Raw genomic sequence first — 72,089 nt, 5'->3', positions numbered from 1 at the left:
CATGGGGTAGAGAAGGTTAATCCATTTGGCTTTAGTGCTTGGTCCTAAGGGAGGGAGGAGGGCTTTGTCGAGCTGGTGTGACCCCTCCTTTATACAGCATGTCACAATCTAAATCATCATCCTTCGATCTTCCACAGTGAAGAACACCATGATGTTTAAATAAAATAACCCTCCTGAGTCGATTTCTTCTCCAGCTTCACGGGTGCAGTAAATACCTTGTAGTGAAGCCTTTATCTCTTAGATAAAAAAAAAAGAGCTTATGCAGACGTTCCCCCTTGACTTGCTTCATAAATCTTCCCAGTTACATCCTGCTGCCAAGTCCTCAACCTCCCTCCCATTACTGGAAGTGGGGCTTAATTGGGATGTCATAACTGCTGAGCTGTGATGTAGAGAAACCCTGAGATGGGATGCCTTAGGCATCTCCAGGAATCAGGATGGAGCTGGTGTTACAGGAGGGAGCACTTGTTTACCACATCCATTCTGAAGAACTCAAAGAAAAGACGAAGCCCAGGAATCTCGCAAGGCTGTTCATGAAAAGGTGGATGGAAAATGATGTTGCACCTTGACTTTCTATCTTGGGAGTCTTTTCTGTCCTTCACCTTTAAAGTGACTTGGGGATGTTCTCCCTGCTGCGGGTCCACACTTGTGAAGCTGTGGATAATTCATCAAGGTGGGGCTGTAGAAGAAGCTGTCCCTGGTTGGTGGTGTCTTCTGCCAGGACCCTGAGGGGAACACCAACCAGAATGGGCGAGGACACAAAGAGACCACGCTAAGCCAAGCTCTCTCCTCCTCTTTCCTTTACACTACGTGCACAGGGTGTCAGAACAAGAGGAAAGACTCAAAGTTCTGAGTGAAAATCATTACATTTCAAAGTGTTTCAATTTTCTGATGCTTTTCAAGGGCCAGAGTCCAGTCTGCAACTTGGACTCGAAGAACCATGATCTGTCCCTGGCAGAGACCACAGCCCGTGGTGCAGCACAGCCTTGGACTCTATCTAGTTCCTTAGGAAGTGAAAGACACTTCTGCAATCTTCCCTGACTGTAACGTTGCAGCCATGATAGGACTGGCACCCCTCTTGCTTTGCATCCAGGCTTCAGATGCTTCCAAGGCTGCCCACTATAGGATGACTTGGGAGCTAGCCTATCCCGTTACAGTGTCTCTCTCCCAGAATGTTAACTGTCCCTAACGCTTTCAGTGGAGCAGAGAACTGAGAAAGGAGATTCACCATGAGTTAGAAACGCAGTAAGAACCTCAAAAGACATCAAAGTCTAATTTCAGCTTCCAAGAACAAAATGGGTTTCATGGAACAGCATTGCAATTACCTTGCATTATAAACACCCAAACCCTTTTAGCACCATCTCCACCTTCTCATTTCTTATGCATGATCTTAGAGCAGAGTGATACCTTAGTTTTAATTAAAAGCTCATAATGCACAAATATATTTAGAAGGGAAAAGGACTCAGATCCCCTTTAAGGATAATTATATGCTTATTAAAGCCCATTTCCTACACCCCGCTGTGTGTTTAACTTGGCCCATGTGCTCCACATGGACCTTACTGGAGCTTTGCTGCTAGTTGCAGGTGTTGAAGTCCAGCAGTGAGCACCCTCCTGGTCAGGTGACCAAGAATATGGACCCCATCCACATCCCCAAGCCCACTACAGGCTGAAGGGGTGTCTACATGCCCCCCTGCTTCAGCCTTGAGGGCTAGTGAGGAAGGAAGTATGGGATGGCATCTCCCAGTCTGCACACCAAGGCATCCCTTTGCCCTAGAATCTCTGGAATGTTGGATGATCTCTCTGAGTCACTCGAGCCCCAAGAGGAGATACAACATGGTTATGTAAAGAAACTAGAGTTGGGTAGGGCCAGAGCCAGATCATGAGAACCTGTAGGCTACTGCATCTGTCAGGACCATTTCTGTCAGAGCAACATCTGAGTAGTAGTTGGGCAACATTTTCCCAGTGAAGGAGTGGCCAGCCCATTCTATTTTTGGTTGAATGGCCAGACCATTCTATTTTTCATTCATTCAACATGTATTTTCTGATGTGCTGGGTTGTGTTATTGGTTTTGAAGACAGAAGCCGCAGCGACACAGACTCATCCCCTGCCCTCAAATTCACAGTCTAGAGAAGGATACAGAAGACGAATACCTACTCTAAAAACAGAATTACCAACTATAATAGATGTCAGGATGGAAAATTACAGGGAGTTTTGGGAACATATAACGAGGCTTAAGGAGCTAACATTTGAAGGAAATGCAATTGAAGGATATGGCATTCCAGGGAGTGGGACCAACAGGTACAAAGGCCCAAAGTAGGAGGATGCAAACCCTTTAGGTACAAAAGTTGTTGTCATAGCAAGAGCTGACACTGACAGGAGGCTCACTGTGTCTATAATTACTTTCCACTGCTTTAAATTAATCTCCCCATTTAATCCTCAGTCTAGCCTCAGGAGTAAAGACACCTTAATGAATCTAGTACAATCACGATTCCCATACTGTAGAGGAGGATATTGAGGCAGGCACAGATAAGTAACTTGCCTACGGTTATACAGCTCATGAGCAGCAGTGCCAGAATTTGAACTAGGCCATCTGGCTCCATGCTGAACTTCTTTAAGATCCCTCCAAGTGATCTGAACCCCAAGAGGAGATGCAGCATGGTTTGCAAAGAAACTAGAGTTGGATAGGGCCAGAGCCAGATCATGAGAACCTGTAGACCATCGCATCTGTCAGGATCCTTTCTGTCGTAAGCAACAGCAAACCAAAACCAACCCAGCATAAATAAGAAGAGACGTTAATGGTGCAGTTACCTGGAAAGTGTGGTGACTTCAGGCCTGGCTTGATCCAAGTGCCCAGGTGACATCACCAGAGTCCAGTCTCTGCTCTCCTTCTCTGTGCTAGCTTTATTCTCAGAGCAGCTCTCTCCAGTAACTCCAACCTTAACATCCCCCAGTTTATGATTCAAAAATCTCAAGAAAGGTCCACCACCTTTCCTCAACCATTGAAGCAGAAGACCAGGGTTTCTTCTGTTTGGATGGCAGAGTCCTTGCTTGAATTGCATGCTCGTTCCTGAACCCATCACCATAGCCCAAATGGAAGCTCTGATTGATCCAGGCTAGGATGCACGACCCATTCCCTGGAGCCCAGAGCAAAGTCACATCTGGAGTCCTGGACTGGGGGAGAGAATCTGGCAGGGAATGTAGACCCAGATATGGAAGAATAATGTGAAGACTGAATGTCCAACAAACAAATGTCACTCTTCAGGCCCATCCAGGACTTCAGCTGTTGAGGACCCAGCACCAAGAAGAGGGTATCTTCCAGGTTCTCTGTCAACCGAGACCATGGCTTTGAAGAGGAAAGAGGAAAGAAGGATGGCCCAAGGGAGGCAGCAGCTCTAGAAGCAGGAGAGCTGTAGACTGCCCCCAGAATTCACCCATACCCCCACCTTGCACCCAGGCCTGGGTGGGACAGAAACCCACAGAGCCCAATAAGAAGGGGACTTTAAACTAGTGGCTCTCCAAGAGGCTGCCCACTGGAATAATCTGGGAAGCTTTGCAATGACTGGATCCTGGCTGGCCTCATTTTCACAGATCCTGATGTAACTGGGCTGGGACACAGTTTGGAAATCAGGATTGTTAAATCTCTCCAGGTGACTCTTAGGTGCAGCCAAGACTATAATCTACAGCCTGAGTCATTCTCTATATGCACCAACAGTGTCTACTCCTCAAACGCCACCCAGGGATATCACTCTATTTTAATTCATCTCATTTCTATCCATTTGTTAAAAAAAAATTAGTAGTTCACCCACTTAACTGTCTATTGTTAATTTTTCAAATCCTCCCTGGGGCTCCTTCATAGTAACTAGGAGAAACCAGTATCTGACCTGGGAGCTCCTTTTTCTCTTTGCTGTGCTGATTTGCTCAAGATGTTTCAGGTGATAGTGAGGCTGTGGTTGGTGTGAGGTCAGTCTTCACCTTTCCAAGTCTTGCCAGGAGAAGAAATGACTGGGAGAGAAGATGATTAATACCCTCCCAGGCAACCCTGAGTGGGGCTTGTGGAGAGGCCCTCAGTGCATTTGGCATAACTGAGCTGTCTCCTCCTCTTCCTTCCATCCATCTGTCCATCCACCCATCAATTTGCAAGAACCAGATGATGATGGACATTTCTCCAGAGGTCTGTGAGGGAGGGAGATGATGGGCCAGAAACCAGATGCATCAAACCCATGCCTTCCCAGAGAAAAGATGGAATTGAGTGACAACCCAACCCGCAGAGAAACTTATACATCATACGCCCCATCACGAGTTACCTAGTCATGACCACCCGCACTGACTGGGGGCCTACCCTAAGTAGGTCCTCCTCTGAGTAGAGTTGGTCCTATGTATCTGCAGGTTCTCCATCTACAGATTCAGCCAACCTCAGATACAAAATGTGGTTAGGCCTATGATGGTTGCATCTGTACTTCATGTGCACAGACTTCCTTTTCCTTGCCATTACTCCCTAAACAATAAAGTATAACAACTTTTCTTTCTTTTAAGAGACAGGATCTCACTATATTGCTCAGGCTGGTCTCAAACTTCTGGTCTCCAGTAATCTTCCTACCCCAGCTTCCTGAACAGCTGGGATTACAGGCATGAGCCACTGCATACAGCCAGTATAACAACTATTTACATAGCGTTTACATTGTCTTAGGCATTACAAGTAATCTAGAGATGATTTAAAGTAGAGATGGTCCCTGGCTTACAATGGTTCAACTTATGATTTTTTGACGTTACGATGGGTTTATTGGGATATAACCCCATGGTAAACAGACAAGCACAAGGACTTACGATAGTTTCACTTATAATTGTTCAACTTTACCACGGGTTTATCAGGGTATTATTAACTGCAGTTTTGACTAAATGAAATTTTCTACTTACAATGGGTTTATTAGGACATAGCCCCATCATAAGTTGAAGAGCATCTGTATATGGGAGGATATGCGTACATTGTCTGCAAATACTACACCATTTATATAAGGGACTTGAGCATCTGCAGATTTTTATGTCCACAGGGAGTCCTGGAACCAATCCCCTGCAGATTCCAAGGGACAACTGTACTCTCCCACAAAATCGAGCAGCACAAGATCAGGGGCTATGTCTGTCCTGAGTCACCATAGAGGCCCCATCACCCGAATGAGCGTGGCCCAGAGCAGTTGACCAAAACAGACCCAATGAATGAGTGAATAAGTGACTGAACCTATAAAATTGGAAGATAGGAAAAACATTTAACACAGTGCTGGCTAAGCTGTGGGCAGACGGGCATTGCCACTCCCTACTGTGCAGTGCTCACTGGTCTCTTCTTTCCGGAGTGTCAATGACAGTTTGCAACAGATATGACAAAGATTCTTTGGCCCACTGATCCAGTTTCCATCCACAATACCTGATGTATGCAGATAGAAACATTTTTTTTAATCTACAACAGGAAACCATTTGGGAAAGCCTCCATTTTCAGCAACAGGGTATTGAATGAATAAAAACTCAGAAGTCATAGGAGAAGATGCTCTGATCCACCCATTAGATTTACTCTCTGCAATGAGGTGCCTACAGCCATTTATTATTTAAAAACACCCTGGGTAATTCTGACTTTCACCTGAGGAAATCTTCATTGTCAAAGGAGGATGTTTAATGACTTGAAGACAAAGTCACGTATTATTGAACAAAAACACAGGCTACAGCAAAGTGTGCATAAAGTGAGCCAAGTTTCATTCAAAAAACTTCACTCAAATATATTGTGTCACACACATACATGTTCACAACGATGATCTGAAAATCCCTGCGCCAAAATATCTCCAGTGGTTGCCTCCTAGTGATATAATCATAGATGATTTTTTCTTCTTTTTGGCATATAGAGACTACATTTTTCTACAGTAAATATGTAACTTGTAATAAAATGTTATTTTTAAAAATAGCAGATGACCTTTCAAATAGTGACTGGCAACAGGATACCAGGGACTACACAGACCAACTGGGAAAAGACCAGAACCCAAAAGCTTGAGGTTATACCCCAATTACAACCATGGCAACTGATGAGAATTGGAAGAAAATTTAAAGAAATAAATGTAGTAGAAGTATGATGTTCATAAGCTGGTTATGAAATTGCTTAAGCACCTACTTTTTTAAATTAAAAATAATAAATTGTGCTATCAGCATAAAGTTAAAACTTGATTCAGTTAAAAAAAAATGTGTGGGAGTGTTTGGCTCGGACAGCAGCAGAAATCTTTAAGCCAGGAAGACTGAACAGGCACAAGCAGAGAAGCCTGAGGATGCATCACAGAAGCCAGGCGAGGCCCAGGCCAGCTGACTGCAGGGCACTGAGTAATGAGGAAAGGACACTGACAACTACGGGTCCCAACCAAAGAGAAGCCGGGGTGACAGTTCCCCCAGGCCCAGCCCTCCAGCCCAGGACTGCAGCTTCCCCATCAGTGTTTACAGCAAGAGCCTGTGCAGGAGCCAAAGGGAGGAACAGAAGGAGGTGCGGGAGAGGAAGCTCTTCCGACTGCGGGCAGATGCGCTGTCTTGAAGAGTGCTTAGCATCTTCAAGTACAATTAGGGTTCCTGGGCTGCAGCCTCCAGTTTCTAACCTAGCATCGGGAAGGGATAAATGAAGCTGATCTTAAGCGAGCAACCTGATAACCCACCTGCCAGATTAGGAACAGCGGGAATCGACTGCTAATGCACCTGCTGGTGCATGCTGGGCCTTTAGTATGTAACCCCACTGACACCCCAGCTTCCTGTCTTACGGGTACAAGAAGACTGCTGTGAAGTGAAGCTTACAGGGGCAGCCAGGTGAGGAGAAGTAATATATTACCTGTCACTTGCAACTGAAGAGTAATGGGGCGGCCTCCAGGACTCAGTCGTTGCAGAGCCCTCACTCCCCACCAGGCACGTCTACGTCAGAATCCTCTTTGCTGATTGCTTTTTTCTGGATACTGCCCTTGCAGGCAGGGCTGGACAGAACATGTCCTGGGTAGGACGGATGAGGACGCCTGGGCTGGGACTGCAGAAAGCAGGTGAGTTCTAAGCCCCTGCTGCTCCAGGTGTGGCACTGGGACATGCAGCACAGGATCCCCTGGGAGCCTGTCAGAAATGCAGAGTCCCAGGCCTAGCAGTCAGCATCAGGTGGGTCATGAGCACCCTGCTCTGAGGAGCACAAGGCTGAGACACAGCCAGGAGGGAAGCTGCTTTCTCTAGTCAGCACCACACAGTGGGTCAGGAAATGCACATGCTATCGCCATGTTGGTTAAGGTGAGATCAGCTGTGAGCCACTGAAAACCACCAACACAGGAGCTTAAACAAGACAGGAGTTTCCTTCTCTCTCATGAAACAGTATAGAGAAATACAGTCCCAAGCTGGTGTCATTGTTCACCTTCACCAAGGAGGGGGACTCCTCCATCTTGCTTCCCACGCGTCCTCAATATTTGATCCTCCTCATGTTCCAAGATGGCTGCTTGAGCTCCAGCCTCTGCACTGCACTCCACCAGTCTGGGACAGGGAGGCCACCATCCTTATCTGACTCTACTCTCCCACCTTCTCCAGTCACCTCCACACTTGGGTGCAGCTTCACGCAAAGCCCGGTAGCCATGGCCGGCATCCTGGGACGAGCCCTGGGAAAGCCTAAGTAATTCTCCCGTGGAGCCCGGCAGGAGGATCTGTGTGCCCTGTGTCCCCCACCCCACATGGAAAGAGCCTGGGCGGCATCCATCTACAGGACCCACCAGGGAGGAAAGAGAAAGTCACTTCACTTAGGAAACGTCTCTCAAAACCCAGGAGATCTGCAGGACAGGGAGTGGAACGGAGGGAAGGTGCTGTTTACAACCTCCCTGACAATCGCAGCTTGTTAACCTAATAGAAGCAGAGGAATTGCCTGCATATTCAATTATGTGAGCAGGCTGGCCAGGAGTCAGGCCATTATCTCACTCATCTGGATGGACTCCATGACGCCATTGCTCTTTCTTGATTAAATCTTCTCTAACGATGTCTGTCCAGGGAGGGAGAGAATAATTGCATCTGCTGGAGGAGATGTGAGGGTGGCAGGTGGTGTCCCCAAGGACCAGCACCTCGGAGCCTCTCCCCCAGCCCTGGGGCCTTGAGTTGGTTTCACCCCTAACCTCTGCCCTTGACCACTGTGAGGAGCATTGTTCCTGCTAATGGTCACTCCAGCCTGTGGCTCCTCTTTGATTCTGTCTTCTTCATTGTCTCAGAAACATTTTACACAGCTGACTAGTTCTTCCACCTTGCAAATGAACTATCCATTGTTTTCTCTGGTACTGCATTCTCAATTTTCCTCCTGCCTCTGTGACTTTTTATCTGTCTCCATTATTGTCTTGTCTCCGCCTCATGACACCTAAACGCAGATATTCCCCAAGGCTCGATTATCAGCCACCCTCTCTTTGGAAACTCTCACTTGGAACTCCATCTCCCCAATTTGAAAAATTTCCTTCCCTGCATCTCCAGTTCGACTCTCTCCCCACACTCTGCCTCCTCTGAAGCCCTGCTGTGTGGCATGAGCATCCAGTCACCCGACACTCCAACACCCAGGTCCACATCGCCTCATGATCCACAACGAAGGTTTAGGAGTGTCTTGGATCTGACCACTGGGAGAAATGACCACCCAGCACCAGCAGCCCCCTTAACTTCTGCAGCACAGACGTGGACTCTTGACCGATGAGAGGCTGTGGAACAAACAACTAGTCTGATGGTCATTGACAAATTGGATGTCATTGATGGCACTTGATGGCACCAACAGCTAGAATTCTTCAAGTCTCAACTTCCTGAAAAACAGGGCTGTCTCCTTCCACTGAGCACTGTTCTCTCATAAGAGATGGGGAAACACTGCCTAAAGGTCCACCCTAGGGACTCACAAGCATCTAAAACCCCACGTGGAGGAGGTGTGATTGAGATGGGAAGCAGACTGAAGTCTCTCGCCCTTCTTAGCTGGGTGGCCACTTAGTAAATGCAAAAGATCAGCTCCCAATACCAAGGCATCCAAGCATTTCACATGCAAAAAACAAGTATCTAAGGTTGAAATGTGTCATGCATCCCCTGGAGGTGCCCTGACCTCCACAAAGAGCCATTTGGAACATCTTGGCACAGTTAATTACTCCCTCTTACCGGGAAAGGTGACTGAGTTAATGCATGTGCCACTGAGATATGTCAGCTTTGGTAGGAGATCTCTTGCAGCTAAGAAGGAATCGTGATACAGAACTTTAGAAACCAAGCAGACCATCAAATCAGTTGTTTGTTACATGGCCTCTCACTCACTCAGGGGAGTCTACATCTGTGCATGCTAGAGAAATTAATAGGGCTGCTAGTGCTGGGTGATGGGGCATACATTTCCCCAATGGTTAGTATTGATGGCTATGGCCTCTTTCCAAAGAAATAAGCTCTCAGAATGACACACAGTGGCTGAAGCCATTTTTAGCAGGTGGAGGCCATATACCACAGTCACAGAGATTTGTTTCCTTAGACCTTAACAATCATTTGCTCATTCTGGTGGTCAATCCTTCACTGAGGGCAAAGATAAAATGGTTTCCAGGAGGACGGACACAAACCCTGTCTCCCATGCCCATCAGTGCTGCCTACCTGCTCATTGACAGGATTTGAGGAGAGTCCAAAGGTTCCACTTATCGCAGAAGATGAAAACGCAGAATCTCAGAGCGCCCAGTTTCATTTCTCTAAAGAGTACAGGATGTTGTCAGGATACACTGATCCTTCCAAGCACTATTTAGTGTGAAGAAATCTCCTAGGGCTTATTCTAGCAGAGTCTTTAGCATGCATGGGAATCACCCAGAGGGTCTGTTAAAACATAGATTACTGGGTTCTACCCCCAGAGTGTCTGAGTAGGTCTGGGAAGCAGGACTGACAATTTGTATTTCTACCAAGCTTCCAGGTGATGCTGATGCTGCTGGCCCAGGAACCCCACTTTGAGAACCACTGGATTTAGTGGGAAAGGAGCAATATTGCCAGATGGCACAGGATCCAGTGCTATGCTCCTCCTAAAGAACTATTATCCAAAAAGCAGGCCCTGTAGGGCTGGCTGCTGACCTGAGGGATTTGTGAGAGGCCACCCAGGGTTCTTGGGAGATGTGGCCCCAGTTAACCTGGAGTCAGAGGTGGCTCTGGCAAGCATCCCTCTCCCACCTGCCCTTTGCACAGGCCCACACTCAGGGTCTTAGCAGTTGGAAGCATGTGGTGAGAGTCACTAAGTCATCATCGGCTTTCCTTAGGGTTGTGTGGCAAAATCCCCACATGTCAGTTCGAGGCCACGCCCTGCAAGTCAGTTCCTCAGAGAAGCCCTCCCTCTGACACAGTCAGAGGATGAAAAAGAAGCTAACAAAATGTAGAAGCTGGCAGTGGAGTAGAGGGCATGGGCAGGGGAACAAACCCTTCCAAACCCCACTTCCCACACACGTGGCCGTTCCCACTCTGCACACTGTCTCCCTCAGCGTGGGTGGAAGTATGTCTGGGCCATATGCTCGGGGAAGCGCTGATCGTCAAATTAGCCCTGCTCTTGCTCTAATTAAGACTCCCATCTGTTTCACTCATTAACCACCGCGGGCCTCTTCCTGCTTCTGGGGTTTCATTCCATGTTTTAAAGGCGTCGACCGCCTCTCTTCAGCCAAAATCACAAAGGGTCCAGGTCGTAAATCAGGTGGGGCCCGAGGGCAGCCCCTCCCGAGTTCTGAGTCACTGTAGTCACACTTCTGTTCAGGCCCCTTGGGGTCCCCGCCCACCACACAGCCACCTGATGAGCCCCATCTACTCCCTGTCACGCACGGATTCTCTCCTCTCCTCAGTGGGGGCTTCCTCCCGCCCACAGGTGAGCTCCAAGGCTTGATCCTTCACAGCCCATCACACCTGGTGTGTGCCTCAGTTTACCCCTCATCACCTGGCCCAATGACTGAGACTCTGTCTCCCTCATAGACTGCAGGTTTCCTAAAGGCTGGGACTTGGTCTTTTTGTCTCTGTAACCCCGAAGTGCATCCCAGCACCAGGACTCAGCAGCTCTCAGGAAATGCACATTGAAAGAATGAGTGAATGAGTGAATGGTGAACAAATGGACGGACGTGTAAAACTGCTGCACACGGATCTGGCATCTCCCCGGAGGAGGTGAGACGCGGCCATGAGCTTCCTTGTCAAGAAACCAAGAGGCTGGCACTGACAGCGACTGGCAACGGGTGCCTATAAAACCCAGAACTGTTCCAGCACTTCAGCGCTCAGAGAAACTGCAGCCAGCTTGTTCTCATAATGCTAACGCAATAAAAACAAAACACCTGTTTCCGGGAAACAAAAATATCATGCATTATTCAGCTACAATCTTTAGATCCCGGGAAACCATATTTGAAAGGATCAATCACTGAGAAATAGGCACCAAAATGTGCTACTTTTAAAGTGATGGTCTGTTTCTTAAAATGAACAAGAAAAGATCTTGGGGGAACAGGCCTAGCTGAAGCTCTCTGAGGACTCTCAACATAGGCAGAGCTGTCAGTGTCCCTGTCAAACACAGAAGGAGAGGGGTCCCTGGGTCTGGAGGAGGCTCTGGGCAGGGGAGATCGTAGCTAAGATGCACTTTCCTCTCTGATGCCATGACCCCTTCTGTTTCCCCAAGGCCAGCCCTGGTCTGGGGGGCTCCGGCCTCCCACATCCACCTGCTCATGGGTGCACTTCCGTGGGGCTCTCACCCTCAGTCCCCCACCCCCAGGATCCCAGATCCCACTCCTAAAACCCGAACATTCTCTGCTTCTTTCTCGGGAGTCTGGAATCATGATCCGTTAGTCCAGACTTTTTTTGAAAATGCCAAATTCAAAGCCAGGCCATAGGGCCCGAGGGAGGATCCCTCTCATCATCCTCTGAATCCTGGGCACGAAGAAAACCAAGAGACAGACTCAGAAAGGGCCAAGTCAGTTTCCTAAAAATGCTACAATTGCTCACTTCCTGGCTAGCTCTGATGCCTGCAAGCTCTTCACCATCCTCAGGAGCTGAGCGTCATGCAAATGATACCAATTTCCCACCCCGTGTCCTGTCTCTGAATAGACAGGAAGTACATGAGGTCAGTAGCATCTGACACACACAGAGGAAGGTGCTGCTGAGAGACCCGGGACAAGCAAGAGGAAAGAACAGACGCAGGGGAAGACTGTGAGGGTGGCATGTGGCAGAGCCGCCCACCAGCACCCAGAGCACCGCCTAGGCCCTGTGCACGTGGACACTGAGTGAGGACTTCTCAGAGTCTGCAGGTGGGACCCACCCTGTGTCCCAGGGAAAGTGAGACCGTCACCCCAGGCTGGGCTGAGCAGCCCATAGGTCGCTGCAACCCTCACACCGCACCGCACTATTCCCTAAAGGGCCCCGCAGGACTGGCCCTATGCCTTCTCTGGCCACATCTGCGCCAGGGATTCCAGGACCATCCCCAGGTTCAGAGACTCCCAGGACTCAGGCTGCAATTTATGACAGTGAAAGAACAAGCCGCAAACACAGTAAAGAGAAAGGCACAAGGGGAACCAGGCACAAGCTCCCAGAGTCTCCTCCCTAGGGGGTTTCACAGCACGTTTAATTCCCCAGCGACGAGATGTGACAACACCTGGGGGTGCTGTCTATGAGGGACACTCACTGGAGACTCGGCGCCCAGGGTTTACTGGGGTCTGGTCATGTCAGCACCCGTGCCTGGCACAGTACAGAATCCCAGCCTCTCGAAAGGAAAGCAGAGCCTCAGCACAAACCCTATTGTTTGCACACGCAGCCTGGGCAGCGTCAGCCCCTCTTACCATTCGGTGAATCAGTGTGGGGGGCCTGTTTATCAGCAAAGCTCCCAGGCCCCAGCTGAGGGCCAACCTTGCCAGCAGGCCTCTGCAGGGAGCGCATCTTTGGCCTTCACAGTTAATTACTTCGGCACAAGTACCACCTCTGTTCCGCCCACGCTTACTGTCTCCAGCCACATGAGCTCCCACCAGCACCTTGACCTCCTGCAGGCTCAGCCTGGTGCCGCTCTCACCTCCATCCATGCACAGCTGGCTCCTTGTTGGCATCCAGGGCTCAGATCAATGTCACCTCCCCACAGCCACCCCCTCCCCACAACCACCCAGTCTACAGTAGCCTGCGTCCTGCTTACCACCACACAGCAGTGTTAGGCCCTCCCCACACTGTTCTCAAATGTTCTTATTTGTTTACTACCTGTCCTTGCTGGGATACCAGTTCCCAGAGAACAGGAGCCTGGTCTGTACCCTCAGATCCTAACCGGGGAACAGGAGTCTGGTCTGTACCCTCAGATCCTAACCGGGGAACAGGAGCCTGGTCTGTACCCTCAGATCCTAACCGGGGAACAGGAGTCTGGTCTGTACCCTCAGATCCTAACCAGGGAACAGGAGTCTGGTCTGTACCCTCAGATCCTAACCAGCGTGTGCACATGATGAATGCACGTGTGATGGTTACTACTTAGTATCAACCTGATCAGATTGAAAGATACAAAGTATTGATCCTGGGTATGTCTGTGAGGGTGTCGCCAAAGGAGATTCACATTTGAGTCAGTGAACTGAGAAAGGCAGACCCACCCTCAATCTGGGTGGGTACCATCTCATCAGCTGCCAGCTTGACTTGAATACAAACAGGCAGAAAAATGTGAAAAGAGACACCAGCCTACACCTTTCTCCCGCGCTGGAAGCTCCCTGCCCTCAAACATTGGACTCCAAGTTCTTCAGTTTGAGAACTCAGACTGGTTCTCCTTGCTCCTCAGCCTGCAGATGGCCTATTGTGGGATCTTGTAATCGTGCGAGTTAATATTTAATAAGCTCCCCTTTATATATATATAATATATGTGTGTGTGTGTGTGTGTGTGTGTGTGTGTGTGTGTGTGTGTGTGTGTTCCATTAATTCTGTCCCTCTAGAGAGCCCTAACACAGCACATACGAAGAAGGGTGTTAATGGATACCTGAGTGAATGAAATGAAATGAAAAGTGCTCTGGGAACTGAGATGTTAAGACACTCCTGTGTTGGGATTGTTCTCAGAGGACCTGGTTGTAGCATTCACAGCAAGGTGCGGCATCCCAGGGCCATGCTGCCTCTGGCCTCACTTCCTGCTCCTCTGCCCCTCACTCTGCATGCCCAGCATCTGGGCCCTGACTGCCCCCTCTCCCTACAACCTGCATCTGCCCAAGGTCCACGCCCTAGCTGTCCATGGGGCTAATGTGTGCCTTTATGTTTGCTCAGATATCACCTCAGCAACGCCTTGACTGACCAGATAATTTAAATGGAACTTCCTCAGCCCTGATGGCCTCATCTACCTGTGAACAGCGCCATGGCTGTATTCATCCAAGGCACGTTCAGACTTCTAACAGTTTCAATACTTATTTATGATGGGCATCATTTGTCTATCATCCCTGACTAGAATGAAAGCTCAAATAAAGCAGTGACTTTAACAAATCCCCAGTGAGTCTTCCATAAATATTTGCTAAGTTGGTGAATGACTCTTCGGAGGCAGGGCCACACACACGTCCTATCTCACAGAGTATTGAGAGGATTAACTGAGACGACGGTAGATCAAAGGCTTAGCTCAGTGCCTGCCTGGGGTGTTCTGCACACCTGCCACCCATTACCTACATTAGCTGACACTGAGCACCCCAGGAGTTCCGAATGACCTTGTACAAACAAGGTCTGAACTGGACCTGAGGAGCAGGTGGGCACTGACGGCAGAGAGGGAGGGAGCAGCAGGTTAGAGACAGGTGGCACACAGGTGCAGGGTGGACACACAGGTATGTCTCTCTGGAGACAGTGAAAGTAGTGGTCTCAAGGGTGCCAGGTTTAGAAAGGAGAGTGAGAGACTTTGCTGCAGACAAGAGCTGGGGACAGACTTCTGGTTCCAAAATGGTGGCATAGAGCCAGGTCCAAGGGCTCACACCTGTAATCCCAGCTACTTGGGAGGCTGAAGCAGGAGAATTGCTTGAACCCAGGAGGTGGAGGCTGCAGTGAGATCATGCCACTGCACTCCAGGCTGGGTGACAGAGTGAGACTCTGTCTCAATTTTTTAAAAAAATGGTGACATAGAAGCAAGCTGGCTTCACTATCCCCCAACCCCACCCACTGCCACAGAAAACTAAAAACGAACATACAGAGCCAAGATGATCCCCAGCAATATCCTAGAACTCAAATGTGAGGATGGGCCACTTCCCAGGGCCACAGAGAAGTGACAAGACTCTGAGAAGATGGTAAGAGAATCAAATTTTCATATCCATGAGCCCCTGCCTTCCATGACCCAGCACTAAGCACATGAAAAACTTCCCCTGTCTCAGTTTCTGCACTGGAAAAAGTGAACTTGAGGTGGGCAATTACCTTCCCCCCACCTTAGAGTCCCTGGCAGGAAACTTGTCTGTCTCAGTCCATGGAAGCATTGAGAGAGTGCCTGAAGGCAGAAATATTCCTGAGGACAGCCAGAGACAAAGCGTGGAGGTGGGACTACCATCCCAGCCCCGGAAACTCTGCTCTGTAACTCATCAAAGGAGACACCAAGCCAGAGTGACTATTCAACCGCACAACGCCGTAGGAGGTATGTTCCACAGGACCCCTGGGCACGACCCCGAGCCAGCCTTCCCACACTACTGGGATATCCCTTTTGGAACCTTCCCCATTCAGACAGGGAGCACTCTGATAATTTGCTAGAGCCAAGGCAAACCTGAGGTTAAGGGATCATGTACTACTAAAAAGGGGCAGCAACCTAGCAGGAAAAAAAAATCAGAAATTCAACAGGTAAATTGCAAACATACGCAATAAAAGCACAAGCCAAGCCAGATAGAGAACACTGGAATAAATAATCTTCAGTGCAAAGACATAAATATACATTCGCAAGAAACAACAGCAAACAGGGAACCATGGTCTCCCTAAATGGACAAAGCAAGAAACCAGTGACTGGCTCCATACGAGACAGTGAGTGATACAAGCTCTCTTACCAAGAATTCAAAATTACAGTCTTAAGGAAACTCAGTGACCTCCAACATAACACTTACGACATCTGTCAGAGAAATTGAACTAAAACATTGAAATAATTTTAAAAATCAAACAGAAATCTTAAAACTGAGAAATACATTTACTGAACTGAAAAATTTATTAGAGGCTCTCAACAGCAGAATGAGTCAAGCAGAGAAAATAATCAGTGAGCTTGAAGACAGGCTATTTGAAATTATAGAGGAGAAAAAAAGGATGAAAAGAAATGAAGACCGCCTACAAGATACAGAAAATTACCTCAAAAGACCAAATCTAAGAATTTTTTTTTTTTTTTTTGAGAGACAGGTCTCACCTTCGTTGCTCGGGCTGGAGTGCAGTAGTGCAATCACGGCTTACTGCAGCCTTGACCACCCAGGCTGAAAGGACCCTCCCACTTCAGCATGCTGAATAGCTGGAACCACAGGCATGCAACCACCATGCCCAGCTAATTTATTTAGATTTTTGTAGAGACCAGGTCACATTATGTTGCCCAGGCTGATCCCGAACTCCTGGGCTCAAGCGATCCTCTCACTCCCACCTCAGCCTCCCAAAGTACCAGAATTACAGATTTGAGCAACCACACCTGGCTCAAATCTAAGAATTATTGGTGTTCAAGAGGAAGTTGAGCAAAAGCAAGGAGTGGAAAGATTATTCAAAGAAATACTACAAAAAGCTTTTCAAAACTTGAGAAAGACATAAATATCCTGATATGGCTAGGCTTTGCGTCCCCACCCAAATCTTATCTTGAATTATAATCCCTACAATCCCCATGTGTCAGTGGAGAGATGAGGTACAGGTCATTGGACCAAGGGGACAGTTTCCTCCATGCTGTTCTCATTACAGCGAGGGGGTTCTCATGAGATCTGATGGTTTTAGAAGTGTGTGGTAGTTTCTGCTGTGTTTGTTCTCCCTTGTGAAGGAGATGCCCAAGTTCCCTTTTGCCTTCCACCATAATTGTAAGTTTCCTGCGCTCTCCCCAGCCAGGTGGAACTGTGAGTCCATTAAATAAATTACCCAGTCTCATGCAATTCTTTATAGTAGCGTGAGAATGGACTAATACATATCCATATTCAGGAAGATCAAAGAACACCAAACAGATTTGACCCAAATAAAACTACCTCAAGGTATATGTAGGGTCCAGCCCTATGGGGCTTTGCAGCTGTTCTCCTCATGTGTGGAGATGTGAGACTGTAAGAAATAAAGACACAAGACAAAGAGATAAAGAGAAAACAGCTGGGCCCAGGGGACCACTACCACCAAGACGCAGAGACCGGTAGTGGCCCCGAATGACTAGGCGTGCTGATATTTATTGCATACAAGACAAGGGGGCAGGGTAAGGAGGGTGAGTTGTCCAAGTGATTGAGAAGGTCAAGCAAGTCACATGATCATGGGACAGGGGGCCCTTCCCTTTTAGGTAGCTGAAGCAGAGAGGGAAGGCAGCATACATACACAGTGGAGTGCTATTCAGCCAGAAACAAGAATGAGATCCTGTCATTTGCAGCAACACAGATGGAACTGGAGGTCATTATGTTACGTGAAACAAGCCAAGCACAGAAAGACAAATGTCACATATGTTCTCACTCCTTTGTGGGAGCTAAAACAGTGGATCTCATGAAGACGGAGAGTAGACTGGTGGTTACCAGAGGGTGGGAAGGGTAGGGAAGAGAGGTGAATGAGTGAGTACAAATTCCAGAGGGAGGAAACGGTAGGGAAGAGAGGTGGATGAGTTGGTACAATCTGCAGTGTAATATAAGCAGGAAGAGCTGGTGTCTGGTAGATCAGTAGGGTGGCTACCGTTAACATTAATCTGTTCTACATTTCCAAATAGCCAGAAGAGAACAATTTGAATGTCCCCAGCATAAAGAAAAGATAAATATTTCAGGTGATGGACATCCCAATTACCTTGATTTGATTATATGAATGTATGAAATTATCACATGTATCCCCAAAATATGTACATCTATTATGTATCAATTTAAAAGATTAAAACTTTTAAACATTAACAACAACAACAAAGAGCTAGGGACAGACTGGCCAATCTTGAATACTGGAATGAGGGCCTCAGGAGTTGAGGGTTGGAGTGAGCAAGGGTCAGGCTCCTCCCTGGCCAGGTCGCCAGAGGGCCAGGGGACCAGCCCCTGTGGCCGATGGAAGAGAGAAGGACAAGGCTTCTGACCCCACGAGCATCTTTTCTCACACAGGGCACAGCCCTCAAAGGTTTCCAGGGGCTGAACAAGCCCAGGAAGGCTGGAGTCTCTTGTCTATTTAATTTACAGTGTTTTGAATTCATTACAGAATAATTCTCTCATCGATTTGCTGCTGACATATTTACTGTTTTTCTTTTCAGATTAGGAAAGATATGGAGATGCAAAAGTAACTTTATGTCAGACCTGGGAGACCTGAAAATTGCTGGCACTTTAAATAGTTTTAGTTTAAATTCTGTAAGATGGAAATGACCATCCACAACAAAATTTCAGTACAGTGGGGTCAGTGGAAGTCACATGCTCTGTCTTCACATTTCAGCCCCGCTCTGTGTCCCGACCCCAGGACGGGGGTCACCTGTGCTCCATCAACGCCTCCAGGTTAGGCTTGCCTGACGCTCCCTCTTGCTCCAGAAGTGAAGGCCTCATCCCAAGTGTGACGTCCATTTATTGGTCATGGCTACCCAGCGTTCAGGCCAAAAAGTTCGTAACTGCTCCAAATTCCCTGTGAGGAACAGTGTCCCAGGTTTCAGGCCCTGTGGTTTAGGGGTGCTGGCTGCACCCCAGAGCCAACGTGGAAGATGAGATTCAGGTCAGGGTGATGAGTGAATCCCCCTCTACAGGGTCTGGCTCAGGTAGGGCACAGGCCCAGCCTGAGTCCCCCTCCTCCTCCAGGAGCAGGCCTCTGTCTGAGCAGGTGGGACAGGGACTCTCTCATGGGCCTGAACCCCTGCCACAGCCATTCTGCCACTGAGGGGGCAGAGTCGACCTCAGTCTGAAGCCAACACGGAGGACATGAAGGAGAAGCTGGGCCCTGGTGCTGCAATTACCAAACAATTCCTGCCACGCCAAAGCTTCTCAGTTCTGGACTTTACAGTCACCTGCGTCAGTAAGTCCCCCTTCTGCTTAAGCCAGTGCATGCTGGGATTTCTGTCACCCGCAATTGGCTGGGCCCTAACAGATGTGGGTCAGGACACCCCGACGGCAGTGAGTTGTGTCGGTGGAATCCCTCTCAGAGGCCCCTGCCCCTTCTCCAGGTGGGCAGCCCAGAGCACGCCAGGACGTTATTCTCATTGTTGAAAGGGTTAAGAATGCATATATGTGTGCGTGTGCTCGTGTGTGTGTGTGTGTGCGTGGGTGCTCGTGTGTGTACCCCAGCACAGTGCCTGGCTCTCACCTCCTGCCCCACCCTGGGCCTTCGGCTGTGTGAGCCATGGCAGAGAGGACATCATCTCCTGCCAATGCCCCCTGCTTGCTGGGAATGTGCTGGGGCTGGGCTGAGCACTGAGGGCGTCTCTGGCAGAGGCTCCAGTACATCCTGTCCCTTGCTCCCTTGGGGGGGTTAGCACCACAGCGTCCTGAATGGGGGCGGGGGTTGCAAGGCAACAGACAGCAAGGGGAAGTGAAGGCCCAGTAATTTCCTTCTGCTATGGGGTCCACAGCTGTGTTCAGGGGCTGTGCTGTGGCCAGGGCCCTTTTCTTCCTCTTTTAAAAATTCTGAGGTCCTCTGGAAAATCTGAATGGCCTTATTTGCCTGTTCTGTGTTTGTAAGATGAGGATAATGACACCTCTCCCAGGATCTTGAGCGAGTGAGACGAGGTCCCAGGCATCGCCGCCATAGGGTGTCTGCACGTGGTGAGTGTCAGTAACACTGGTACCCTCCCGACCCTCCCACTGGAACACTATGGTACAACCACAATAAAGATACTCGCTGTTCCTAAAAGCCTGGCTTCCTCACTCCCAAGTCGTGCAGTGGTAACCAGAGCTAGGATTACTAACAGGATCATTGCTTTAGTGAATAAAACCAATTTATAATGAAAATTTAATACAACAACAAGAAAATCAGTGTTTATGATGCCTGGGGATGGCAGTTCTCTTAAATCAGGCAGGCATCTGCCTGGTACCTTTGTTTGTCTCTAATGCGAGGGTCAGATTCAATTCAGGTTATGCCTAAATTGTCAGGAACTCAAAATGAAAGGGACATATTTAAATGAGGATGATGGTACTTTAAAGTTGCTCCTGGTGTCTCCCTCAACTGGTCAGGGTCCCAATTCCTACCATTTCAGAATCAGTTCCTATGACTCTCACCAAAAGACTACACTGCAGGACAGGGCAGCAGGGCTGAGCGTCTGCTTTCCCCACACCTGCCCCTGAAGCAGGAAGGCAGGCCCAGGTGTGTCCCAAGGAACCTGAAAGTCAGGGGTCCGGGGAGATGAGCAAGTGTGGGAAACAGAGGTCTCCTCTGGAGTAGATGGGTCTGGAGGTTGGAACGGCAGGGAAGAAGTCCTCACCCATCACCTCCCAGAGACCGGATCAGCCACGGCCGAGCCCACACCACCTCCCAGAGACCAGGTCAGCCACAGCGGAGCCCACATCACCTCCCAGGGGCCAGGTCAACCACGGCCGAGCCCACACCACCTCCCAGGGGCCAGGTCAGCCACGGCCGAGCCCACACCACCTCCCAGGGGCCAGGTCAGCCACGGCCAAGCCCACACCACTTCCCAGAGACCAGGTAAGATACAGCCGAGCCCACACCAGCCTCCCCTCGCACCCCTCTCCCCAGCTCACTCTGCTGCAGCCTCAGAGGCCTCCTTCTGGGGGCTTGAACCTCAGGGTCCTTGTGCTCACTGTCCTCTGCCTAGGAAGCCCTCCTTCCCTGTTTCATTCCTTGGGTCTCAGGGTAACTGTCTCGTCCCCAGATGCCCTGGGAACACAGTGCAGGCCCTTGCGTTGGGCCTCCGCTCATCCCTCCCACCTCCCTCTGTGATGATGGGCCTCTCTGTGGATCGCCTGGCTTAAGGACCATCTTTGCAGCTAGAATGTCAACTCCAGAGGGCAGGACCCTGTCTGTCCCACTGTCTTCTGCAGTTCCCCCTAAGCGAACCTGCCGGGATTTCCAGCACCTGCCACAGGAAGTCCCGACTCATGCCTACCGCCCTCCTGCCAGCAGCAGCATAGTCTCAAAGACACTGGAAGTTTCTGGAGCAACAGGGCAGAGTGGACCTCCCGCCGGCCCTGGGAAACCTGGACCAACAGCATCCATGGCCCTGCTGCCTGGGCTGGACAGAAGACGATGGGAGAAGAGAGAGCAAATCAGACCCCTGGCAAAGACGACCCTGCTGCTGTCTGGACAACTGTAATGGAAGCCAATGGGTTCCCGACTTCTGTGGGAATAATAAATGCTGGCTGCACATTCCAGAAACTCCAGAGTGTGTCCGAGTGACGAACGAGGGACAGTGGACCCTTTGTTGTTTCTGGCCCCCTGTATTTAAGACCCAGAAGGAAGCATTTCCATAACGCTGGTGCTGCTCGCATTGTGCACTGTTACAATCCATCATCCCTTCGAATTCTCTAGAGACTTTGCTGAGGGTATTCATCCCCCTGCTCACCAGCCTGGGTCCGTCTGGTCTCATTCGGCGTGCACGTGTCTTCCACCTCACCAGGACAATCACACCAGCTGTGGCATCACGGGAGGAGTGGCGGCTCACCACGGCCTCTGTTCCTGCATCAGCGCAGTTAAGTGGGAGACAGCAGCTGAGAGTGGCACAAATCTGGCATTTCCGGAAAATGCCAAACAAGCAGGCCTGGCCGCTCTTCCCTTGTCCTCACCCTTGCCTGGCTGGACAGTGCGGGCTCATCCTACTACAAGTCGGAAGAGGCCCTGGCGGCGAGGAGTGCGTGAGCCAAACACCAGGGCCTTTCCTCATCTCCTCAGAACAGCCACAAGCTACTTACCCAGATGTGGAAGAAACGGCTTGAGGGGCCACTCAGGATCCTCATTTCAGCTCAGGTGAAAACGGAGGCTGCACTTCTCTGGATGCTGGAGCATGAACACAATGTGATGTTGTATTTCAGCTGATGATTGAAGCTGGATGGAATTCTCGTCTTTTGTTTTGTTTTACATCTCAGCAGAAGCTATTTTAGAAGCTTGTCCTGAACTATGGCTGAAGTTTAGGGAAGCAGAAAGTAGGAAAGGGTGTTGCTCCCACCCCGACAACAAGAAGAAAGCTGCAGGACTGCTCTCCTTGAGTCTGTGGGACCTGAGACTGACCCGGAACCTAGAGGGGGAAAGAGATCGGCGCCTGCAGGGAGAAGAGGCCCGAGCACCTGCCTGGGAGGCCGAAGTGAAACTGGAAACGTGCTAGCCATGGACTGCGGGCTGGTGGGAGACTCAGAGGCACACACAGCAGCAGACCTGGGGCTCCACACCTGCAGGTTCCAGGCCTTTTCTCTGGGAAACCCAGCCTGGGCCCACAGGGAGAACTGGGGCCCATCCCAAAGCAGCGCTGCAGTGGGGAGGGCTGGGCTGCTGTGGAGACACCACCCAGGGCGGATGGGACCACGGCACCAGTGCTGGGGACCCCAGGGATCCCACTGCAGAAAGGGAGGGGAACAAGGAAACAAAAGCAGCTCTGCCCTGAGAGAGGGGAAGGGTCACTTGGGATGCCAGACCCCAGATCCCATTTTACAGCTCCCCACCCCCGTAAGGCCTGACCAGAGCATCACAGAATGTGCCCCCACATCCCACCACCGTGATAAGAAGCCATGAATAAGATGATCAGTGGATGGCAGCTGCTCTGAAGGGCAGCATGGAAGGGGGACCCAAGGCAAAGAGAGAAAATGCAAGGTGTCTCTGGTCTCTAGAGGAGTGGGAAGTCCCCAGTGGAGCACAGTAACCATAGCAACAACAAACTTCAAACCCAACCGGGTTCCCAACTAGGTCAGCACAGGCCCTCACCCTAGGCGCCCAGAAGGAAAAAATTCCACACATAGTGAAACAAAATCAGCAAGTCTAAAATGGCTGTAATTGGAATTGTAGATGGAGAAGAGAGAATGGGACAAAAAGAATATTTGAAAGAATGATCACTGCGAATTTACCAAAATTAGCGAGAACAAATCACAAACCTAAGAAACTAAAGAACAGCAAGAAGGATGAACAATGACAGCACCAAAAACAACACCGAGGCACACCACACTCAAACTGCTGAAAACCAGACAGAAAGAAAATCCTGAACACAACCAGAAAGGGGGCGAACGGGAAGCATTCCCCCTGGAGAAACAGGAATAAAAGTTATGGAATACTTCTCAGAGAAATTATGCAAGCTTTTTTCATATGTTTGTTGGCCACGTGTACGTCTTCTTGTGAAGTGTCTGTTCACGTCCTTGGCCCACTTTTTAATGGGGTTGTTTGGTTTATTCTGGTAAATGTGTTTAAGTTCCTTGCAGACTCTGAATATTAGACCTTTGTCAGATGAATAAACTGCAAACATTTTCTCCCATTCTGTCAGTTGCCTGTTCACTCTGATGTTAGTTTCTTTTGCTGTGCAGAAGCCCTTTCGTTTAATTAGATCCCATTTGTCAGTTTTTGCTTTTGCTGCAATTGCTTTTGGCATTTTTGTCATGAAGTCTTTGCCCATGCCTATGTCCTAAATGGTACTGCCTAGATTTTCTTCTAGGGATTTCATAGTTTCGGGTTTTACATTTAAGTCTTTAAAACTCAACATCACTGATCATTAGAGAAACGCAAATCAAAGCCACAATGAGATACCATCTCAGACCAGTCAGAATGACTACTATTAAAAAGTCAATAAACAACAGATGCTGGCGAGGTTGCAGAGAAAAAGGAACACTTTCACGCAGTTGGTGGGAGTGAAAATTAGTTCAGCCATTGTAGAAGACAGTGCGGCGATCCCTCAAAGACCTCGAGGCACAAACGCCATTTGACCCAGCAATCCCATTGCTGGGTATGCACCTAAAGGAATATAAATCATTCTATTTTAAAGATACATGCATGTGTATGTTCACCACGGCACTATTCACAATAGCCAAGACATGAAATCAATCTAAATGCCCATCAGTGATCGACTAGATAAAGAAAACGTGGTACATATACACTATGGAACACTATGCAGTCATAAGAAGGAACGAGATCATGTCCTTTGCAGGGACATGGATGGAGTTGGAAGCCATTATCCTCAGCAAACTAACGCAGGAACAGAAAACCAGCTGCTGCGTGTTCTCACTTGTAAGTGGGAGCTGAATGATGAGAACACATGGACACCTGAGGGAACCACACACACTGGGCCCTGCTGGAGAAGGGGTGAAGGGGGAGGGAGAGCATCCAGAAGAAGGGATGAAGGGGGAGGGAGAGCATCCGGAAGAAGAATGGGTGAAGGGGGAGAGAGAGCATCCGGAAGAATCACTAATGCATGCTGGGCTCAATATCCAGATGATGGGACGATCTGTGCCGTAAACCACCATGGCACACGTTTACCAATGTAACAAAACTGCACATCCTGCACATGTACCCCCAAACTGAAAAGCTGAAGAAAAAAAAGAAGTTATGCAAGCAAAAAGACAAGTAACATCTTTAAAGTGCTAACAGAAGAAAAAGTTCTCAGAATTCTACATCTATGGAAAGTATCCTTCAAAAGTGAAGGAGAAAGAAAGACTCTCCCAGGTGAACAAAACGGAGGGCACGCACTCAGCAGACCTGCCCTGTGAGAAATGGCGAAAGAAGTTCTCCAAGCAAAGGGAGTATGATATAGGTCAGAAACTTAGAGCGAAACAGGTATAAATATCATAAGAACGGAAAAAACGAAGATAACATATTTTTTCTATTTTTAATTGCTCTGAAAGATCAATGACTAAGCAATAATAGTGCTATGGTTGGAATGTTGGTGTCCCCTGTACACCTCATTTTTTGAAATCCTAACCCCTGAAGTGGTGTCATTAGGAGGTGGGGTCTTCGGCAGGTGATGAGGTCATGAGGGTAGAGGAGGCTTCATGAGTGGGATTAGTGCCTCATGAAAGGTACCCAGAGAGCTGCCTCCCCTCCCACCACTGCGGACACAGTGCGAAGTTGCTGCTGGTAAGCCAGGAGCTGGGCTCTTGCCAGATGCCAAATCTGCCCATGCCTTGATCTGGGACTTCCCAGCCTCCAAAACTGCAAGAAATAAGCGTTTGTGTTTAGAAGCCACCAAGCTGATGGTATTTTGTTAGAGCAGCCCAAACAGATTATGACAAATAGCACCAATGAATTGTGTGTACAACATGGAAAATGGAAATGCACGGGAACGACAGTGGCACGGGGATGGCAGAGCAGGGTGGGGACATCCTGCCATAAGGTCTGCACGATGGCAGAGGGGTTGGGGACATCCCGCTACGAGGTCCGCACGGTGGCAGAGGGGAGTGGGGACATCCCGCTACCAGGTCTGCATGCTTCCAGTGAAGCAATAGTATATTACTTGGAGGTGGACTCGGATTCCTTAAAAAATGAATATTACAAACCACAATTCACAACCAAATGTTTTAAAACAGGTTTTACATAATATCAACTGAGAAGATGAAATGGAATAATAACAAATGTACCTTTAAACTCAGGCAAGGCAGAAAGAAAGGGAAAAAACAGAACAAATGGAAAAATACAAGACAACTGACAAGATGGCAGTTACTACTCTCATTCCATCAATAATCCTTTTAAATGTGGGTGGTCAAAGCCACCAGTTAACATGCAGAGAATGCCAGACTGGTCAGAAATAGGCAAGCATCAAATACAGGCTGTTTACAAGAAACCCATTTTAAACATGAAAACATACATCTGCCAGGAGTAAACCAAGGAGAAGGAACGCTATGCTAACACCACCTGAAAGAAAGCTGGAGTGAAACATTGATTTCAGGCTAAGTGGACTTCGGAACAAGGAGATTCTACACTAACAGGTACACATGCCAGGAAGACAGGACGATCCTAAATATCCACTGCCCAACAACAGAGCTTCAAATTACATGAGGCAAAAACTGCCAGGACTGAAAAGGAAAACTGACAAATTCACAATTGGAGGAGGACTCCTCTATTCTGCACTCTCGGAAATTGATAAAACAAGTAGGCAGAAAATCAGTAAGGCTATTGATGACCTGAGCAGCAATATCAACCGACCACCTTGACTTCACAGACATTCCAGGACACTGCAGTCGGTAACTGCAGAGTGAGCATCGTTCTCCAGTGCACAGAGGCACTCGCGAAGTCAGGCCATCCAATGGAAACATGTAACTCATGAAAGTGTGTTCTTGAGGCATAACGGAATTCAAGTGGAAATCAGTAACAGCAAGACATCTGGAAAATCCCCAAATATTTGGAAATTGAACAACACATGTCTAAATAATCTAAAATCAAAGAGGAAGTCTCAAAAAAATTAAGCACATAAATATACATAATAAGTAAATATATAAATAAAAACATAAAACATGAAAATATGTGAGTTGCGTTTAAAGCAGTACTGGACTTTTAGACCATCACAAGCACAGACTTAAAAGAAGAAACTGTACCATTATTCACCAAGGCTGCAAACTTAACTACCTTCTCAGCTTCACTGTACCTCGAAGGAAGATGTGGCAGTCATTTATTCTCCCGAAGCAGAACTTCAGAATCACTTCATCTTCTCAGGTAGACCTTCGAGAGAGCACACAGTCCACTTTTCAGTGGCAACCTGCCGTCCTCAACAAAGCAAACCACATCTGATGTGCCCACAGGTAGAGTCTGGGTTTGGACAGTTAGTACATTTTCTTCTCTGAATGGCTTACTATGGAATTGAATTTTTTTTTTTTTTTTTTTGTAAATAAACAAGGATGTGATTCCTAAGCAGCCAGCACTCCTCCCGCTAGAGCATGGGGTGGGATTGATCTGTCCCAGCTGGACTCTGGCTGTGGAAGGACACCCTTAGATTTTCTGGCTTTGCTGGCCTTCCCCAACAAATGGTTGTCACTGCATAGAACATTCCGGGGCCACTTGTGGTGCCTCAGACACACAAACCCAAGAAAGGCTAGTAATTAAAACTCCCCAACAACAGGGCTGAGTGAAACACACTCTTCATCTTTGAGGAGGAATAACCTGTCTTGGAAGGTTCATTCCGCTCCTTGCAGGCTTGGCGCTGTCAGGTTTCTGAATGTTCAAGCAAAGCCAAAAATCCAGGTTTTGACCTGAAACCTGATTCTTAAAAGTTGCTAGGCTGATCTCAAACTCCCAAGTTCAAGCAATCCACCTGCCTCAACCTCCCAAAGTGCTGGGATTACAGGCGTGAGCCACCACGCCCAGCCTGCCTTCAAATTTTAAATCTCCCTGGTGATGCCCTCTGCACACGAGCCCCACAACCATTGTCCCAGGGTTGATGGATATTAACACAGCGTGACCAGGGGCTCCGGGGGTGAGAGCCCCCATTACCCTGGAAGTAATATCTCCACAGGAATGACAACAGGGACTCTAGAAAGGCTGGGAGACACAGGGGTGCTGGGTTCTTGGCGCCGGGCCCCACGCCGTGTGGGTGGTGAAGGAGCCAGGCAGAGCCACCTCGGAACCCCAGCTGTCACTGACCACGGTCACAAGTAAAAGCCAGATGACCAGGGCAACGTCTGAGACAGGGGCCTGTTCTGCCCAGGCCCTGCGGTTCTAGAAGGTTTAAGTCAGCAGGGAGAAAGGGAGAACAAGGAACAGCAGACTTGAATACAACTTCCGCTTCCCACCCTCTGTCACTGAACATCCCTTAAACCCCCTCCCAACTGACCATGCTTCAGCCAGGAGTTTGGTGACCGAGGGGCCTGGAGTCTGTTCTGAAGACATTTCGTTCCTGCATTTTGGTTGACAAGATGAATGGTCCTCCCAAACCTCCAGGAAGCGCGAGGACCTCTCACTGAAGCCTCTGACACTCTTTAAAGGGCTGGGTTGGTAAAGTGATGGCAGGTGATCCTCACACAGCCCCCGGGAGGTGCTGCGGCCCCTGAACCGGAGGAGCTCAACCGCACAGCCCCAAAGGCATCTCCTCCCCGCAGCTGACAGCGATTCACTGAAAGAAAAATCACTCACACCTGTAATCCCAGAACTTTAAGACGGTGAAGCAGGAGGATAGTTTGAGGCCTGGAGTTCGAGACCAGCCTGGGCAACATGGCAGGACTCTGTCTATAAAAAATACAAAACTTAGCCAGGTGGGGTGGCACGCGCCTGTGGTCCCAGCTACTTGGGAGGCTGAGGTGGGAGGACCCCCTAAGCCCAGGAAGGCAAAGCTGCAGTGAGCTGTGATGGCACCACTGCACTCCAGCCTGAGTGACAGAGCAAGACCCTGACTCTAAAAAATAATACTTTAAAAATTTTAAAAAGAAAGATCAGCCTTGCTCAGAGCTCTTCATAGACGCCACTGATGGAAGCTCAAATTCCACAATCCTTTCCCTTTGCAACAGTCACTGCCTCGCAGGCAGATCTCGCCTCAGAGCAGGTGTGCGCCTTGCAATGGACGTGCGCACTCCACCCATTTGGGTCATGACCACGTCCAGCTAATCAGAAATTCCTCTAGTGGAGGAAGCTGTCCTTGTTTGTGGCTCCCCCAGAGAGTGGCTCAGCCCTGGAGGGTGTGGCCAGGCCCTGACTGATGTGTAAGAGGGAACCTGGGCTGAGACGGCTGCAGCCAGGACCCCACCCAGCTGGTGACCTCAGTGCTGTTCAGGGTCCCCTCCCACACAGCCCACTGCTGCCTGTGGACCCTCAGAACACAGGGCTCCCAGCAGGAGACAGGGCATGGAAGGGAGCCCAGTCAATGTGGCCAGGATGGTGGGGGTCATATGCACACAGCTGGCACCACCCCAACCTGCCCACATCCCGAACAGCAGCAATGATGGCCTCTCATCCTCTGTCCCCCTGCTAACTCCTCAGCCCAGAAGATGCCAATGAGCCAGACGTGGCCCCTCGTGTGTCTGAGGAGAACTTCAGGGAAGAGGGAGTAAACCCAGTCCCTAAGCGCCTGCCCCTGCTTCGCGCCTCATCAACCACCAGGGCCCATGGCCTCAGTCAGCGCCACCAGCTGGGAGCAGCGGCAGACGAGCTTTCCTGTTAGAGCTGGGAAAGGAGCAGGGGAGGTAGGAGAGGCAGGGCTGGTTTTATAACATTTATGAAATACACACGTGGAGGAGGCGTCTCAGTCCATTTGGGCTGCCATAACGAAATCCCTTAGACTGAGTCATTGGAAACAACCTCAGACTGAGTCATTGGCAACAACAGAGACGTGTTGCTCACAGTGCTGGAGGCCGGGAAGGCCAAGGTCGAGGGGCCAGAGGACTCCATATCTGGTGAGGGCTCTCTGGCGCACCCTCTCACTGCGTCCTCACAGGGAGAAGGGACAGGCAGCTTCAGTAGGTTTTCTATTAGGCCGTTCTCACGCTGCTGTAAGGAAATACCTAAGATTGGGTAATTTATAAAGAAAAGAGGTTTAATTGGCTCACAGTTCCACAGATGTAGAGGAAGCATAGTGGCTTCTGCTTGGCTTCTGGGGAGGCCTCAGGAAACTCACAATCGTGGCGGAAGGCAAAGGGGAAGCCGGCATATCACACGAATGGAACACCAAGGGATGGGAGGTGCCACACATTTTTAAACAACCAGATCTCATGAGAACTCTGTCACGACAGCAGCAGCAAAGGGCCGGTGCTAAACCACTTATGAACAATCCACGCCATGATCCAATCACCTCCCACCAGGCCCCACCTCCAACACGGGGGGATTAATAATTTGACATGAGATTTGGGAGGGGACACAGATCCAAACCAAATCAGGCCCCTTTTCTAAGGCCACAGATCCCATTCAGAGGGCAAATGCCCATGACCTCATCCCCTCTTGAAAGCATCACTCTTCAAAAGCAGCAGGTCAAAGGGCCTCTTCAAAAGCAGCAGGTCAAAGGGCAAGACCTCCAGAAAACCCAACTGTGCCATGCCTCAGTCTAGGCCACAAGCACAGGCTGGGGTCCTGCCCTATGGCCCACGACTTTGTGCTGGTGATCAGTTCACCCACTGGCAGGGACACATCAAAGGCGGCTTTTCCTGTGGACCAGTGTCTAGCTCCCGGTACAGCCACTCTGGCCCTGATGCAGGGTTGCTGTGGAAGGTTTTGGTTTCAGGCACAGCCCAGAGACGCCCCTCGCTCTGACACAGCCCCAGGCTAACCTCAGCTCTGCCCTGACTGGAGGGGCTGGGATGATCAACATTTTTCATGTATCTGTCAGCCCGTATGTATATACTATTATTATTTGTCAATTAAAAATAAAATATTTTGGTTTGGGTGGGAGTTGAAAGAAAAAACTTTAATTTGAAAATCAGAAAAGAAATGGGGTCAGGAACACAAGACCCACAATAAGGAGGACGTCAGGACTGGCAAGGCGCCCTCCTCACTGTCCCTGGGGGTCCTCCGCAGGCCACAGGCAGGGCAAGGGAGCCTGTCAGGCATTCTCCGCACCCTGCGGCCTCGCTCTGGGAGTCCAAGGTCCTCAGAGGCAGGGATGTGGAACCACAAAGGGGAGACGGCAGGCTCTGCTGCAGGCACCTCTTCTCTGCACAGCGACCACCCCCCACTTTTCTGTGGTTAGGTGCTGACCTCATAAGGGGGTCATGTGATGCAGGTCTGACCAATCAAGCGACGCCATCCCATTGCCAGCGATTGGTTCTGGGACAAACATGTGACCCACTGTGGCCAATCAGAACCAGGCTGGGACTTGCACAGGGAGTGCTGGGAAACAGTCACTGCCTGGCAGGCAGATCTCGCCTCAGCGCAGGTGTGCGCCTTGCCCTGGACGTGCGCACTCCACGCATTTGGGTCATGACCACGTCCAGCTAATCAGAAATTCCTCTAGTGGAGGAAGCTGTCCTTGTTTGTGGCTCCCCCAGAGAGTGGCTCTATCCAGGACCGTCTCTATCCAGGACCCTCCGTCTCTATCCAGGACCCTCAGAGCTGCAAGTGGGTACCAGTCGCCCTCAGGTGTCCATGCTGGGAGAGACCCGGGATGGATCAGGGCCCAGATGGGGGCTGGGCAGCGGGTCAGAGCCAGGACAGGAGGTGCCACAAAGTGGGGGTATGGGGTCACAAGACCAAGCCAATGCAGATCAGCCGAGGCTGAGCAGAAATACCTGCTACCTCCACTGAGCCTGGAGCCAGCCGCCCCTGATCCCCCACCTTCTCAGAACTTAAGTCTGTTTTACTTATGGAGTTGAAGCTGATCTGCTGTTCTTTAAAAGCTTCCTCTCTGTAACTGTGTCATTTGAAGAATATTACACAAATGGAAGCATTCAGCCTGGAGCATTTTGAGACCAGCCTTTTGCACTATTCTCTTGCAATCTGTCCAAGTCGTTATGTCATCAGATGGGAGCCGTCCTGGTGCTCACAGTCAGGCGAAGCTGTTCTCCTGGTGAACCCACACTTTACGGAACACCTGAATCACACAGAGCCATCTGTGACATGACGAAGCAAGACAAAAACAAGAACAACTGTGATCATATCAGATGACAGACAAAACACGAGCATGTTCCAAACCACAAAACAATCAACATTCCCTCTATCTTGGCCAGTGTGAGAGACCGCAGCCTCAGCACCAAGCACAGCTGCAGCCTTGCTCTGCTCTTCTTAGCTTCTATCTAAGAATTGTTAAGATGCCTGTCTTCATCCATTTTCTGCTGCTATAACAGAATACCACAGATTGGGACCTACAGTGGCTCGCACCTGTAATCTCAGCACTTTCGGAGGATGAGGCGGGCGGATCACTTGAGGCCAGGAGTTCGAGACCAGCCTGGCCAACATGGCAAAACCCTGTCTCTACTTAAAAAACAAAAAAAAATAGCCAAGCATAATGATGGGTGCCTATAATCCCAGCTACTAGGGAGGCTGAGGTGGGAGAATAGCTTGAACCCAGGAGGTGGAGGTTGCAGTGAGCTGAGATTATGCCACTGCACTCCAGCCTGAGTGACAGAGTGAGACTCCGTCTCAACAACAACAACAAAAAAGGAATACCACAAACGAGGAAATTTATAATAAACAGAAGCATATTGGCTCACAGTTCTAGAGTCTAGGAAGTCCAATATCAAGTTGCTGGCATGTGGTGAGGACTTTCTTGCTGTATCATAACATGGCAGAGAGACAGGAGGTAAACCACCATAATAGCATGAATCCATTCATGAGCTGAACACCTCTTAACAGTCCCACTTCCCAACGCTCTCACGTGAGATTTGACGGGGGCAAACATTCAAACCATAGCAATGCTTAATCACAGAAATACCCCCCACTTCCTCACAGCATCTAATTCAGAGAAATTCCACTTCGCAAGTCACTTAACACAGGTCCAAGTCCTACGCTAAGTCCTTCTGATGCTCTCCTACTGAGAAGTCCACACTTCCCCAAGGTATGTGTTCTCCCTCACCACATCAATAAACTGAGTTTATTAAAATACACACCAAGGGGCTCTCCCACACTCACATCCTGCCTCCATCTCTCTTGGGAGCACCAAGTAAGGGTCCAGGGAAGACAGCCCACTAGCATGTGACCCCTTTGTGTCTCTGGCCCCTGGGGTTCTGCATCCTCATCCAGGCTCTCAGCGATCTGAACAGTGTTTGAGAAGAATTCTCCTCACTGGCTTTTAGGGCATCTGGCACCCCCAGGCCCCCCAGAAAGTACATGCTCACATCATGCCTTTCCTTGGAAACACCTGTCTTTCCTTAGGGAGGTGGGGGTGATATTGCTCCCAGTCTTTCCATCCTATGAAGAACTCTCCTTAAATCTCAAGTTACCATTCTCTGAAGTTAAAATTCACAGGTAGAGCAGGTTTCACTGGCTCTGGATGTGTGTTTATTGAACCTTCTGGACTCAGGTTTTCTGAAACCCCCCACCTAGAATAAGAGGCAGTTCATGACTGGAATCTCAGAGGCCAAACCCATATTTAGCCCCAGCCCATCTGACTTGTCTCCCTCACACCCAACCACACTCAGACGTCCTCCCTCCATCTTCTACCTGTGAGCTGCCATCTGCCTCCCCTAGACACAAAGAAGGACTGCAGAGGAGGATTGTTTCTCCTCTATCCTGGGTGAGTCTATTGCCCCCAGGAGTTTGCACCCTGGGTTGGTGAGTTTATAGAGCAGCCATTACCAATGCTAAGTGTGATCAATACCAGATGTGTTGTTACTTGCGTAATGAATACTAGAAGTGGGTATCTATGGGTGAAGTTGCTAACTTATTACAAACCATTACAGGTCTTAGAAAAGCATTTCTGTTAGCGATGAGGGGACTTTCTAATATATTTTGGGATATGCCCCCAACCCTGAATGTACAGGTAGAGGAAACAACAGGCCTGCTGGCCTGTGTCCACAGTCCCCACATGGCCCTGTTCAGCCTGTGGATCAGAGGATGGCTGAGCATGGTGCTGCCTAAGAAGAAAAGACCCTGCCCCAGGACTTCCCTTTTCCTTCCTCTAGTAAACCCTTCCGGCAGGGTGACGCTGGGTCAGGTTTAAAGAAGGAGATCAGGATCTTCCTGGGCTTACAGAAGAGTTTGATATGGGCCATTCCGTGTTTGCCTCCTAATGAATGTCCGTGTATATGTGGCAGAATTGGTCCAGAGTTGCCTTATCATAGATTTGTATGCAAACACGTAACAGTCACCACTTCAAATTCTCTGGATGTAACTACCGTCCGCCAGAAATAATCTAATAGTTGTCCAAGGACAGATTTATTCAGGCCCTTTAACAACTGTCTGCACTCCAGGAGGGCTTCCTGCGAGGCCGTGACCAGCGATTCAGCCCCATCAAACACGCCGGGACAAAACTGCATGTGGAGATGGGATTTTGTGGCTCCAGTGAGGGGAGCTTCCCAGATACTCTGAAAGAGGTTTCTGGAACTGGGGGAGGATGGATGGCAGATTTAGTTTGAAGTGAAATTAACCAGCAAGAGTTGATGGGATGTGACTCCTGGAACTCAGGCAAAAACGCCAGCTCCTTACAATTTCATTTCCAGAGCATCAGAACTGCCAAGAGCCTGGGGTTCCCTAAGGACATCTCATCTCCCTGGATCTGGGAATAGCTTCCGGGTGCCTGGGCTTTGGACAGGTGTGTGGCGCAGTCCTCACTAGCACACGAGGTGGTGTCTCCACGGGGCTGCCTTAGTTTATTCCCCCAGTGACCGCTCACTGAGCAGCGGGCCTGTCCATGTCACTTCAACCCCAGGTGCTGCATCATCTCACCTCATCCCCTGCTGCCCCCAAAGTGGGCGCTGTGACCACTCCATCCTGCAGAGGAAGCTGAGGCCCAGAAAGCTCAAGTGGCTGCCAGGAGCACTCATGGGCATGGCTGCCTCTCTGCCCGCATTCCTCCCATGACACCTCCCAGAACAGGAGTCACTAAGTGCCTCCAAACAGATGACAGCACCTGTAAGACACCCAGAGCAGGAGAGAAGAAACCTCTCATCTGAGGATGCACCGTTGAAAAGGAAAATGCACCGCAAGTCTGAACGGTACCTCTGCAAACGTGCAATTCAAACCAGGCTCTCTAGAGAATGGGATGCTTCTGCAATGAGAGAGATTGTGCTTTCCAGCATTTCATGCAGAATTTTAAGTCAACGAGGGGCTTCTGATGGATACCCTATCCTGTTCAGAAACCCAGTGAGCTTCCTGAACCCAGCTGGTGCTGCCTGGCTTTCATGCTGAGTATGGGGAAAGGCTTATATTAGAGTCAGACCCTGGGACTCAGGACTGTGGGTGAGCCCAGCATCCCCACGCTCCAGATGGGATAAAAGGGAACAAATGCTGTCGAGCTGTGTTTGAGGAGAACATTCTTCTCATAATTAGTCCCTCAACTTCTAACAGCATCCAGAATGAAAAGAACAGGCCAGAACAGTGGTCTGCGTAACCACGCTTGTTTCAGTGCGCACTCAGACGCTGCCTTCTGTAAATGCTTCGCCTTCCGGCAGCCTGCACCAATGCAGAAAAGACTAGATTTCTCCCAGTTTCATTATTCAGCTGAAACGTTGTCTCATCCTGAAGCTGTGAAAATGCCCAACTTCCTTTCTCGTCTCAAAGGCACTCTCAATGAGTCCTTTCATGCTTCCACTCAGTGGTTCCTCAGCTTGGCTGAAACCAGCAGCAGCTTCCTAAAGACATTTGAGCTAAAGCTTCTTTTAATTTTCCAAAAAGAAAGGGAAGTAATCTTTTAAGAGCTTGAACACCTGACCTGGCCTTACCCCCACCTTCTCATTCCTTTCCTGATTCAACTATGGCCCTATCAGCTGCAGTTTCAAAATGGCAGCACAGACCGCAGACCCATAGATTCCCTTCCCTTCTAACCAAGTACAGACCCCAGACCCCATAGATTCCCTCCCCTCCTAACCAAGTAACAGTAACCACCTGCCTGGTGCACAAGAGACCGTATCATCTGTGCATTCATATAGTCACACGACTGTGATTTACTGGGCAGCTTTTTTGTACTAGGCACTATGCTGACTGCCCAAAAAAGGGCTACAGGATCATGATATTGGGCTCCATGTGTGACCACATCTGTTTCTGGGAAGAGCAGAGCTGGAGTTGTTTCTCAATCCTTCTCGTCCTTATTGTCCAGGGCCCGGGAAAAACCAGCCTTATACGCCACCCCCACTCCCACAGGGGAACAATGCACTGGACCAAGGTCATGAATATTCAGACCCTGATGTGATCTTACCTGTGGAAGTCACGGCCATCGGGGGGTGGGGGTGATCAGAAAACTCCTGTTTCCTTATCTAATTGCCTCTCTGTAGCAGATGACATTGAAATGATACAGACTGAAAGATGAGAATCTGTAAAAAAAACAGAACAGAAAATTATGTTGGTTTGTTTCAAGTTGCCTTTCAATCATTCTCCTTTTTTCTCATTCTGTGTTGAGAATGAACTTAACACTTGATAGATATAGACACTAAGCGCTAATACACTATGTGCACAGAGCAAATGTGAAGTAAGATACGGCTCTCCAAAGAGCTTAGAATCTAATCAGATAGATAAGAAAGACACAGCCCCACACAACACAAGGGATAATGTGCATGACAATGAACGACCTGGGCCAGGTGTGGCCCTGGGGTGATGGAGGAGGGAGACCAGCTGGTCTAAAGACATGAGGAGGAGGTTGGAGAAGACAAGATTATCTGGAACTTGAAAAACGATGAGTGTCTGTTGGTGTGGCTGGAACCGCATGCAGTCCCCCTTCTCCTACAACTGAGCCTCATTTTCCTTGATGAGTCACCCATCTCATCATTCTATGTGTTTAGCAGGGCTGATCATTTTCCTGGATCTAAGATGGTCATGTGACTCACACCTGGCTAACTGCATCATCAAAGTCCTTACCAGAGATAGACTCAGGGACAGACATGTCTGTCCTGAATTTCATTGAAACTGTCAAAAAAGAAGAATTCTGGGCTTTCTAGGAAGATGCAAATACAGTTGGCCTTCTGTGTCTGCAAGAGTCTGCATCTGTGGATTCAACCAACCACAGGCAGAAAATTTTCAAAAAAGAAAAAATAATAATACAACAATAAAAATCACAAATTTTTAAACTACAGTGTAATAACTATTGATGTAGCATTTACATTGTATTAGGTACTATACATAATCTGGAGATGATTTAAAGTATACAGGAAGATGTGTGTGTATTCTATGCAGATCCTATGCCAGGAGGATGTGTGTGCATTCTATGCTGATACTATGCCATTTATAAAAGGGACTTGAACATCCATGGATTCTGGCATCCTTGGGGGCTCCTGGAACCAATCGCCTGAGGATACTGAGGGACAGCTGTATTAGTGAAACTCAGATCCAGGCAGCTATCTTGGTATCACTGGGGACAGCCAAGGCACAAATGAGAAATCAGATCTGTGAGATGGAACAAGACAACATCTTAATACTGTCACTTGAGCCCCTAGATCTAGCCATCCCTGAGGCCATCTCTTCGGATATTTTTGTTATATGAGCCAGTAAATTATAGTTTTTGCAAAAGCTGCTTTGTGTTTTGTTTCTGCCACTTCAGATTGAATTAAAACCAAATAAATCTGCCTGATACTTTGCAATGCCATGTAAGAGTCTGTTTGAGGATTGAGAGTTGGAAGAAAGTTCTAGTATTAAGAATAAACTTTTCCAAACTTGATCTGGATCACCCCCAAGAAAAGGCTCCACATTTAAAAACAGCTCTGGGAACTCTGGCCTAACCACAGGGGCCGCTTTCTCTTCCAGAGAACACCGTGTAGCTTGGAGGTGTTTATGGACTGGGCCTAACCACGGGGGACCACTTTCTCCACCAGAGAACACTGTGTAGCTTGTTTATGGGCTGATGTGTCTCATGACTCTCAAGGGCATAAGAAGGTGGCGTTTCCCACCACAGGTGCTGGGGGCGCTTGATCTGGCACACACACGGAAACACAGCCCTGCCCGCTTCCCCTCACCATTATGAACTTTGAGGCCGACCCCTCATGAATCTGATTCTAAATCTGAAAACACACTCCTGGCTGCTTTGGAAGTGGGGCATCGTCCACAGGGTCTGTGTGTGGTGCTGCCACCCTGAGCCTCTGCTCTCTGCTCCTCCCATCAAGGAAGGCCAGGAGTGAGGTAGAGAGATGGCAAAGGACCAGCTCCTTTCTCTACCCACAGAGCCTCTCCCCCAGGGGGATGCTCCAGAAAAGCAGCTCCCAATGAGGAAATTGCACATCTTGGCTTCCTGGAATAAAGAGGGGAGCCGAAGAAACCAACTGAGCATGGCCACAGGCCGTGCAGCTCTGGTTGCCACCCCTGACCAAGGGTCCTGCCAACCCAAGGGCACTCACCCTGGCAGAAGCCTCAGCCTGGCCCCTCCAGGTGGCAGGAGGAAAGTGAGGAGACAGGAAGGTTGCTCCTGGCTCCAGGACCTGGAGGCCTCAAAGCTGGAGTTCTCCAGGGGCTTCTGGTGGCAGAGTCAGCTTCAGGCAACCTCTTGAGTATTAGATTTAATTACCTGGAAAAGAAGGTTCCTGGAGCTTTCCTGGCCTGAAAAATGTGCTTGCTTTAATTGTTGAATGGAACAACTACATTACAGAAAGTCTACGGAACAGAGGGGAAATGGTACCCAAATACCAGCAGCATAACACAATAAAATGTCATCTTGCTTATTGCCTTCCAGGGTACAAGTGTTTTATGATTGCCGTCCTGTTTTTCAAAAATGTGGCAACTTTTCTAACTGCTTGACATGAAACCATTTTCAATTTTATTGTTTTAACAGCAGCATGATTAATGAGTGCCTGTCAGTTCAATGAACTGGTGTCACCCCATCTCAGGAAATCATTAGTAAATAACTTGATAAATAACTTCTCCAACTTGATGGCCAGTGGAAGGCTCAGGAGTCCCAGCACAGGGTCTGGAGTAGACCTACGGCTGCAGCCATGGCGCAGTGTGAGGAAACTGGTTTCAGGTGCAGAGCAGGTACCTGGGCAGGTGCAAACAGCTGAGCCCACAAGTTTGCCTCATCAGGAGGACGCTGATGCCCCTGAGGCCCTGTTCTTGGATAACCCAGCCCCTGAAGTCCATTGTGAACACACTCCAGGATTTCACACATGCAGCCTGGCACCAGTGACAGGCTCTGGAAATACTGCAGATAATCCCTGAGAGCACAGAGGTCTCCCTCTGCAGAGCAAAGCAGACCGCGGGAGTCAGCCAGCACCTGTTCTTGACGAGTACAGACATTAAGCCTCCACTTAACGAGGGACTCTAATGGGTTCGAGTCCTGCAGAGTCTCTAAGCTTGACCCTCTCTGGAGACTGAGTACGGGACCTCCAGACCCTCAGGGCATAGAAGACAGGCGTGGAACAGGACCACATGCTCGCAGACTACAGCTGCAGGTCTCACCACTGTGAACGTGACAAGGATCAGAGAGACCACCCTGAGCTGCTCACATGTGGCTTATTTTTTTGTCTCCATCTTTTCCAGGAATTTACTCTGTTCTCTCTGTCTAAAACACCATCCATCCTGTGTAGCAAGGAAAATTTTAGGCCCTCTCAAGTCCTACCTTGATTTAAAATACGGAATTGTAATAAAGAGGAAAATGAAATGCAGAGATTCCCGGCAAGATGCTAAAATGTCTGGAGCTAAAACCTGAGTTGTCTGCGTAATAAGCCAACTTAGTGCCAGATCAGAAAATGTGTGCAGCCCATATACATTTCCCAAGCTCTAGCCACAGAGATTAAAGGTAAAGATGGAAAAGAACAGTCTTTCATATGAGGATTTCATGACCATGAATTTTCCCCACTGTCTTCCCAATTCAGGGTCTGCAGACACACTGAAAGATAATCTTTGTAAGGATGAATGGCCAGGCCAGAATGTTAGTGGCGTGTGTGTTCGGGAGGCAGTGACATGATCCTATTTGGTCCCAGACTGTGAGGCAAGACTCCCTGGTTCAAATCCAAGCTCTACCACTCCATAGCTGGGTGATGTTGGGATGAGTGAGTTTACCTCTCTGAGATTTAGCTGCCTTATTTATAAAATGGAATGACAACAGTCCTTACAGCAAATCATTATTGAGGAAACGAAATAAGTTACCTATCATTCTTAGTTCACAATACGAACTCAATGAATGCTAGTGGGAGGATGATGAAGGAGGAGGAAAAGTTTTATCATAGATACAGTATTTAAGATAAATAACTTTTTTTTTTTTTTTTTTTTTTTTTTGAGGCAGAGTCTCGCTCTGTCACCCAGGCTAAAGTGCAGTGGCATGATCTCGGCTCACTGCAAGCTCCGCCTCCTGGGTTCATACAATTCTCCTGCCTCAGCCTCCCGAGTAGCTGGGACTACAGGTGCCCACCACCATGCCTGGCTAATTTTTTCTATTTTTAGTAGAGATGGGGTTTCACCATGTTAGCCAGAATAGTCTCAATCTCCTGACCTCGTGATCCGCCTGCCTCAGCCTCCCAAAGTGCTGGGATTGAAGGCGTGAGCCACCACGCCCAGCCTAAGATAAATAACTCTTAAGGTCCCTATTGATGTCTGGTGGTTTGATGAATTGATTCATTCAACAAGTGATTATTGGAAAGATTAAATAAGATGATGCATGCAAAGTTCTTAACTTAGCATCCTCTAAATTAAAGTGTCCAATAGATGTTCATTGTGAATATGATAATGATAATGGTAATAGTTACAATAATGATGGTGGTGATGGTGATGATGATGGTGAGGGTGAGGGTGATGATGGTGATGGTAGTAGTGGTGATGTTGGTGATGATCATAATAGGATGATGAGTATGGTGGTGATGATGGTAATAAGGATGATGCTGGTGGTGATGGTGATGATGTTGATGGTGGTGGTGATGTTGGTGATGATTATCATGATAGTGAAGATGACGATAGTGGTGGTGATTGATGGTAATGATAGTGGTGGTGACGATGGTGATAATGATGGTGGTGATGATGGTGATGGTGGTGGTGATGATGGTAGTGATGGTGATGATGGTAATGGTGGTGGTGACAATGGTGATAATGATGATAGTGGTGATGATGGTGATGGTGGTGATGATGGTGATGGTGGTGATGATGGTAGTGATGGTGATGATGGTAATGATGATGGTGGTGGTGATAATGATGATGGTGGTGATGCTGGTGATGATAAAGGTGATGATGCTGATGGTGGTGGTGATTTCACGTCAGTGATGATTATCATGATAGTGAGGATGATGATAGTGGTGGTGACAATGGTGATAATGATGATGGTGGTGATAATGGTGATGATTTTGGTGGTGATGATGATGGTGATGATCTAATGATGATAATGGTGATGATGAGAGTGGTGATGTTGGTGGTAGTGATGATGACAGTGATGGTGATGATGTGGCTGAGGAGGATGACAGATAAGAATGAGGAGAATCCAATAGATACATCTAAAATAAGTAACTACCTGTGTGAACCTGCTAATCACAGGTGGATTTAGATAAATTTGTCCATATATATCAAGAACTCACTAAGGACCAGGTGCTCTGCTAGGAAATTTTTCACCAGAGAGGCTTCCACATGTGCACAATAACTCAGGTATAAAAGTATTCTCTGTGGCCTTGATGGTAGCAGCAAAATAGCAGAACTGTCCAAATGCCCATCACTAGGCAAGTGATGAAGACTCGGAGGCTATTCTGCATTCATAGCTGCCATATTCCATCAGATCCCAAAGACAACACCAGAAGTTCCTCTGACATTTCTTTCCCTGCATCTCCCCCTGTGGCCAGTGAGGCTGGGCCATCAGCGGGGACCAGAGGGTCTGCCTAAGAACAAGGTGGGCCCCACTGTCTGCTTTCTCTGAAGAAAGCTACAGGAGCCACAAATTCTGGGTGAGTGAGTGTGTGGGGGGTTTTAAGATGAAAAAGTTCCCAGGTAAGAGGATGAGGGGAAGGGTAGCAGGATGGAGAAGACAGCAAGTGGGAAGAGCCTGGGCTTTGGGGCCAGATGACACCCAGTTCTGTTCCTGGGGCCACTCAGGCCAGCTGTGCAGTCTCAGAACATGGCCGAACCTCTCTGGGCATCCATGGTCTCACTGTGGAAAAACAATGAGTGCCTTCCTCATGAGGATGGATGGGTGGCCAGGTATATGTAAACTAAGACGTTTGATGTATGACACTATTTCACATCATAACATTTTCTGATGTTGCCCAACTCAAATCCACGCCCACTTTTCTCTACTACCAGTGTCTGAACTATGAGATGCCTAACAAGGCTGGGTATAAAATTTGGGGATCCTGGTCCCATTTTACTGAAAATATGCTTCTTGGAGTTTAAGCTTTCTCCCTCCATTAAACATAGAAACTTTTCAGAGGGATCAGCCTGTGCTTTCTTCACTGGGGTTTTCATATAATGAGTGGAGCCTCCTTGTATGAGTCCATTTTCACACTGTTGATAAAGATATACCTGAGATTGGGCAATTTCTGAAGAAAAAGAGGTTTAATGAACTCACAGCACCAGATGGCTGGGGAGACCTCACAATCATGGCAGAAGGTGAAAGGCATGTCTTACATGGCGGCAGACAAGAGAGAATGAGAACCCAGTGAAAGGGGTTTCCCCTCATAAAACCATCAGAGTTCGTGAGACTCGTTCACTCCCACAAGAACAGTCTGGGGGAAAGCACCCCTGTGGTTCAGTTGTCTCCCACTGGGTCCCTCCCACAGCACGTGGGAATTATGGGAGCTGCCATTCAAGATGAGATTTGGGTGGGGACACAGCCAAACCATATCACTCCTGAATCCACAAGAAAGACATGAAGTGTGCGCAAGGGGAAAAAAGGTTTTAAGCCAGTGAGCGGCTGGGGGCTGTGTCACTGCAGCACTGCACAGACTGTTCTGACTGATGTCTCTCCCATTCATTGGCACTGTGCAATGGAGCCTCCTGGAACTAAGATGTGGCCTCAGTTGAAGGTGGGATCCAAATTGACTGTGATTAATTCCACCTTCCAATTAAACATGAGCTCCTAAAAGAAATCAGCCAGCATCACAAAAAGAAAAACAAAACAATCCCTTTCTTCCATGTCCATGTTCTGTGATCTGGGACGCATGTCTGCTGTACTGGTATTTAAATTCTCATATGCTTATCCTTAACTCCACTCCTGGCTTCCTCGTGGGCTTCTGGAGGAAGGAGGATATTTGTCATTCACCCCTGCTCACTGCACATTCTTGACAGGGCCTATGCATCTGACAGAAAATCAGGGGAAGGTGACCATTTGGCACCACTCCTACCAACTTCAGATTGCTTGAAGGCTGGATTAAGGCCAGGGTGAAATCTACGGGAAGAAGCCACTCTCTTCCAGGGGCCCTCCCTGCAGCGAGGCTTCATCATACACTGGGTGAACCTCCAACTCTTTAATTAAAAACTGAAGGTTGAGGGAGCCCAGCTGCCTGCAGACTACCTGACTTTGGCTCATAGCCAGTTCCAACCCAGCTGGAGTGAAAGTTGTAGTTCCTGGGCTCCTGATGAAATTAATTAAGAGAAAGCTGACAGAGAGATAGATGGAGGTTGCATGACTCACAGAACCAGCCAGCGATCCATTTGTAGGGAGCCTGTGTTGGGGACCACAAGCTCAGTCTCCTACCAGGGCTGCTTTGGTGACATGAATTCTTCAGACCTAGCCAAGGGCTGTCAAGAAGGAATAGAACCCAGGGTGCCGAGCCTTACCGCTCAGCTGGAGAAATCACACGGTAAGTGTTGACATCTGGTCCAGGTTCTTCCTAAACAGGCCAAATTCAGCAGGTCCAGGCTGGACTGGGATGACAGGTCACTGCCTTGTGATTCTGTCTGACAAGCTACAAGAAACCGGTGCGCCTGACCACAGAGACCAGGATGAGGTGACCTCCATGGAGGCTCCCAACTCAATCAGCTGAATTCACTGCTGCTTGTGAATTGTGTGATGTATGTGCATATATGCGTGCATCTGTGTGTATCTGTGTGCGTGTGCACACCTGTGTGTGCATGTGTGTGTGCACCTATGTGTGCATGTGTGTGCATCTGTATGTATCCACCCGTGTGTGCACGTGTGCATATGTGTGCATCTGCGTGTGCAGCTGTGTGCATCTGTGTGTGCATGTATATCTGTGTATCAGTATGTATGCATCTGTGTGTGCGTGTGTGCACGTGTGTGCATCTCTATGTGCATGTGTGCTCTATATCTCAAAGGGGGGCCAGAGGATGCCACACAGAAGGCCCTGTGCAGAGCTGGTCCTGGAGAAAGGTACATCAGGCCCAATCCCTCTGCATCCCCACAGCGTTTTTTTCTGGGAATTCTAACACAAACTGAAGACCTTCAGCCTCACTGCATTAATCTACTTGCCCTAGGAAGCTCCAGCTCGAGCCATGCACCACCCACGCCCCTCCGGAGCTCAACAGCCACAGCCCCGCCCCATTTTCCATGCACCACCCACGCCCCTCCAGAGCTCAACAGCCACACAGCCCCGCCCCATTTTCCATGCACCTAAGCTGCCCAGGGCTGTGCTACAGTCAGCCCCAATAACTGTGATCAATGGGCCTGGCGGGGGAGGTGCCAGGGTACCAGAAGGCAGGGGAATGGGAGGAAGCCCATGAGGTGGGACCCTTTCCTAGAAGAACCACTGCTTTCCCAGGCCTTGTTTAGAGGCACCCTCTTTACGGGGCTTTCCACCAAGAAAACGATCACCTGGATTTAACCAACGCCCTAAGAGGCTGCTGTCCCCATCACCTTCGTGAGTGCCACAGTTCACGAAATGTCTCCTTTATGCACGGGTATTTAAGCTGTGGGGTTTGGAAACCGGAGCATCACTGACAGAAGCAGGCCTGGTCAGCAGCCCGCTGGGGGCTGGGTCCAGCTCTCAAACAGCTTTGCCTGCACGCAGTAGTGCCTCAATCCTTTTTTATGTCCGTGCTTTCAGGTAGGTCAAGCATTGCCCTCACACCCCGTGCCCCCTCCTGTACATTTCACAGCTCTGTGTTCCCTGTCTGGTCTCAGAGGGCAGATGGGTTTGCAACCCCTGACCAGGAGTTGGTCCTGGTCCCAGCATTCCTTGGAGAGACTACATTTCCCAGCATTCCTTGCAACTAGGTCTGGTCCAGTGCTGGGTTTGGGCTAAGGAAGCACCAACCAAACGATGTAAGCAAATTCCAGCCCACAGATCTGTAAGGAAGCTCCTTCCTTGCTCACTCTCTCTTCCCCAACCCTCTGAGCACATGGTGCAGGGAAGCAACTTCAGACAACTGATGAGAACAGACTGGAGCATGGCAGAGACTTCAATCTGTGACACAATTCTCCCATCCCTCTCCCTCTCCTCAGACCTTGCTATTCCCTGTGACACAACAGTATTGAAATTAGGCCAATTAATAACCCTACAATGGCCTCTAAGTGTTCAAGTGAAAGGAACGGTCACACATCTCTTACCTTAAATCAAAAGCTAGACAGGATTAAGCTGAGGGAGGAAGGTATGTGGATAGTTGAGATAGGCCAAAAGCCAGGCCTCTCACACCGAACAGCTAGCCAAGTTGTGAATGCAAAGGAAAAGTTCTTGAAGGAAATTAAAAGTGCTTCTCCAGTAAAACATGAATAAGAAAGCAAAAAGGCTTTTCTTTTTGCTGATATGCAGAAGGGTTTAGTGGTCTGAATAGAAGATCAAACGAGCCACAGCATTCCTTTAAGCCAAAGCCCAATCCAGAGCAAAGCCCTAACTCTCTTCAATTTTGTGAAGGTTGAGAGAGGTGAGGGAGCTGCAGAAGAAAAGCTGGAAACTAACAGAGGTTGGTTTATGAGGTTTTAAGGAAAGACACCATCTTCATAAGATAAAAGTGCAAGGTAAAGCAATGAGTGCTGATAGAGAAGCTGCAGTAAGTTATCCAGAAGATCTAGTTAAGGCCATTGATGGTGGCGGCACTAAACAACAGATTTTCAGTGTAGACAAAACAGTTTCCTAACAGGCATTAGAAGAAGATGCCATCTACGACTTTCACAGCTGGGGAACAGAAGCCAATGCCTGGCTTCAAAGCATCAAAGGACAGGCTGACTCAGCTCGTTAGGGGCTAACCCAGCTGGTGACTTTAAGTTGAAGCCAATGGCCATTTACCATTCCCCAAATCCCAGGGCCCTGAAGAATTATGCTAAGTCTACTGTTCCTGTGCTCTGTAAATGGAACAACAAAGCCTGGATGACAGCACACCTGTTTACAGCATGGTTTATTCAATATTTTAAGCCCACTGTTGAGATCTACTGCTCAGAAGAAAAGATTTTTTTCAAAATACTACTGCTCATTGACAATGCACCTTGTCCTCCCAAGAGCTCTGATGGAGACGTACAAGAAGATTTATGCCTGTAAACAACATCCGTTTTGCAGCCCATGAATCAAGGAGTAATTTTTTTACTTTCAAGTCTTATTTAAGAAATACACCAGCCTGGGCAACACAGGAAGACCCCCATCTCTATAAAAAAAAAATTAAAAATTAGCCAGGCATGAGAAAGACACCAGGCCTTGCTATTCACAGGCATGTTCTTGTGGTCCCAGCTACTTGGGAGGCTGAGGTGTGAGCATGGTTTGAGCCTAGGAGGTCGAGGCTGCAGTGAACCATGATTACACACCACTGCACTCCCACCTGGGCAACAGAATGAGACCCTATCTCAAAAACACACACAAAAAAAAGGAAATACATTTTGTAAGACTATAGCTGCCATAGACATCAATAGTGATTCCTCTGAAGAACCTGGACAAAGTACATTGAAAACCTCTGGAGAGGATTCACCACCCCACGTGCCATTAAGAACATTCACGATTCATGGGAGGAGGTCAAAACAACAACATTAACAGGAGTTTGGAAAAAGTTGATTCCAACCCTCATGGATGACTTTGAGGGACTCAAGACTTTAGTGGAGAAAGTCACCACAGATGTAGCTGAAATAGCAAGAAAACTAGAACTAGAAGTGGAGCCTGAAAATGGGACTGAATCACTGCAGTCTCATGAGAAAACATGAACAGATCAGGAGTTGCTTCTTATGAATGAGCAAAGAAACTGGTCTCTCAAGATGAAATCTACTCCTGGTGAAGATGCTGTGAGCATTGTTAAAATGACAATAAAGGATTTAGAATATTTCATAGACTCAGTTGTTAGGCAGTGGCACGGTTTGAGTGGATTGACCCTAATTTTGCAAGAAGTTCTACTGTGGGTAAAATGCTATCAAACAGCATCACTTGCTACAGAGAAATCTTTCTTGAAAGGAAGAGTCAAGCAATGTGGAAAACTTCATTGTTGTCTTATTTTAAGACATTGCCACAGCCAGCCTAACCCTGAGCAATCAGCTCTCTGGTCAGTCAGCAGACATTCACACGGAGGCAAGACCCTCCACCAGCAAAAAGATTAGGACTCGTAGAAGGTTCAGATGAACCTTAGCATTTTCTAGGAATAAAGTATTTTTAATTAAGGTACGTGCATTTTTTTAAGACATGGTGCTATTGCACACTTAACAGTCTACAGTATCTTGTAAATGTAATTTTCATATGCACTGAGAAAACAAAATATTCATGTGACTTGCTTTATTGCAGTATTCGCTTTACTGTAGTGGTCTGGAACTAAACCCACAATATCCCTGAGGTTTATTGGCCTCAGTTTCTTGAAATATTCTTTGGGGTCACTAAAGTGTGTTTTGTTTGCTCCTTAAAAGCAGATATCAAATATGCACAGCTCATCTGTTGGCCTAGCACCCCCTGGCCCTGTATCTTTTAGGACAAGCTGACCCTTTCCTTTGGGAAGCAGGCTCTCCTCACCCCAGAGGCTCTGGTGAGAACCAACCATCACTATCATTCACTTTTGCCACAGAGGTTTACCCTAAGGCACACCACTCAAACAGCACCACTCAGAGCCTTCCCCAGGATTTAGACACAGAAGTCTGGGAGAACAGGACCAATGAGAGCCCTTCCCTGGGACTTAGACACAGAAGTCTGGGAGAACAGGACCAATGAGAGCCCTTCCCTGGGACTTAGACACAGAAATCTGGGAGAATGGGACCAATCAGAGCCTTTCCCTGGAATTTAGACACAGGGCTCTAGGAGAACAGGACCAATCAGAGTCCTTGCCTGGGATTTAGGCACAGGGTTCTGGAAGAACAGGACCAATCAGAGCCCTTCCCTGGGATTTAGACACAGGGTTCTGGAGGAAAGATGCTCTCCCAGTCCTCTGGGGCCACCAGCTGGGGTTATGGATACCCAGATATGCTACAGACCTGCCTCCCCTCCTGCTGCCAGCACACAGTAGGACCTCGCTCCCCATTGTGGGCCTGGACAGGCAGCATCATCATCACCGGGATGATTGATAGAAGTATAGCACTCTGAGCTCCACTCAGAGCTCCTGAATCAAAATCTGCACTGTCAGGAATCCTCATGGGAGGTGTCACACCGGAGCCTGAGAAGTGCCCAGAGGAGAACATGAGGCCGGTGCACGCCCTGTCCATTTCACGGTGCATCCAGGAACTTCTCAGATGCTCCCTTGAGTCGGAGGTGGGGTGCCCTGTGAGGGAGGCTGGCCCTCCTCTGCTAACTGTGCCCCCAGATGCCCTGGAGTTCAGCCAACACACTGGGATTCTCACATATAATCCCATTCACAAGGCAATGAGGGCGAGTGCACAGCTTGAGAAGTCGCCCTTCATTTATTTGTCTTTGGAATGAACTCCTGAGCCCCTTTCTGGAAGGGATCCCAGCTGGCATCTCACTCTTTTGTCTCTTGCAGGGCAAAGACTGAATCAGCCAGCAGTCGGCCTCTCTGGAAGTTCCCCAGAAATTCATTGAAAGATTTCTGTAAGGGGCTCCGGCCCTGGCCCTGTGCTCCTTTTGCTCTCTCCCGTCCACTCCTCCTGACTTTGCTTTGGGAGAAGTGACCTTCCTCTCCTGGACACACCCAGGAACTGTCCATCATGGCAACCCCTGCCTGTAGCCAAGCGGTGGATGTGTGACTCAGGCTGGCCACTCACCCCCTGGAATGTGATGCCACAGCAGAGGGACCCCAAACTGAGGAGTATGGAGGTTAATAATTCCAGGGATCTCTGTTCAGAAGTGTTTGGCCCCCAGTATTTCATTACCTTTTTTTATTAATAGAGACAGGGTCTCACTGTGTCACTCAGGCTGGAGTGCAGTAGTATAATCACAGCTCACTGCAGCCTCAACCTCCTGGACTCAAGTGATCTTCCCACCTCAGCCTCCTGAGTAGCTGGGACTACAGACACACACCACCATGCCTGGCTAATTTTTATTATTATTATTATTTTGTAGAGATGGGGTCTTGCTGTGTTGCCCAGGCTGGTCTCAAACTCCTGGCCTCAAGCAATCCTCCTGCCTCAGTCTCCCAAAGTGTTGAGATCACAGGCATGAGCCACCACGTCCTTTTTTTATGGCTGGATAATATTTCATTGTTTGCATATACAATCTTCCCCCTTTATCTGCAGGGGATAAGTTCCAAGACCCCCCAGTGGATGCCTGAAACCATGGATAGTACTGAACCTTATATACACTGCTTTTTTCCTATACATACATAGCTATGATAAAGTTTAATTTATAAATTAGATGAGGTAAGAGATTAACAACAATAACCACTAATAGGACAATTATAACAATGTACTGTTCACAATGTCACGGAAAGAAGATTCATTCTTACTGTAGATCCTGGCAACCTCATTAAGTACAGAACTTTCACCTTTTTACTTAAAGGAAGCACTTTATGGGTTTCTCGGACACGTGCAAATTGCCGACACCACTAGCCTTGCGCTTCTGGCTGTTCATTAAGTAAAATCAGGTTTCCTTAAACACAAGCACTGAAGACACAGTCCAGTGACACCAAGACAGTAAATCTGATGACCAAGGCAGCTACTAAGTGGCCAGTGGGCAGACGAAGCATACAGCATGGGTACACTGGGCAGAGAGGTGATTCACATCCCGGGTGGCATGGTGAGAGTTGGTCACGCTACTCATAATGGTGTGATGACTTGTTTATCTCTGAAATTTTCTATTTAATATTTTTGGACTGTGATTGACCATGAGTAACCAAAACCTCAGACAGCAAAACCTCAAATAAGGAGGGGCTCCTGTGCTACATTTTGTTAAACCATTTGTTATTTGATGGAGGTGCGGGTTGTTCCCAGCTTTTGACTGTTATGAATAAAGCTGCCCTGAAGGTTGGTGTACAAGTTTTTCTGTGCACATTATGTTTTGCTTCTTCTTGGGTATGTAACTAGGAGTGGAGTTGCTGTGTGGTGTGGTGACTCTATGTTTAACCATTTGAGGAACTACCAAACTGTTCTCCAACGTGGCTGCACCGTCTTCCACCCCCACCAGTGGTGATGAGGATTCGGATTTCTCCACATCCTCGGAAACATTATCATCTGACTTTTTATCATAGGCATTTTAGTGTGTGTAAAGTGGCATGTTACTGTGGTTTTGATTTGCATTTCCCTGATGACTAACGGTGCCAATTTTTCTTCATGTGCTTATTGTGTATTTAATGTGTCACTGTCCATATTTTCCTTGGAGAAATGACTATGCATATCCTTTGCCCATTTTGTAACTGGATTATTTGACTTATTGAGTCAAAAGAGTTCTATGGCAGGATTTGCAAATATATATATACACACACACACACATATACACACGTATATATACACACTATATATACACATATATATACACACACATATATATAATTTTTTTTTTCTAAATATAGAGACAGGGTCTTGCCATGTTGTCCAGGCTGGTCTTGAACTCCTGGCCTCAAGCAATCCTCCTGCCTTGGCCTCCCAAAGTGCTGTGATTACAGGCATAAGCCACCATGCCTGGCCCTCCACTTTCTTGCTGGTATTCTTTGACGCACGAAGGTTTGTCATTTTGATGAAATCCAATTTATCTATTTTTTTCTTTTGTTGCTGATTTTTGTTGTTGCTCATGGTTTTAATCCTTATCTAAGAATTTTTGGCCAAATCCAAGGTCAGTAGTATTTTCTTCTAAAAGGTTTTATAGTTTTAGCTGTGACAGGTAGGTCTTTGATCCACTTTGAGTTAACTTTTGGGTATGGTGGGTGGTAGAGTCCAGCTACATTCCATGGCATGTGGAAATCCAGTGGTCCCAGCACCATATGTTGAAAGAACAATTCTTACCCCATTGAGTGGTCTTGACACCGTTATGGGAAATCAATTGGCCCCAGGTATATGATTTTATTTCTGGAGTCTCAATTTTATTCCATTCATCTTGATGTCTGTCCTTGTGTCAGTACCACCCTGTCTTGATTACCACTGCTTTACAGTAAATTTTGAAAGCGAAGCTGTGGCCTGTTCTACTTCATTCTCCCTTTTCAAGATAATTATTATTTGGCATCCCTTGCAATCCTGAATGAATTTTGGAATCAGCTTGTCAGTTTCTACAGAGAAGTCAGCTGGGATAATGATAGCGATTGTGCAGAATGTGCAGATCTGATTCAAAAACATGAGATGCTTTTTCACTTATGTAGTTCTTAAGTTTTTCTAAACAACATTCTGTAGTCTTCAAATTATATATTTTATACTTGTTTGTTGTTAAATTCATGTCCAAGTATTTTATTCTTTTTGATGCTATTGTAAATGAGATTATTTTCTTAAACTCATTTTTTATTTCATATTGCAAATGTATAGAAAGACAATTGATTTTGTATATTAATCTTGTATCCTGCAACCTTGCTGAATTCATGGATTTTTTGTTTTTTGTGGTTTTTTTTTTTTTTTTTTTTGGCGGGGGTGGGGGGACAGTCTTGCTTTGTCACCCAGGCTGGAGTGCTGTGGCATGATCTCTGCTTACTTCAGCCTCCACCTCCCAGGTTCAAGTGATTCTCCTGCCTCAGCCTCCCAAGTAGCTGGGATTACAGGTGCATGCCACCACACCCAATTTTTGTGTTTATTAGAAACGAGCTTTCACCATGTTGGGAAGGCTGGTCTTGAACTCCTGACCTCAAGTGATCCACCTGCCTTGGCCTCCCAAAGTGCTGGGATTACAGGCCTGAGCCACTGTGCCTGGCCCACATCTGTTTTTAATATCAACATTTTTTCCTTAACAAATGTCACATCTAACAAATGGCAGATAACAAATGTAATCTTCGGCTCAACTTGTACCAACTAATTTTAAATCTCATCTCTTATAGTGGGGGACATAGGGGTTGTAATGGCCTAATGGTAAAGATCTTGCTTGACTCAAAAGCATTCTCTGGGTTAGAAACACTTCTCTTCACTGTGTAATTCCCATGCAAATAGAACAAGGCTGTTTATGTGGACAGCATCAATAACCACTTATGTGGCTAATGTCAATCAACTGCTAAAATTTCAACTGCCGGTGTTACAGGAAAGGGGTCCCGATCCAGACCCCAAGAGAGGGTTCTTGGATCTCACACAAGAAAGAATTCAGGGTGAGTCCGCAATGCAAAGCAAAAGCAAGTTTATTAAGAAAGTAAAGTAGTGAAAGTACAGCTACTCCGTAGACAGAGTAGGGCATTCCCAAAAATAAGAGAAGGCAGGTGACCACCCTAGGTACAGTGCTTGTATATACGGGGAGATGGGCTCTGCTACAAGGGTCTGTGATAAAGGATTAATTTTCTTAATTACTATATTTTGCAAGGATCGATATTAGTATCTTTAAAACAAAATTAGGAATGCCTCTGTTCTCCAGATTTCAGAATATCTGCACACTCCCAAGTCTGGGTCTGTTTAGTCAACATTAATTTGTTCCCTTAACTGTAAATATCTAGAAGCCAGGAATGCCTAACTTTCTGGAAACGCATCCCAGTAAGTCCCAGCCTCATTTTCCAGCCCTCACTCAAGATGGAGTCGCTCTGGTTCGAACGCCTCTGACACTGGGGTAGAACAGACTGCCTCATGAGACAAAACACATGCTTACAGGGTCAAGGTGATTACACATAATGAATCTTGCAAGTTGGACAGAGAAAAAAGGGTGATGCTACCAGACAGAACAAAGTGACCACAGGGAGTGGTGGAGACTGCAGTAAGTCGGAGGGCACGTGTCCTCTCCAGAGTGTGGCACTGCCCCTCAGCTCCAGCCCATCATCCTGAAAGTCGGAGGGCACATGTCCTCTCCAGAGTGCGGCACTGCCCCTCAGCTCCAGCCCATCATCCTGAAAGTCGGAGGGCACATGTCCTCTCCAGAGTGCGGCACTGCCCCTCAGCTCCAGTCCATCATCCTGAAAGTCGGAGGGCACATGTCCTCTCCAGAGTGCGGCAATGCCCCTCAGCTCCAGTCCATCATCCTGAAAGTCGGAGGGCACATGTCCTCTCCAGAGTGCGGCACTGCCCCTCAGCTCCAGCCCATCATCCTGAAAGTCGGAGGGCACATGTCCTCTCCAGAGTGCGGCACTGCCCCTCAGCTCCAGTCCATCATCCTGAAAGTCGGAGGGCACATGTCCTCTCCAGAGTGCGGCACTGCCCCTCAGCTCCAGCCCATCATCCTGAAAGTCGGAGGGCACATGTCCTCTCCAGAGTGCGGCACTGCCCCTCAGCTCCAGCCCATCATCCTGATGTGGCCCAGGGGCGGCTTACTGCCCCGGTATTCAAATGAACCTATAAATCTAGCTTTGCAGTGAAATCTCTCAAATGTTAATGTTAGCAATGAGTAAAAAATGGGTAGGCCGAATAATGAAGACCCATGGATTAGATGTAGCCTGTGGGTCACAGTGTGACTCGGCCGAGCCAGAGGGCTCAGTCCCCATGAGGAGAGCTTCTTGGAACCGCCCAGCGGGTTCTTCTAGTTTGGGGGAAGGGGTGGGCGTGGCTTTGGGGCAACGTGTGCTTGCTGCCTATTGGCTGGGGGTGCAATCACAGGAGCATGGGAAATGATCTGCTGACTGAGTCGCTTCCAGGTGGGGCCACAGGAGCAGCTGGCAGGATCAGACTGAGCCATCAGTCATCGGGTATGCAAAAAACCTGAAAGGTATCTGAAAAGGCCAATCTTACATTCCACAATAGTAATGTTATCTGCAGGTGTAATTGGGGAGTTCCATGTCTTGTGACCTCTGGAATAATGGCTGGCAATGGTTTATGTCTACACCTTAGAACAATTCAGCTTATCTATCCTCCCAGCCAGGTGGTCTCTCACAAACTTTACAAAGGCAGTTGAGTTTGGAGGAAAGGCTTATTATCATTTAAACTATAAACTAAATGTTTCCCAAAATTCGCTTGGCTTAAGCGTAGGAATAATTGAAGGCTAAAGGCAAGAGGGGGGTTGACTAGATCAGATCCCCCGCACTGCCACAATTTTCTCACTGATACAATTTTTGCAAAGCGATTTCGTTCTTATCCCCCCAGGGGACTCGCTGCCTCAGTGCAATCAGAGTGAGTCTGGGGCAGACAGAATATTCCTCTATGGAGCCATTCTTCAAGAAAAAGATTACATGGTCAAGGTGTAGAACTGGAATCCCAAAACTCCAACCTCACTTTGTGAGAAGCCAAGAGGAACAACCACATGTCACCCATTGTGTTACCAGAAAGGGGTCCCAATCTAGACCCCAAGAGAGGTTCTGGATCTCTTGCAAGAAAGGATTCAAGGTAAACCCATGAAGTGAAAGCAAGTTTATGAAGAAAGTAAAGGAATAGAAAGAATGGCTACTGCACAGGCACAGTAGCGCTAAGGGCTGCTGGTTGACTATTTTTAGGGTTATTTCTTGATTATATGCTAAACAAGGGGTGAATTACTCATGAGCTTTCTGGGAAAGGGGTGGGCAATTCCTGGAAGGTTCCTCTGCCTTTTCAGATGATATAGGGTAACCTCCTGATGTTGCCATGGCATTTGCAAACTGTCAGGGTGCTGGTGGGAGTGTCTTTTAGTAGCAAATGCATTATAATTAGCGTATAACAAGCAGTGAGGACGACCAGAGGTCACTTTGGTCGCCATCTTGGATTTGGCAGGTTTTGACCGGCTTCTTTACTGCAACCTCTTTTATTAGCAAGGTCTTTGTGACCTGTAACTTGTGCCTGACCTTCTAGCCCATCCGTGACTTGGAATGCCTAACCTCCTGGGGATGCAGCCCAGCAGGACTCAGCCTTATTTCACCCAGCCCCTGCGCAAGATGGAGTCACTCTGGTTCAAACACCGCTGACAATTGGTTCCACAGATAAGACTGCACCAGTGCCCTCTGGCTGGCAGGAGGTGCCCAGCCTGACCATGTCCAAGCAAAGGGCTTTGAGGTACAAGTGTGTGAAGCAGAGAGTTAAGTGAATCTCCCAGAAATGACAGAGCCATTCTCCAGCAGAACCCAGCCTGGTGAGTCTTGATGAGGATCCTGAATTAAACAGAGCAGGAACCTGCTTTATCAACTCCTCAGGTTTTCTAGGAATTCCTAAGCCCAAACACGGCCAGGGCTGGGAGGGAGATCTGGTGACAAATGAGGCTAAAATTCTGCTCTGTCCACCTGCAGCTGAACCTGGGGAGGACCGGAGGCCTGGCTGTGGGGAGACTCAGCCTCTGACTGTACTTGTAGCCCCCTCCAAATCCTCACCTCGGGTCCGGGGGAAGGCAGAAGGGCGGCAGGGCCACGCAGAAGGTTCTGCACAGCCATGTTCCGCCCGCCTTCCCTGTCCTCCTCTCCCCTCCCCTCAGGACCAGACCCTCTCTGCAGTCAGGAAGGGTCTGTCAGCTTGGGGCTGCCCCTCCTCCGTTTGACGTTGGCATTTCAGTGGTCGGTTTTGCTCTTTTTCGCTTCCTGTTTACAGAAGTTCTTCCCACCTACCTCTTCTGTCAGCAACATGGAGCCTTCCAGGACATCTCCAAGAGGCCTCCATGAAAACATCTCACTTGGACATTCATGTTTTTCTCCCTCCCAGATGTGCATCTGTATCATCCTGAAGGCTTCTCTTGCTACATCTGGGGAGGAGGAGGGGCAGTGGCAGCACCGAGGCCCAGGGCCCGTCAGGGAGGTGAGACCAGGGTGGCCACGGCCCTGATGGGCAGGAGTGCCCTGGTGTCCATATGGGCTGGAACAGGCCATAGCCAGGGCTGTGACCACTGCGGTCCCTGTCCTCAGCTGTAGGACTGTCACCACCCTCCAGGGTGTCCCAGATAGCAGGGACAGCTGTACCCAGCCCACACTCCCTGCCCATCAAACAATGCCCAGCACAGGGTGGACATTCCGTGAGTCTCTCTTAAGTGAATGAATCTACAGCATTAATGAGTAACTCTTCTGCTTTGTATTATTTCAAAGGGATGCCAACTCAGCGGGCGGAACTGAGATGAAGTCACTGTAGGTGGTGACAGAAGCCACAGCAGGGAAAGACAGCAGTGGCCTCAGGCTGGAGGCTGACACCCCCCACCAGCTCCACCCACTATGGTGGCTGTTGGCTCTAAAGCACAGGGTTGGTCTCTCAAGTTCAGACCTCTAGACCTCTGACCCTGGGCTCCAGGAGCCCAGAGCTCCCCAGGCCAGGTCCCCAGAGCACCCACTCCTGAAGCCTGGTCAGACACAGGCCAACGCTCGGTCAACATGTAGTATTCTCGCTTATTTTTTAGCAGCTGTTCCTACAGCAAAAATCCCAGACCTGCTGATCCTCAGGTCTACAACAACAATGCCCACATCCTGCACCAAAACTCAGCCTCGGCCAGAGCTCCGGTGCAGCGGTTCTCAGAGCGTGGCATCAATCAGCAGCGTCAGCGTCACCTGCGAACCTGCTGCCTCACACTGCTGGGTCAGCGGTTCCCAACCCTGCCGCAGGTTAGACTCACCTGGGAAGAGCAGGTGAGTCTAACCTGCGGCAGGGTTGGGCCCATCAGAAGCGCAGGCCCCATCTGATACCAGTTATAGCCCATGTCTGTGTGGGAAGCAGATGTCAGTAATTGGAAAAGGCCCCGGGTTGGTCAGGGCAGTTTGGGAGCTACTGATCGTGGCGCAGAAGCCCTGCAGGTGATTCTGATGCCGCTGCTGTGTGGGCAGCACCACCTGTGCCTTCAGCCTCAGGCCTCCCACCTGCAGATGGCAGCTCAGCCCTCGCTTACCAAGGCGTGGGCAGATGATGAGCGTGCCAGGCTGCGGGCAAGCAGAGAGGGGGCCCAGCCAACTCTTGCAGGAGCCGAGTGAGGCCAGCCAAGGCAGCCATTCTGGAGCCAGCAGGGCTGCACTCAAGGACTGGATAGCTTGGAGGGTTTTTTCTCAGTCTCTGATTCACAGCCAACTGTGAATCACTCCTGGGGTTACAGGAATTGCACTCCCTCTGTGGGAAGGACAATCTCTGGCTGTCTGAGGCTGGGGTAGGGGGAGGCCTAGACTCCGCAGCCTGCACCTCCCCTTTCAGTGGGAGCTCATTTTCCCCCGCAGGCCCTGGCATCCTCCCTGGGACCCAGCGCATGCAGGAGGCAGGGCCTCAGCCTGACCCAGGGGGGCTGCGGCATCGTCCTGGCCCCCATCAAGAGTGGGACAGCTGTTGCCGGATACCTGTGGCAGCTCCCCGGGAGGGGCTCTGTGTGCTCTCAGGCTCAGAGACAAAGCAGAGGGCTGAGGCCGGGTGGAGCTGCCTGTGTGGAATGCTGGCTCGGGCCTTGGCAGTGAGTTCACATTTCCTTAGGGCTGGACTTCCCTTTCCACCGGCACCGTGGCTGTCACGGGAAAGGTGGGCACTATGTGGCGAGGACAGGGAGACAGAAGTGTCCCCTGCCAGGTTCATGAACTCCCCAGGAGAGGGGAGAGGGCAGTCACAGGGGAGCCCGCCAGCATCCCTGAGGATGTGGGAGGACTTTGAGGACACTGGGCCCCTGGCCCCTCGGGAGAACAGTCACAGTCTCTGGTTCTTTTTCCTGGCTTTTGTCAAACCATCTCAGCTTGGGTCCTGAAGTGAGCCCATGAGGTGGGCATCGTGTACGGTCAAGAGGACCTTGAAGACCCAGATCTCCCACAAGCAGGAATATCCGAGGCTCCTTCCTGTAACCTGGTGATTCCCGCACAGCAGTCTCAACGGCAGTAGGCAGGCTGCGAGCGGGCCCTACAGGAACCTGGCCCAGGATGCCTGGCCCTCCACCCGCTGTGCTTTACCACAGCTGACCCGCCCACAGAGCAGAGCGGGCAGTGACAATCTAGGAGATGCTGCTGGACCTCGTGACCTCGAGTCAGTGCCAGCAGCTACAGGGCAGTTTCACAGTTAGCCACGGCCTTTCCCCAGGCGGGCAGGGGCAAAGCAGGGACCTTGGAGCCCTGGGGTTGAGAGAATCAAGCCCCATGAATAGTTCCATCAAAGGACATAAGATGGGTCGTCTCTGACCCCATCTGGTTCGATTTTCCAGAACCTTCTGAGGAATCGGCAAAGCTAGGGATGGCAGCCACATTACATTGTCCGTCTGGTGGGTGCATTGTGCCCTGACCTGCTTGACAGTAAGGTCAGAGATTAACGTGCAATGAATGAGGCAAACACAGAAGTCGGGGGGTGGGGGCACTGTGGGCTCCTTCTGCTCATGCAGAGGGCAACTGGAAATTAAGAGCAGGAAGGTCACATTTTCCCACAGGGAGCCGCGCAGGTCACAATGCCCTAATCAGTCAGGGGAACAGAGCCCTGAGTGGCCTCATCTCGGCATGGGGGTGAGAACCCCTCAAGGGAGCCAGAGGAAACTAGCAGGTGGCTCCTCGGCTCCTGCACAGATAAGTCTACCCTGCACACCAGGCTGGTGAGTGACCATGACAACACGCCAACCTCGAGATCCAGCAATCTGTGTCTACACAGAGAACGGATCCCACATGTGCAGGAGGAGGGGCACAGCGTGATTCCTGAGCGCAGCTGGAGACAGGACAGGTGGAGACACCAGCATGTACGCCAGGAGGAGTTTGATCGGGACACCTGATGCACCTGGCTGCATCCAGACGACCTCGTGTCAGGGAAAAACAAGCTGCAGTGCTTACAGGAAAGGTTAATAAAGACCCCAACATGCTCAAGGTTGTGCATGAATTTGAAATGTACATAAATGGACAAGAAAGTCACACAGCTCTCACCACGGTCACTGCCTCTTGGAGCAGAGAGGCCACAGGGTTTCTGGCATCCTCTACAATGTCTTACTTGTTGCAATTTTTAATGTGAACATAAATTTTAATAATTTGAAATTATGAACAATAGGTGCATGCTTTTGCTGTAACATCCCTTTCAGTTTCTCTGTTATTAAAATGCCTTTAAAAAGACAACTCAGCATGCTACTTTGCTTTTACCAAAACCCACCTGTGCTTTTCATCCATAAATTGTTTCTCCAAAGTTGGATGGCTAGTTCAAAAAGAATTTGCTCCCAAATCTTCCAAGTTTACAAATAAGTAAATAAAAACAGATCTGTAGCCCACTGAGTTAATCAGAGCAATCCCAACAAAGCCCCAGGGTCACCTACCCACTTTGCAAATGGCCAGATGGATGCCTTCCTAAAGGTCACAGCCGGGTGGGACGTTCTGTGGACATAATGGAGCATGTGCCGGGCACTGCAGGGCTCAGCTCTGTGTTCCCCAGGCTTCGTGGGACAGAGATGAAGCAGGCTGGGGCCCCCACCACAGCACCCCCAGTCAGCATCTTGCAATCTCCTGGGCCTCTGGGGACAGGGGAACAGAAAGGCCCTCTCTGATGGGAGCAGCACTAGCAGGGGAGGCACAGCCCAGGTGGATGCTGCTCTGAAGCAGCAGGAGGGGGGAGCTGGGGAGCAAGTCCAGGCACAGGAGGATGCCCAGGTGCTGGGGAGCCCTAACCACACACATGGTGATGGGCCGTCAGGCAGGGCGTGAACTGGAGGCCCCAGATGTCTTGTTTGCCTGTGTGGTGCTGTAAATGTTAAGAAATTTCATGTAAAACTCACAAGATCTACAACACTGGGCCTGTATGCGCATGGACCAAGCCCAGGGAAAGGCGGGTGTGGGCAGGGCTGGAGCTGAGCAGCCGCTGAGGGTCCAACAGCCTCCCCATCCCCCCACCCCCGGTCTCTCCTGCTCACTGACAGCACCCTCCCTGGCCCCAGGGGAGCTGTTTTCAACCCCGCTCGGACCATGAGAGCCATGCACAGCGTGGTCACGTCCAGAAGGACCTTCTCCTGACCCACTCTAGCCCCGACTGTCCTGGAGGCATGTACAACACAGTCACCCAGGAGGCATCAGGGTCAAAGACACCATGAGCCTCCTGGAAATTCAGGTTTTCTCTGTCTGTTCATCGTGGATCTGGGATGCTAGACTGGTGGCAGACCCACCCTCCAGTGTGAACTGAACTCTAAACTGTGTCCCTCCTCCAAGGTCCCCAAGTCCCTGTCTCCTCTGGGAAATGTCAGGAGTCCCGTTTGAGAAGAAAGGGGCCCGCAGACACCTGATTCTCACGCTCGGTTTATGCGCAGGTGCCAGCCTGCAAGCCGGAGAGGCACACAGAGAGGAAACTGCGTGGCTGTTTCAAAACACAAAGAAAAGAAAGAACTCCAAACTGCATGGGGATCTGGGATTAGGGCAGCTTGCTTCGAAACTGAACAGAAAGTGTTTTCGCATCACCCCCTCGCCCCAGGTAGCACCCAGTCATGCGGCGCTCAGTGGAAAGCTCGGCACACGAAGCCAGGCCGGGACCCACAGCCCAGGTTCTGCATTTGCAATTTAGCAGCTGCGATGTCTCCGAGAAACCTGCAGAGACGGAGCCCACAGAGGAGGGTAGAGTGTGGACCAGAAGCTACCAGAAGTTGGGCAAGGCGACTGAGTTCACTGTTGTCAGCCAAAGGCCGGGGAGGGAGCACCCTGATGCCCGCATCCCCGGTGAGCCTTGAACCCGACATCTGAGCCTCCAGCTCTCCTTCCTAAACAAGCAGGACCTGCCAGTGCACGTACAAGTTGCCTTCTATGAAACAGCAACGCTGAGGTCACTGGTGCTGAGGCCATGGGGCTCGTGGAGGTGTTCTGTCCATGGGGAAGAAGCCCTGAGCATCTGGGAGCCACAAAGAGGAATCTCCAGAGACAAACGTTAAGACTTAACCACAGAGGCCCTGCCCCATTATCATAACTCTGCTACACTCACAAGACCCCGCCCCACTCAATGGCCGCTCCCCACTCACATGACCCCACCCCACTTACAGGACCCCACCTGTCACATGGCTCCTTATTTACATGGCCCTACTCCACTCACATGGCCCCACTCCTCTCGAGTGGCTCCACACCCTCTTACATAGCCCTACCCCTGATGGTGAGACCCACAGCCCCTTCTCAGGCCCATAACCCCAGGACTTTTCTCCACCATCCTGCATGGCGGACTCACCCTTGATTCTCCAGGACGTCCCCGGCAAAGGCTCCATGGCCACATGGGCAAGTCACGAGAGGCCAGCCGACCTATAAGAATGCTGCCTGTGGTCACATGTGCTCCACACTCCAATCAGCTAAGGCTGTGGGTGGGGCCAGGAAGGTTCTGCCCAGGATAGTGCTGTGGGTGGAGCCTTGCGATGACGGACACGCCCTCGTCTCCCTGGCAACCAGCTTTCCTCCCACCTCGGCTCACTGCGCACCTGGCTCTCCTCTCACCTGGATGATGCAGCAGCCTCCACCCCTGTCACCTGCACCGAGTCCCCGCTGAGCAGCAGGTCAACTTCTAAAGCGTGGCTCAGACCGCCTCTCCCTGCAGAAGTCCCCGGGGCTCCCAGCCTCCGAGTCCAAACCAAACTCCTACCCACGGGCAAAGCCTGCGCCCCTCTTCCTCCTGAGCTGCGGACACACGACCCTCCCATTTCAGAGAAGAAAAACGGCGTCGCTGCCCTTCGTCTCTGTCTGTATAAGTGGACTCAGCACCAGGGGGTATTCGCGGGGACTGCGGAGCTGCCTGGAGACCCCTGCCCAGCCACAGAAGGCTCTGGAAGGAGGCGGTCTCTGCTGTGGGCCTGGTTTTGTGGTCACCCCCTAGAATGCTGGAGTCTCGCCTCCTACAGGTCGCGAGCTTGTGGTCATCCTACTCGGGTGTGACAGGTCCCCCAACGCTAAGCAGAGATGTGGCCCAAAAGGGCTCCAAGGATGCAGGGGGTGCCCAGGGAGGCTCTTCCAAGAGGGAGCATTTTCTCTCTGGGACAAGATGTTCATGCTCAGAACAGACCTGCACCACGAACAAGCCTTTGCTTGTGGCTTCATCTCTGTGGGAATAGAAACCTCCACATCGGATCGTAGTGGATGAGTGACACTCTGAATTGTCTGCAAATCTGTACACAGCAGGAGGCCCATGATTGCCCTGCATAAGAATTCCAGCAATTAAACTGCAAAGGCAACCTTCATGCATTAATATGTATGGTAAAAATTCACAATAACAGTTTAGAAAGTATTTGGCAACTGCCAACCCACTTAAAATATTTTCACATTATTGCCTTTGCAGGGCACAATGCTGAGTACAAAATGTGATACTAGAAGCACTTCTGGGATAGCAGAGTAAAGGCTTCCAAAGTTCTCTCCCTCCATAAAAGCAATCAGAATACTGGAATAAATGTCAAAAGGACTGTTTCAGAGCTCCGAAAACTAGCTAAAGGCTTGCAATAATCTGAAGAGCATGTATTCAAAATAATAATAATGGCCAGGCCTGGTGGCTCATGCCTGTAATCCCAGAACTTTGGGAGGCCAAGGGGAGAGGATCACTTGAGTACAGGAGTTCTAGACCAGCCTGAGCAACATAGCAAGACCCCATCTCTACCAAAAAAAATAAATAAATGTTTTTAATTAGCCAGGCATGGTGGCGTGCACCTGTGGTCCCACCTCCTTGGGAGGCTGAGGTAGGAGGACTGCTTGAGCCCAGGAGGTCGAGGCTGCAGTGAGCTGTGATTGTGCTATGACATTCCAGCCTGGGCAATAGGGTGAATGCGTTTCTCAAAATAATAACAATGGCTGAATCTTGGTAAGAAAAGCAAATTGGGTGGCATTTTAATTTGCCCAATTTCATACCTCTTCTCTCAGCCCCACAGTAGTCCTAAAAAACAAGGAGTGGCTGTAAAAAACCAGCAGGCTGGCAGCCCCTGGAGGAACACAGAGGACTGGAACTCTCCACAAGGTCCATTTCCGGCGAATCGCTGTCATCTGACCACCCTGACAGCTCCTGGAAGAGCTGCGCTCTCACTGAAGAGCTGCTTTCTCCTCACTACTTGACCTCATCAGAGCTTGTTCTGTGCACCAGCCCTACCTATCCTAGGATATTTGTCCTAAAAAATCAGTGGGGATCGTTTATTACCGTAGTTGCCTGAAGCAGCGATACAAGTTGAAGCTGGGAAGAGGCTGGCCCCCAAAAAATTAAAAGGAAGTACTGTGGAATGACATGTTCTTATAAAGCTTTGAAAAGCTCTGATATATTCCTGAGAACTTAGAAGGCCAGGTGCACATGCAGGGCTGTGTGTCTGCTGGGAGAGATCTAAGAGGGCCCCTGCTCACCTGGGCTGACTGGGAAGCTCCCTGCCAGCGTGGGCACCAGCTAAGGCAGAGCTGTAAGCCATCTGCCAGGATGGTGAAGGCATTCCCCAACACACACCCACACAGCCCTCAGCAGACTCTGAGAAAATCCTCATTTCAAGGAATTTGAGGAAATCTCTGTTCAGTCATTATCTGACCACGAAGCTAACCAGGTACATTTCTGTGTCTTCACACAAAAAAGACACTAAGCTAACCAGGTACATTTCTGTGTCTTCACACAAAAAAAGACACTAAGCTAACCAGGTACATTTCTGTGTCTTCACGCAAAAAAAAAAAAAAAAAAAAAAAAAAAGACACTAAGCTAACCAAGTACATTTCCGTGTCTTCACACAAAAAAAGAAAGCAGACTGTACAGAATTAGTCCAGGGAAGTCTAAAGCAAGAAAACAATGACAGCAATAAACAGCTCAAGAAACAAACACTGGCGGGGTGGGAACTGATGTCCAGGAAAAGATTGTATTAATTACATATATAATTTATTTTTTGAAACAAAGTCTCACTCTGTCACCCAGGCTGGAGTGCTGTGTCACGATCCTGGCTCACTGCAACCTCCACCTCCCACGTTCAAGCGATTCTCCTGCCTCAGCCTCCTCAGTAGCTGTGATTACAGGCATGCACCACCATGCCCAGCTAATTTTTGTATTTGTAATAGAGACAGGGTTTCACCATGTTGGCCAGGCTGCTCTTGAACTCCTGACCTCAAGTAATCTGCCCGCCTCAGCCTCCCAAAGTGCTGGGACTACAGGCGTGAGCCACCATGCCCAGCCTTGTAATTTATATAATTTTAAATGTCCAATTTTGAAGAAAAATGAGACATGCAAAGGAAATATGGCATGTACACACACATGCATGCAAACACACACACAAACACACACAAAACAGTCAACAGAAATTGTCCTATGGAAGCTCAGGTGAAGTTTCTAGACAATTTTAAGTCAGCTGTTACAAATATGTTCCAAAAACTAAAAGAAACCACGTCTACAGAATTAATAAAAGTATGAGCGCAATGTCTCCCTAAATATATCCACAAACATAAATTACTTTTTTCAGATCAAAGTAGAAATTATGGAGTTAAAAAGTACTGGAATAAAAAATCACTAGAGGGGCTCCATGGCAAACTTGAACTGGCAGAAGAAAAATTCTGTAGACTTGAGGATGGATCCATTGAGATTATGGAGTTTGAGAATCAGAAAAAAGAAGAAGAATGAATACAGATGAGCATGGCCTCAGAAACTTGTGGGACACCATCAAGCATATCAAATGCACAAAATGGCAGCCTTTGCCAGAAAGGAGAGAAAGGAGCAAAAGAATGTTGGAAGAAATAATGGCTAAAAACCCCAAATTTGATGAAAAACATTAAACTGCACATCTACAAAGTTCAGTGAACTATGACTAGAATAAACTAAAGTATCTGTGCCTGCACATACCATAGTCAAGTTGTCAAAAGGCAAAGAAGGAATCTTTAAAGCATCAAGGTAGTGACTCATCATGTAAAATGAATCCTCAAAAAGACTACCAGGCAATTTCTCACCTGACACCACAGAGGCCAAAGGCAGTGGGAAAATATCCTCTAATGCTGGAAGTCAAAGCAGGCAACCAAGAATTGTACATCCAGCAAAACTATCTTTAAAAAACAAAGGAGACACTTTGGGAGGCCGAGACGGGCGGATCACGAGGTCAGGAGATCGAGACCATCCTGGCTAATAGGGTGAAACCCCGTCTCTACTAAAAAATACACAAAACTAGCCGGGCGAGGTGGCAGGCGCCTGTAGTCCCAGCTACTCGGGAGGCTGAGGCAGGAGAATGGCGTAAACCCGGGAGGCGGAGCTTGCAGTGAGCTGAGATCCGGCCACTGTACTCCAGCCTGGGCGACAGAGCGAGACTCCATCTCAAAAAAAATAAAAAATAAAAAATAAATAAAAAACAAAGGAGAAATAAACAAAAACTAAGGTAATACATTGCTACCACCTTTCTTCTATTAACTCACTTAATAAGCAATTGCATAAAGTTGTAGGCAATTGTATTTTGGGGCCTATAACATATTTAAATGTAATATCATCACAAAGAGGCAGATGAGAAGAAAGTAGAACAGGATTAAGGAAACAATAGCAAATGGTGATATAATCCACAGAAACAAAGAAAGTGAACCAGAAAGAATAAAAGAAAGGAGGAGCAAAATGGAGGAATATTTTTTGTCTAGACTGGCTAGACAAAAAAAATGAGGAAAGGAAAAGACAGAAGACTCTCCTTTCAAAATATCTTTTTTGTTGTTGTTTGTTGTTTTTTTTTGTTTTTGTTTTTTTGTTATGGTTTGGTTTGGTTTTTTTGACAGAGTCTCTCTCTCTCTCTCTCTCTCTCTCTCTCTCTCTCTCTCTGTTGCCCAGGCTGGAGTGCAGTGGTACAATCTCGCCTCACTGCAACCTCCACCTCCCGGGTTCAAGCAATTATCCTGCCTCAGCCTCCCATGTAGCTGGGATTACAGGCGCCCACCACCACACCTGTCTAATTTTTGTATTTTTAGTAGAGATAGGGTTTCACATGTTGGCCAGGCTGGTCTCAAACTCCTGACCTCAGGCGATCCACCCACCTCGGGATCCCAAAGTGCTGGGATTACAGGCGTGAGCCACCGCGCCCAGCCAAAAAATCTTGGTAAGCATGAACACAGGTGGAAGACTCACACTTCCCTATGTGGAAACTAACTACACAGTTGCAGTAATAAAACTGTGCGGTATTGCCATAAGGACAGACTATAGATCTGTAGACTAGAACTGAGAGACCAAAAATAAACCCTAGTATCTATGGTCAGTTGGTTTTCAACAAGAGTGCCAATACAATTAAATGGAGAAAGAACTGTCTCTTCAAAAAGTCATATTGAAACAACTAGACATCTACATGCAGAAAAACGAATTTGGACAGCTGCCTCCCATTATACATAACAATATAGCTCAAAATTCATTAGACCTAAATGTAACAGCTAAAACGATAAAAGTGTTAGAAGAAAACACAGGAGGAATCCTTGTGATACAACTTCTGCATTGTGATTCTGGTGGTCACAGGATCTACATATGTGATTAAAATGCACAGAAACGAGTGCATATAAAGCCAGAAATCTGAAGAAGGTGGTGGACTCCATCAGTGTAAACTTCCTGGCTGTGATGTACTGCAGTCATATATGATGTTACCCTTGGAGGAAACGGGGAAGTGTATTGGGGATCTCGCTGTATTATTTCTAACAACTGCGTGTGAATATTCAATTATCTTAAAATAAGTCTCAATTCACACACAATATATCACACCAATATATAATGTAATTCTTAATATTGTCTTTCTTTGTCTAATTTTCATGCCTTCACTTTGATACATTGTACTCCCCTTATCCTTCCAATAAACTACCTTTCCGTTCAGGAGAACCGGAGTCAGCATCTGTTGCTGACATCCAGACATCTCTAGCACCCCCTCACAGGCTGCTAGAAGCCACCACTGAGATCATGTGTGTGAGCCCCTTGATGGTTCCTAATGATGGCAATAGTTAACCTTTTCCAAGCACTTGCCCTGCGCCTGGTCCTGCTGTTTTACATGAGTGAAGTCACGCAATGCTCAGCCCTTGCCAGCTGCACACACTCTTGCCCCCACTTTACAAATGAAGCCACGAAGCCACATGGTGGTTGGAGGACTCACGGCAAGTGACGGAACTGGGAAGGGGCCAATTCAGGACTCAGGTCAAGACTTCCTGGTTCTAGAGCCCCACCCTGACCCACCATGTCACTCAGCACAGGTGAGTTACACCTGATCTTTATCTGTCTCTTCATGCCCTGGGGATGGAATTTTCCCAGAATGGCCGCTGGTTCCCCCGGCCTGGTACATCATGGACTTGTAGTGCATGGCCCTGCCCTCAGATGCCTGTGACATCAGAGATGGAGGATGGGCCTGCTGGGTTCCCCAGCTCTGTCGGCTCCAGGAGCCCGGGGTGGGGGGGACGATCCACAGGAATCCACGTGCTTCCCAGAATGTGGAAGGCCATGGCCTCAGGGCATCCAAATTCCATCTAATGGCATTTTTCAGGGGTAAAGAAAGAGGCAGAACAGAAAATCCATACAGCTGCTGTGCCCAGAATGAACACGTTTTCATCGGAAGAGCAATCTCTCCTAATCTCAGGGCTGAAGTCAGGCAACAAAATCAATATCTGAAAACACCTACGAAAGTGTTAGAGCTTTTCAGTTTGGCTCCTGGGCCATTGCTAGCTGAAATTTCATCCAGCAATACAGTTAGAGGGCTTTTTTCCCCTTTTTTCTTTTTGTCATTAAATTAGCCAAAGCGTTAAGTCCATAGGACCCAATCTATCAGTGTTTACTTTCTTTATTCAGCCAAAACGGACCTCTACTCAATTTACATTTACAAGATATACAAAGAAATTAATAAGATGGGAAAGAACCATAGCTAATGCGAGAACGTCTCTGCACGTAAACAGAAGCACACTCCCCTGCGGCTTCCAGCCGGAGGGTTTAAGGAGTAAAGGTATTAGACAGCTAACGGCTGCCTTTCTCTAAGCAATGTCAACAAGAAGCGGCCTCCAGAGACACGCGTGCTACAGAAATGTCTGTCAATAGCAATCAGATAACAAATCTTGGCCTAAATATTTACCCAACAGCCTCAGCCACATGGTGCTTCTTCACACTGGAAAAGGCACACCACCAATACCGAGAGTGACCAAGCCCATCCTACTGCAAGCCTTCCCTCCCCGGCCCCTGTCTGGTGGGTAAGATGAACATTCTGTCATTCCTAGTAGAATATCTGAGATTCTGGTCTGTCTAATGTTGGGTCAAAGGCAGAGAAAAAAACCCAAATGCCCGGAGTTGACCGTTCAAGTCTCACCCATAAGACACAAGCGTCATCAAACCCAGCAACACGGTTTTCCAGAACAGAGCAGGCTGCGGTGTGCCGTCACTCAGCCCCACTTGGCCCCAGCGCCTGTCCAGGGCTCCACCTCCATGGGAGACTGAAAGCAGCACCACGTCCTGGTGCTGTAATGGGCTCCCCTGTGTGTCATCCTCATGTGGCCAGAGGTGCAGAAGCTCTGCACTGGGTGTACCGAGGTGGCCAAGCCGTGGCTACTGTCTGGAGAGCTTTGTCACATGGGAGAGTTGGCGAATGGAGTTACTGATCTTTAGACAGGATACAAACAGCCTGGGAGAATGAGCTTACTCGTCAGCCGTAACGGGCTCGGGGGGAAGAACTTTGGGAACAGCAAAGGGGCAGCCAGGGACACGAAGGTCATGACAGCCAGGAAGGTCCATGAGCCTCTGCGAGGCAGGTGGGGAGGCTGGGCACCAGACATCCCTGCTGGCTGTTTTCTGTGCACGCTGGCCTGGCCCCCAGCTGATTGCTGTTCCTGGTTCTCTAATTAAAGGACCAAGCTCCTGGACGTGATCCCGAGTCGCTGCTCTTTGCACGGGGAGAGGGGATCCTGAAGGGCAGCCTCATCGGTGCCTATCCTAGCAGCATCAAAGGACTCCCAACTGAAGGAGCCGTGGCGCCGCGGGTGGGAGGTGGGACGGTGGTTTGTTACACGCATGCCCCCTGCCCTCCCTGTGGGCTCTCCGAGGGCTCCCACGGAAATGGGACCTGTAGCCCCACCCCCAGGAGGGTGTCTGGTGGATAGCAGACCTTCAATCACTATTGAGCAAGATTTGTGGATAAAGAATAAACCAAATGTAGATGGTCAGTAAATGCTTATTGAAAAATACACTACTTTCTTACACAAATGGACACCATGGTATATGTTTTATTCACTTTGTGTCTGTCTTCTCTTCTTTCTTAAACATTTTATTTAGAAGCAATTATCTTTTTTGTTCCTCTCTTTCTCCATTACTGCCTTCTTTTGTATGCAATGGTTTTTTGTTTGTTTAGTGTACATTTCATTCTGCTGTTTATTTTACCATGTTTTTGTGACCTACTTACTGGTCGTCCCTGGAGCTTCCCAGGTGAGATGTGTGAGTGTCCCAACAAGGGAGGGTTTCCACCTGTGTCATCAAACCGCCTGGGGCAGGAACTGAGGGTCTGTGGGGACATCCACTTACAGCCATATTTGGAGACATGAGAGACAAACTTCTCCCTCATTTACTGATAAAAACAAACACACACTCAGTCTCTCACACATACTAACAGCTGAGGAATCACACCTTTCAACACAGCTGGCCTCCTTCCCGCACCCTGACCCCCTCGCTCCCATCACAGACTCCAGCCTGGTCTCCAAAGGGACCCAGAGCCTGAGGTCTGTACAAGGGAAGCTTCCCAACCCAGGACAGATCCGCATCAAGAAACACAGTGACAGGCAAGGGCCTGTCTCTGACGCCTCCTCCCACAGGACAGGGGTGACTCCACCTCTGGCTCCAGAGGGAGCTGGGCTCTGGCACTGCACGTCAGCCTCAGTCAGCGGCTGCGGCACATGGAACCAAGAGTCCACATGGAGCACATCTGAACGGCCCCGTCCCAAAGCTGCCCCTGTGGCCCTCATGACAGCTGCCTGTCAACTGTGGATGACAAATGAAAAGTCTGTTACTGCAGGACCTGAGCCTTCTCCATGACTGTTTTTCAGACAAGGTTCACTTTGGTTCAGAAATCAAACCAGGCACAAGCAACACCAACAGGTATGCTTTCTCTCTGATCAATCACGTCCCAAGCCATCTGTCATGCTGTTTTCTCTCACCTCTACTGAGCCACCCACCTGGTGCAGAAAAAAATCAAAACCTCGACACCACTGTCTAACCATAAAGCAGATCGCAGGACAGCATCTAGTACTCCAGAACCCAAGGAAAATCTGTCGAGAAAGGACTTCTGAGAGTGGAGAAAGGGGTGGACAAGGCTAGGGGAACAGAGGTGACTTCCAATCTAGACCTTCTGTCCTGCCCAGCAGGCCTGCCCACCGGCACACCAGCTGGAGATGAGAAGAAGGAAAGCTCAGGCCACTGTGCTTCCAAGGGCCAGCTGAACACTCGAGGACTAACTGGTTCTCCGAGAAAACCCTCTCCTTTCGTTTCTAATGCAAGAGACAAATGCAAGAAACATTAGGATTTGCTTCATTCATTCAAGCACCACCAATTTCTTTTCTACAGAAAACTACAGGGTCCTCGTGTTTTGACTGTCTCTCCCCATTAGAAGATGGATTTTTTTAAGTGTGAGGTCCATTACACTACTGACGCGCCACGGGCGGGGCAGCAAGTCTCCTCCGTTCTCAGACAGAAAGCCATGCTTCCTTTTCCTGCATCCACAGATGACGTCATCACCAGGCAGTCTACGCACTAGGTGTGGCCGCAGATGCACTCAAGGCACAGGTAGCATTTGATGGCTGTAACCAGGGTCCAACTGAGTCCCCAGGAAACCATCTCTAACGAGAGTACAGTTTGCAAATAAAAGACACTGGCAGCCTAAAGGGGGTACACTGAGCACTCCATGTAGTCAACTGATACTCAGTTTATTTTTTATTTCATTGTTATTTTAATTTGGGATTCAACGTCTTTAGCAGGTCATGCACATGCCCTTGCCACCCTCCCTATTGTGCTCACCTGTCTCTCTTTCCCCTAATTTATGTTTCCTCCCTGGCCCCTGGAGACATCTGAATCTTCACCCGTTTTAGATGTGCACAAACAGATACATATATGTAAAGAACTGGAAAAGACTCACAACTGGCAAAGGCTCAGGAAGTCCAACTCAGCACAATCAGGAGAAAAAAAAATAGAACTGAAGGTCCATGTACGAGCTCAATAACTACCCTCTATCCATTTCTCCATCTACCGGTCATCCATCCATCACTTATCCACCTGTTTGTCCATCCACCCACTCATTCATCCACCTGTCCATCCATCCATCCATCCATCCATCCATCCATCCATCCACCCACCCACCCACCCATTTATTCATCCACTCACGCATCCACCCACCCATCTATCCATCTGTCCATCCATCTATCCACCCACCCATCCATTCATCCATTCATCCATCCACCCATACATCCATTCATCCATCCACCCATCCATCCACCCACCCACTCATCCAAACATCCATCTATCCATTCATCCATTTATCCATCCACCTATCCATCCTCCATTAATCTATTAATTCATCCATCCATTCATCCACCATCAACCCATTAATCTACCCATCCATCTACCCATCCATTCACCCATCCACCCACCTATTCATGCATCCACCCATCCATCCATCCATCCACCCACCCACCCACCCATCCAACCATCCATTCATCCATCCATCTACCCATCCATCCATCTACCCATCCATCCATCCATACACCCACCCACTCACCCATCCACCCACCCATCCATCCATCCATCTGTCCATTCTTCAGTTACTGAGTCACTGCTATGTCCCAGTAGCATTCCAAACCCTGGTGATGCACCAGAAACAAGAGACAAACATCCACCCTCCTAGAGATATTCTTCTCATAGGAAAGCAGCCCCTGTGGAATTATGAAAATGACAGGTCAGACAGACCTAGGAGGCAGGTTCCAGCTCAGCAATACATTAGCTCTGTGACCTTGGATGGAAGCTCACGTCTCTGAACTTGATTTGCTGGTGTGGAAACAACAGGACCCACTTTGTAGGGTTGTGTTAAAATAAAATTGCCTCATCTGACTGTGGAGTGGATGATGCCACCTCAGCATATTAACTCAACTTCCTGCCCTTGCCTGCCCAAGGCTGTGTCCCTTCTTCCTCCCACCCAGGTTCAGTATTGCCGCTGGAGGAAATGCAGCTGCCTGTGTCCCACCTCTGCCATTATACTGGGACTTTATTCTCTTGAGCTGGATTCTGTTTGTGCACATAGAGCTGACCACCAAGTAAGTAAGTGAAGGGGCAGCAGGTAACAGACTGCTATTGATTCCAAGAGGACCCGTGTCTAAAATTCTCAAGAGGCCAGGCTGGATGTGGCATGGGCCCTCCTCCCCCTCCTCAGGACATAATCCCACCCCAGGTCACTGGAGGAGGCAGCTCCAGGGGATTTTCGGGGCCGTCGGTGCCACACTGAGAGGCTGGGGCTCCTGACCATGGGTCCGGACGTTTTGAACCTCTTTATAATTACACCGCTGACCTGCAGGATTTGGTCTGAGGCCTGCAACAGCTGGGGCTGAAGGAAGAACATCGCGACACGGACAGCTCCGAGCTCTGTCAT

This window comes from Rhinopithecus roxellana, chromosome 10, assembly GCF_007565055.1.
Source record: "Rhinopithecus roxellana isolate Shanxi Qingling chromosome 10, ASM756505v1, whole genome shotgun sequence".
In the NCBI taxonomy this organism is placed as follows: Eukaryota; Metazoa; Chordata; class Mammalia; order Primates; family Cercopithecidae; genus Rhinopithecus; species Rhinopithecus roxellana.
The sequence above is the reverse complement of the archived record's forward strand: the minus strand, read 5'-3'. Positions refer to the sequence as shown.